This window comes from Triticum urartu, chromosome 6 (assembly GCF_003073215.2).
Source record: "Triticum urartu cultivar G1812 chromosome 6, Tu2.1, whole genome shotgun sequence".
Lineage (NCBI taxonomy): Eukaryota > Viridiplantae > Streptophyta > Magnoliopsida > Poales > Poaceae > Triticum > Triticum urartu.
This window is the reverse complement of record NC_053027.1, coordinates 63,077,431-63,149,519: the sequence shown is the minus strand read 5'-3', so window position 1 is coordinate 63,149,519 and position 72,089 is coordinate 63,077,431. Positions and strand designations below refer to the sequence as shown.

The window sequence follows — 72,089 nt, the reverse complement described above, 5'->3', positions numbered from 1 at the left end:
TCCTCCTGCGCACCGCCTCCTAGGGCCGGCCGCACCGCCCCTTGGCTCCTTTATATACGGGGGCAGGAGGCACCCCTAGACACATAAGTTGATCTCTAAGATCGTTCTCTTAGCCGTGTGCGGTGCCCCCTTCCACCATAGTCCTCGATAATATTGTAGTGGTGCTTAGGCGAAGCCCTACGACAGTAGAACATCAAGATCGTCACCACGCCGTCGTGCTGACGGAACTCTTCCCCGACACTTTGCTGGATCAGAGTCCGGGGATCGTCATCGAGCTGAACGTGTGCTAGAACTCGGAGGTGCCGTAGTTTCGGTGCTTGATCGGACGGGCCATGAAGACGTACGACTACATCAACCGCGTTGTCATAACGCTTCCGCTGTCGGTCTACGAGGGTACGTAGACAACACTCTCCCCTCTCGTTGCTATGCATCACCATGATCTTGCGTGTGCGTAGGAATTTTTTTGAAATTACTACGTTCCCCAACAGTGGCATCCGAGCCTAGGTTTTATGCGTTGATGTTATGCACGAGTAGAACACAAGTGAGTTGTGGGCGATATAAGTCATACTGCTTACCAGCATGTCATACTTTGGTTCGGCGGTATTGTTGGACGAAGCGGCCCGGACCGACATTACGCGTACGCTTACGCGAGACCGGTTCTCCCGATGTGCTTTGCACAAAGGTGGCTAGCGGGTGTCAGTTTCTCCAACTTTAGTTGAACCGAGTGTGGCTACGCCCGGTCCTTGCGAAGGTTAAAACAGCACCAACTTGACAAACTATCATTGTGGTTTTGATGCGTAGGTAAGAACGGTTCTTGCTAAGCCCGTAGCAGCCACGTAAAACTTGCAACAACAAAGTAGAGGCCGTCTAACTTGTTTTTGCAGGGCATGTTGTGATGTGATATGGTCAAGACATGATGCTAAATTTTATTGTATGAGATGATCATGTTTTGTAACTGAGTTATCGGCAACTGGCAGGAGCCATATGGTTGTCGCTTTATTGTATGCAATGCAATTGCGCTGTAATGCTTTACTTTATCACTAAGCGGTAGCGATAGTCGTGGAAGCATAAGATTGGCGAGACGACAACGATGCTACGATGATGATCAAGGTGTCGCGCCGGTGACGATGGTGATCATGACGGTGCTTCGAAGATGGAGATCACAAGCACAAGATGATGATGGCCATACCATATCACTTATATTGATTGCATGTGATGTTTATCTTTTATGCATCTTATCTTGCTTTGATTGACGGTAGCATTTTAAGATGATCTCTCGCTAATTATCAAGAAGTGTTCTCCCTGAGTATGCACCGTTGCGGAAGTTCTTCGTGCTGAGACACCATGTGATGATCGGGTGTGATAAGCTCTATGTTCAAATACAACGGGTGCAAAATAGTTGCACACGCGGAATACTCAGGTTATACTTGACGAGCCAAGCATATACAGGTATGGCCTCGGAACACGGAGACCGAAAGGTCGAGCGTGAATCATATAGTAGATATGATCAACATAGTGATGTTCACCAATGAAACTACTCCATCTCACGTGATGATCGGACATGGTTTAGTTGATTTGGATCACGTGATCACTTAGATGATTAGAGGGATGTCTATCTAAGTGGGAGTTCTTAAGTAATATGATTAATTGAACTTAAATTTATTATGAACTTAGTCCTGGTAGTATTTTGCAAATTATGTTGTAGATCAATAGCTCACGTTGTTGCTTTCATATGTTTATTTTGATATGTCCCTAGAGAAAATTGTGTTGAAAAATGTTAGTAGCAATGATGCGGATTGGATCTGTGATCTGAGGTTTATCCTCATTGCTGCACAGAGGAATTATGTCCTTGATGGACCGCTAGGTGACAGACCTATTGTAGGAGCAGATGCAGACGTTATGAACGTTTGGCTAGCTCAATATGATGACTACTTGATAGTTTAGTGCACCATGCTTAACGGCTTAGAATCGGGACTTCAAAGACGTTTTGAACGTCATGGACCATATGAGATGTTCCAGGAGTTGAAGTTAATATTTCAAGCAAATACCCGAGTTGAGAGATATGAAGTCTCCAACAAGTTCTATAGCTAAAAGATGGAGGAGAGTCGCTCAACTAGTGAGCATGTGCTCAGATTGTCTGGGTACTACAATCGCTTGAATCAAGTGGGAGTTAATCTTCCAGATAAAATAGTGATTGACAGAATTCTCTAGTCACCATCACCAAGTTAGTAGAACTTCGTGATGAACTATAATATGCAAGGGATAACGGAAATGATTCCCAAGCTCTTCGTGATGCTAAAATCGACGAACGCAGAAATCAAGAAAAACATCAAGTGTTGATGGTTGACAAGACCACTAGTTTCAAGAAAAGGGCAAAAGGAAGAAGGGGAACTTCAAGAAGAACGGCAAGCAAGTTGCTGCTCAAGTGAAGAAGCCCAAGTCTGGTCCTAAGCCTGAGATTAAGTGCTTCTACTGCAAAGGGACTGGTCAATGGAAGCGGAACTACCCCAAGTGATTGGCGGATAAGAAGGATGGCAAAGTGAACATAAGTATATTTGATATACATGTTATTGATGTGTGCTTTACTAGTGTTTATAGCAACCCCTCAGTATTTGATACTAGTTCAGTTGCTAAGATTAGTAACTCGAAACGGGAGTTGCAGAATAAACAGAGACTAGTTAAGGGTGAAGTGAGGATGTGTGTTGGAAGTGGTTCCAAGATTGATATGATCATCATCGCACACTCCCTATACTTTCGGGATTAGTGTTGAACCTAAATAAGTGTTATTTGGTGCTTGCGTTGAGCATGAATATGATTTGATCATGTTTATTGTAATACGGTTATTCATTTAAGTAAGAGAATAAATTGTTGTTCAGTTTACATGAATAAAACCTTATATGGTTACACACCCAATGAAAATAGTTCGTTGGATCTCGATCGTAGTGATACACATAATCATAATATTGAAACCAAAAGATGCAAAGTTAATAATGATAGAGCAACTTATTTGTGGCACTGCCGTCTAGGTCATATTGGTGTAAAGCGCATGAAGAAACTCCATGCTGATGGGCTTTTGGAATCACTTGATTATGAATCGGTTGATGCTTGCGAACCATGCCTCATGGGCAAGATGACTAAGACTCCATTCTTCGGAACAATGGAGCGAGCAACAGATTTGTTGGAATCATACATACTGATGTATGTGGTCCGATGAATATTGAGGCTCGCGACAGGTATCATTATTTTCTGATCTTCACAGATAATTTGAGCAGATATGAGTATATCTACTTGATGAAACACAAGTCTGAAATATTTGAAAAGTTCAAAGAATTTCAGAGTGAAGTGGAGAATCATCGTAACAAAAATAAAAGTTTCTACGATATGATCGCGGAAGTAAAATATTTGAGTTACGAGTTTGGCCTTCAGTTAAAACAATGTGAAATAGTTTCCCTACTCACGCCACCTGGAACACCACAATGTAATGGTGTGTCCGAACGTCAAAACCGTGCTTTATTAGATATGGTGTGATCTATGATGTCTATTACCGATTACCACTATCGTTTTGGGATTATGCATTAGAGACAGCTACATTCACGTTAAATAGGGCACCATCTAAATCCATTGAGACGACACCGTATGAACTATGGTTTGGCAAGAAACCTAAGCTGTCGTTTCTTAAAGTTTGAGGTTGCAATGCTTATGTGAAAAAATTTCAACTTGATAAGCTCAAACCTAAATCAGAGAAGTGCGTCTTCATAGGATACCCAAAAGAAAAATGTTGGGTACACCTTCTATCACAGATCCGAAGGCAAGATATTCATTGCTGAGAATGGATCCTTTCTAGAGAAGGAGTTTCTCTCGAAAGAAGTGAGTGGGAGGAAATTAGAACTTGATGAGGTAACTGTACCTGCTCCCTTATTGGAAAGTAGTTCATCACAGGAATCTGTTCCTGTGACTACTACACCAATTAGTGAGGAAGCTAATGATGATGATCATGTAACTTCAGATCAAGTTACTACCGAACCTCGTTGGTAAACCAGAGTAAGATCCGCACCAGAGTGGTACGGTAATCCTGTTCTAGAGGTCATGTTACTTGACCATGGCGAACCTACGAACTATGAGGAAGCGATGATGAGCCCAGATTCCGCAAAATGGCTTGAGGCCATGAAATCTGAGATGGGATCCATGTATGAGAATAAAGTATGGACTTTGGTTGACTTGACCGATGATCAGCAAGCCATTGAGATTAAATGGATCTTCAAGAGGAAGACGGACGCTGATAGTTGTTGGGGAACGTAGTAATTTCAAAAAAATTCCTATGCACACGCAAGATCATGGTGATGCATAGCAACGAGAGGGGAGAGTATGATCTATGTACCCTTGTAGATCGCAACGGAAGCATTGACACAACATAGGGGAAGTAGTCGTACGTCTTCCCGATCTAACCGATCCAAGCACCATTACTCCGGCACCTCCGAGTTCTTGGCACACGTACAGCTCGATGACGCTCCCCGGGCTCCGATCCAGCAAAGCTTCGGGGATGAGTTCTGTCAGCACAACGGCGTGGTGACGATGATGATGTTCTACCGACGCAGGGCTTCGCCTAAGCACTACAACGATATGATCGAGGTGGAATATGGTGGCAGGGGGCACCGCACATGGCTAAGGAACGATCACGAGGATCAACTTGTGTGTTCTAGAGTGCCCCACTGCCTCCGTATATAAAGGAGCCAAGGGGGAGGGGCGGCCGGCCAAGGAGGGCGCGCCAAGGGGAGTCCTACTCCCTCTGGTAGTAGGACTCCTAGTTGGACAAGGAGAGAGGGGAAAGAGGAGGAAGAGAGGAAGGAAAGGGGGGGCGCCGCCCCCCTTCCCTTGTCCTATTCGGACTAGGAAGGGGAGGGGCGCGCGGCCACCTCCTGCCTCCTTCTCTATTCTCCCTCAGGGCCCATGTAGGCCCAATAAACCCCCCGGGGGGTTCCGGTAACCCCCCGGTACTCCGTTAAAATGCCGATTTCACCCGGAACGATTCCGATGTCCAAATATAGGCTTCCAATATATCAATCTTTATGTCTCGACCATTTCGAGACTCCTCGTCATGTCCGTGATCACATCCGGGACTCCAAACTAACTTCGGTACATCAAAATGCATAAACTCATAATAACTGTCATCGTAACGTTAAGCGTGCGGACCCTACGGTTCGAGAACAATGTAGACATGACTGAGACAAATCTCCGGTCAATAACCAATAGTGGGACCTGGATGCCCATATTGGCTCCTACATATTCTACGAAGATCTTTATCGGTCAGACTGCATAACAACATACGTTGTTCCCTTTGTCATCGGTATGTTACTTGCCCGAGATTCGATCGTCGGTATCCAATACCTAGTTCAATCTTGTTACTGGCAAGTCTCTTTACTCGTTCCGTAATATATCATCTCGCAACTAACTCATTAGCTCCAATGCTTGCAAGGCTTAAGTGATGTGCATTACCGAGAGGGCCCAGAGATACCTCTCCGACAATCGGAGTGACAAATCCTAATCTCGAAATACGCCAACCCAACATCTACCTTTGGAGACACCTGTAGTGCTCCTTTATAATCACCCAGTTACGTTGTGACGTTTGGTAGCACCCAAAGTGTTCCTCCGGCAAACGGGAGTTGCATAATCTCATAGTCATAGGAACATGTATAAGTCATGAAGAAAGCAATAGCAACATACTAAACGATCGGGTGCTAAGCTAATGGAATGGGTCATGTCAATCAGATCATTCAACTAATGATGTGATCTCGTTAATCAAATAACAACTCTTTTGTTCATGGTTAGGAAACATAACCATCTTTGATTAACGATCTAGTCAAGTAGAGGCATACTAGTGACACTTTAATAGGGGAGTCCCACTTGCACTAGAGTCAATAATCTAGATTACACAGTAATGATTCTAACACCCATGGAGCCTTGGTGCTGATCATGTTTTGCTCGTGGAAGAGGCTTAGTCAACGGGTCTGCAACATTCAGATCCGTACGTATCTTGCAAATCTCTATGTCTCCCACCTGGACTAGATCCCGGATGGAATTGAAGCATCTCTTGATGTGCTTGGTTCTCTTGTGAAATCTGGATTCCTTTGCCAAGACAATTGCACCAGTATTGTCACAAAAGATTTTCATTGGACCCGATGCACTAGGTATGACACCTAGATCGGATATGAACTCCTTCATCCAGACTCCTTCATTTGCTGCTTCCGAAGCAGCTATGTACTCCGCTTCACATGTAGATCCCGCTACGACGCTTTGTTTAGAACTGCACCAACTGACAGCTCCACCGTTTAATGTAAACACGTATCCGGTTTGCGATTTAGAATCGTCCGGATCAGTGTCAAAGCTTGCATCAACGTAACCTTTTACGGTGAGCTCTTTGTCACCTCCATATACGAGAAACATATCCTTAGTCCTTTTCAGGTATTTCAGGATGTTCTTGACCGCTGTCCAGTGATCCACTCCTGGATTACTTTGGTACCTCCCTGCTAAACTTATAGCAAGGCACACATCAGGTCTGGTACACAGCATTGCATACATGATAGAGCCTATGGCTGAAGCATAGGGAACATCTTTCATATTCTCTCTATCTTCTGCAGTGGTCGGGCATCGAGTCTTACTCAACTTCACACCTTGTAACACAGGCAAGAACCCTTTCTTTGCTTGATCCATTTTGAACTTTTTCAAAATCTTGTCAAGGTATGTGCTTTGTGAAAGTCCAATTAAGCGTCTTGATCTATCTCTATAGATCTTTATGCCTAATATGTAAGCAGCTTCACCAAGGTCTTTCATTGAAAAACTCTTATTCAAGTATCCCTTTATGCTATCCAGAAATTCTATATTATTTCCAATCAGTAATATGTCATCCACATATAATATCAGAAATGCTACAGAGCTCCCACTCACTTTCTTGTAAATACAGGCTTCTCCAAAAGTCTGTATAAAACAAATGCTTTGATTACACTATCAAAGCGTTTATTCCAACTCCGAGAGGCTTGCACCAGTCCATAAATGGATCGCTGGAGCTTGCACACTTTGTTAGCTCCCTTTGGATCGACAAAACCTTCTGGTTGCATCATATACAACTCTTCTTCCAGAAATCCATTCAGGAATGCAGTTTTGACATCCATCTGCCAAATTTCATAATCATAAAATGCGGCAATTGCTAACATGATTCGGACAGACTTAAGCATCGCTACGGGTGAGAAGGTCTCATAGTAGTCAATCCCTTGAACTTGCCGAAAACATTTTGCGACAAGTCGAGCTTTGTAGACAGTAATATTACCGTCAGCGTCAGTCTTCTTCTTGAAGATCCATTTATTCTCAATTGCTTTCCGATCATCGAGCAAGTCAACCAAAGTCCATACTTTGTTCTCATACATGGATCCCATCTCAGATTTCATGGCTTGAAGCCATTTTGCAGAATCTGGGCTCACCATCGCTTCTTCATAGTTCGTAGGTTCATCATGATCTAGTAGCATGACTTCCAGAACAGGATTACCGTACCACTATAGCGCGGATCTTACTCTGGTTGATCTACGAGGTTCAGTAGTATCTTGATCTGAAGTTTCGTGATCATCATCATTAGCTTCCTCACTAACTGGTGTAGGTGTCACTGAAACAGTTTTCTGTGATGTACTACTTTCCAATAAGGGAGCAGGTATAGTTACCTCGTCAAGTTCTACTTTCCTCCCACTCACTTCTTTCGAGAGAAACTCCTTCTCTAGAAAGGATCCATTCTTAGCAACGAATGTCTTGCCTTCGGATCTGTGATAGAAGGTGTACCCAACAGTCTCCTTCGGGTATCCTATGAAGACACACTTCTCCGATTTGGGTTCGAGCTTATCAGGTTGAAGCTTTTTAACATAAGCATCGCAGCCCCAAACTTTCAGAAACGACAACTTTGGTTTCTTGCCAAACCATAGTTCATAAGGCGTCGTCTCAACGGATTTTGATGGTGCCCTATTTAACGTGAATGCGGCCGTCTCTAGAGCGTATCCCCAAAATGATAGCGGTAAATCAGTAAGAGACATCATAGATCGCACCATATCTAGTAAAGTACGATTACGACGTTCGGACACACCATTACGCTGTGGTGTTCCGGGTGGCGTGAGTTGCGAAACTATTCCGCATTGCTTCAAATGTACACCAAACTCGTAACTCAAATATTCTCCTCCACGATCAGATCGTAGAAACTTTATTTTCTTGTTACGATGATTTTCAACTTCACTCTGAAATTCTTTGAACTTTTCAAATGTCTCAGACTTATGTTTCATTAAGTAGATATACCCATATCTGCTTAAGTCATCTGTGAAGGTGAGAAAATAACGATATCCGCCACGAGCTTCAATATTCATCGGACCACATACATCTGTATGTATGATTTCCAAGAAATTTGTTGCTCTCTCCATCGTACCAGAGAACGGTGTTTTAGTCATCTTGCCCATGAGGCACGGTTCGCAAGTACCAAGTGATTCATAATCAAGTGGTTCCAAAAGTCCATCAGTATGGAGTTTCTTCATACGCTTTACACCGATATGACCTAAACGACAGTGCCACAAATAAGTTGCACTATCATTATCAACTCTGCATCTTTTGGCTTCAACACTATGAATATGTGTATTACTACTATCGAGATTCAATAAGAATAGACCACTCTGCAAGGGTGCATGACCATAAAAGATATTACTCATATAAATAGAACAACCATTATTCTCTGATTTAAATGAATAACCGTCTCGCATTAAACAAGATCCAGATATAATGTTCATGCTCAAAGCTGGCACCAAATAACATTTATTTAGGTCTAATACTAATCCCGAAGGTAGATGTAGAGGTAGCGTGCCGACCGCGATCACATCGACTTTGGAACCGTTTCCCACGCGCATCGTCACCTCGTCCTTAGCCAATCTTCGCTTAATCCGTAGTCCCTCTTTCGAGTTGCAAATATTAGCAACAGAACCAGTATCAAATACCCAGGTGCTACTGCGAGCTTTAGTAAGGTACACATCAATAACATGTATATCACATACACCTTTGTTCACCTTGCCATCCTTCTTATCCGCCAAATACTTGGGGTAGTTCCGCTTCCAGTGACCAGTCTACTTGCAGTAGAAGCACTCAGTTTCAGGCTTAGGTCCAGACTTGGGTTTCTTCTCTTGAGCAGCAACTTGCTTGCCGTTCTTCTTGAAGTTCCCCTTCTTCTTCCCTTTGCCCTTTTTCTTGAAACTAGTGGTCTTGTTGACCATCAACACTTGATGCTCCTTCTTGATTTCTACCTCCGTAGCTTTCAGCATTGCGAAGAGCTCGGGAATAGTCTTATTGATCCCTTGCATATTATAGTTCATCACGAAGCTCTTGTAGCTTCGTGGCAGTGATTGGAGAATTCTGTCAATGACACAATCATCTGGAAGATTAACTCCCAATTGAATCAAGTGATTATTATACCCAGACATTTTGAGTATATGCTCACTGACAGAACTGTTCTCCTCCATCTTGCAGCTATAGAACTTATTGGAGACTTCATATCTCTCAATCCGGGCATTTGCTTGAAATATTAACTTCAACTCCTGGAACATCTCATATGCTCCATGACGTTCAAAACGTCGTTGAAGTCCCGATTCTAAGCCGTAAAGCATGGCACACTGAACTATCGAGTAGTCATTAGCTTTGCTCTGCCAGACGTTCATAACATCTGGTGTTGCTCCAGCAGCAGGCCTGGCACCCAGCGGTGCTTCCAGGACGTAATTCTTCTGTGCAGCAATGAGGATAATCCTCAAGTTACGGACCCAGTCCGTGTAATTGCTACCATCATCTTTCAACTTTGCTTTCTCAAGGAATGCATTAAAATTCAACGGAACAACAGCACGAGCCATCTATCTACAATCAACATAAACAAGCAAGATACTATCAGGGACTAAGTTCATGCTAAATTTAAGTTCAATTAATCATATTACTTAAGAACTCCCACTTAGATAGACATCCCTCTAATCTTCTAAGTGATCACGTGATCCAAATCAACTAAACCATCTCCGATCATCACGTGAGATGGAGTAGTTTCATCGGTGAACATTACTATGTTGATCATATCTACTATGTGATTCACGCTCGACCTTTCGGTCTCCGTGTTCCGAGGCCATATCTGCATATGCTAGGCTCGTCAAGTATAACCTGAGTATTCCGCGTGTGCAACTGTTTTGCACCCGTTGTATTTGAACGTAGAACCTATCACACCCGATCATCACGTGGTGTCTCAGCACGAAGAACTTTCGCAACGGTGCATACTCAGGGAGAACACTTCTTGATAATTTAGTGAGAGATCATCTTATAATGCTACCGTCAATCAAAGCAAGATAAGATGCATAAAAGATAAACATCACATGCAATCAATATAAGTGATATGATATGGCCATCATCATCTTGTGCTTGTGATCTCCATCTCCGAAGCACCGTCGTGATCACCATCGTCACCGGCGCGACACCTTGATCTCCATCGTAGCATCGTTGTCGTCTCACCAATCTTATGCTTCCACGACTATCGCTACCGCTTAGTGATAAAGTAAAGCATTACATCGCGATTGCATTGCATACAATAAAGCGACAACCATATGGCTCCTGCCGGTTGCCGATAACTCGGTTACAAAACATGATCATCTCATACAATAAAATTTAGCATCATCTCTTGACCATATCACATCACAACATGCCCTGCAAAAACAAGTTAGACGTCCTCTACTTTGTTGTTGCAAGTTTTACGTGGCTGCTACGGGCTTAAGTAAGAACCAATCTCACCTACGCATCAAAACCACAATGATAGTTTGTCAAGTTGATGCCGTTTTAACCTTCGCAAGGACCGGGCGTAGCCACACTCGGTTCAACTAAAGTTGGAGAGACTGTCGCCCGCAAGCCACCTATGTGCAAAGCATGTCGGGAGAACCGGTCTCGCGTAAGCGTACGCGTAATGTCGGTCTGGGTCGTCTCGTCCAACAAAGCCGCCGAACCAAAGTATGACATGCTGGTAGGCAGTATGACTTATATCGCCCACAACTCACTTGTGTTCTACTCGTGCACATAACATCAAACCATAAAACCTAGGCTCGGATACCACTGTTGGGGAACGTAGTAATTTCAAAAAAATTCCTACGCACACGCAAGATCATGATGATGCATAGCAACGAGAGGGGAGAGTATGATCTACGTACCCTTGTAGATCGCAACGGAAGCGTTGACACAACGTAGAGGAAGTAGTCGTACGTCTTCCCGATCCGACCGATCCAAGCACCGTTACTCCGGCACCTCCGAGTTCTTGGCACACGTACAGCTCGATGACGCTCCCCGGGCTCCGATCCAGCAAAGCTTCGGGGATGAGTTCTGTCAGCACAACGGCGTGGTGACGATGATGATGTTCTACCGACGCAGGGCTTCGCCTAAGCACTACAACGATATGATCGAGGTGGAATATGGTGGCAGGGGGCACCGCACACGGCTAAGGAACGATCACGAGGATCAACTTGTGTGTTCTAGGGTGCCCCCCTGCCTCCGTATATAAAGGAGCCAAGGGGGAGGGGGCGGCCGGCCAAGGAGGGCGCGCCAAGGGGAGTCCTACTCCCGCTGGGAGTAGGACTCCTAGTTGGACAAGGAGAGAGGGGAAAGAGGAGGAAGAGAGGAAGGAAAGGGGGGCGCCGCCCCCCTTCCCTTGTCCTATTCAGACTAGGAAGGGGAGGGGCGCGCGGCCACCTCCTGCCTCCTTCTCTCTTCTCCCTCAAGGCCCATGTAGGCCCAATAAACCCCCCGGGGGGTTCCGGTAACCCCCCGGTACTCCGGTAAAATGCCGATTTCACCCGGAACGATTCCGATGTCCAAATATAGGCTTCCAATATATCAATCTTTATGTCTCGACCATTTAGAGACTCCTCGTCATGTCCGTGATCACATCCGGGACTCCGAACTAACTTCGGTACATCAAAATGCATAAACTCATAATAACTGTCATCGTAACGCTAAACGTGTGGACCCTACGGTTCGAAAACAATGTAGACATGACTAAGACAAATCTCCGGTCAATAACCAATAGCGGGACCTGGATGCCCATATTGGCTCCTACATATTCTACGAAGATCTTTATCGGTCAGACCGCATAACAACATACGTTGTTCCCTTTGTCATCGGTATGTTACTTGCCCGAGATTCGATCATCGGTATCCAATACCTAGTTCAATCTCGTTACCGGCAAGTCTCTTTACTCGTTCCGTAATATATCATCTCACAACTAACTCATTAGCTGCAATGCTTGCAAGGCTTAAGTGATGTGCATTACCGAGAGGGCCCAGAGATACCTCTCCGACAATCGGAGTGACAAATCCTAATCTCGAAATACGCCAACCCAACATCTACCTTTGGAGACACCTGTAGTGCTCCTTTATAATCACCCAGTTACGTTGTGACGTTTGGTAGCACCCGAAGTGTTCCTCCGGCAAACGGGAGTTGCATAATCTCATAGTCATAGGAACATGTATAAGTCATGAAGAAAGCAATAGCAACATACTAAACGATCGGGTGCTAAGCTAATGGAATGGGTCATGTCAATCAGATCATTCAACTAATGATGTGATCTCGTTAATCAAATAACAACTCTTTTGTTCATGGTTAGGAAACATAACCATCTTTGATTATCGAGCTAGTCAAGTAGAGGCATACTAGTGACACTTTGTTTGTCTATGTATTCACACATGTATTATGTTTCCAGTTAATACAATTCTAGCATGAATAATAAACATTTATCATGTTATAAGGAAATAAATAATAACTTTATTATTGCCTCTAGGGCATATTTCCTTCAATAGTAGTGTTACTATCTACAAAGCTAGACTTGTCGAAAAAGGTTTTTGACAAAGTTCAAGGTGTTGACTACGATGAGATTTTCTCACTCGTATCGATGCTTAAAGTCTGTCCGAATCATGTTAGCAATTGCCGCATTTTATGAAATCTGGCAAATGGATAACAAAACTACAATCCTTAATGGATTTTTTAAAGAAGAGTTGTATATGATGCAACCAAAAGGTTTTGTGAATCCTAAAGGTGTTAACAAAATGTGCAAGCTCCAGCGATCCATCTATGGACTAGTACAAGCATCTCGGAGTTGGAATATACGCTTTGATGAGTTGATCAAAGCATATAGTTTTATACAGACTTGTGGTGAAGCCTGTATTTAAAAGAAAGTGAGTGGGAGCACTACAGCATTTCTGATAAGTATATGTGAATGACATATTGTTGATCGGAAATAATGTAGAATTATTCTGTAAAGCATAAAGAAGTGTTTGAAAGGAGTTTTTCAAAGAAAGACCTCAGTGAAGCTGCTTACATATTGAGCATCAAGATCTATAGAGATAGATCAAGACGCTTGATAAGTTTTTTTTCAATGAGTACATACCTTGACAAGATTTTGAAGTAGTTCAAAATGGAACAGTCAAAGAAAGAGTTCGTGCCTGTGTTACAAGGTGTGAAATTGAGTAAGACTCAAAGCCCAACCATGGCAGAAGATAGAAAGAGAATGAAAGTCATTCCCTATGCCTCAGCCATATGTTCTATAAAGTATGCCATGCTATGTACCAGATCTATTGTATACCCTACACTGATTTTGGCAAGGGAGTACAATAGTGATCTAGGAGTAGATCACTGGACATCGGTCAAAATTATCCTTAGTGGAATAAGGATATGTTTCTCGATTATGGAAGTGACAAACGGTTCGTCGTAAAAGGATTACGTCGATACAAGTTTTTGGCAACTGATCCGGATGACTGTAAGTCTTCATCTGGATACATATTGAAAGTGGGAGCAATTAGCTAAAGTAGCTCCGTGCAGATCATTGTAGACATAGAAATTTGCAAAATACATACGGATCTGAATTTTGGCAGACTCGTTGACTAAGCTTCTCTCACAAGCAAAACATGATCACACCTTAGTACTCTTTGGGTGTTAATCACATATAGATGTGAACTAGATTACTGACTCTAGTAAACCCTTTGAGTGTTGGTCACATGACGATGTGAACTATGGGTGTTAATCACATGGTGATGTGAACTATTGATGTTAAATCGCATGGCGATGTGATCTAGATTATTGAATCTAGTGCAAGTGGGAGACTGAAGGAAATATGCCCTAGAGGCAATAATAAAGTTATTATTTATTTCCTTATTTCATGATAAATGTTTATTATTCATGCTAGAATTGTATTAACCGGAAACATAATACATGTGTGAATACATAGACAAAACTAAACGTCACTAGTATGCCTCTACTTGACTAGCTCGTTAATCAAAGATGGTTATGTTTCCTAACCATAGACATGTGTTGTCATTTGATTAACGGGATCACATTATTAGGAGAATGATGTGATTGACATGACCCATTCCATTAGCTTAGCACCCGATCGTTTAGTATGTTGTTATTGCTTTCTTCATGACTTATACATGCTCCTATGACTATGAGATTATGCATCTCCCGTTTGCCAGAGGAACACTTTGTGTGCTACCAAACGTCACAACGTAACTGGGTGATTATAAAGGAGCTCTACAGGTGTCTCCAAAGGTACACATTGGGTTGGCGTATTTCGAGATTAGGATTTGTCACTCCGATTGTCGGAGAGGTATCTCTGGGCCCTCTCGGTAATGCACATCACATAAGCCTTGCAAGCATTGCAACTAATGAGTTAGTTGTGAAGATGATGTATTACGAAACGAGTAAAGAGACTTGCCGGTAACGAGATTGAACTAGGTATTGAGATACCGACGATCGAATCTCGGGCAAGTAACATACCGATGACAAAGGGAACAACGTATGTTGTTATGCGGTCTGACCGATAAAGATCTTCGTAGAATATGTGGGAGCCAATATGAGCATCCAGGTTCCGCTATTGGTTATTGACCGGAGACGTGTCTCGGTCATGTCTACATTGTTCTCGAACCCGTAGGGTCCGCACGCTTAAGGTTTCGATGACAGTTATATTATGAGTTTATGAGTTTTGATGTACCGAAGTTAGTTCGGAGTCCCGGATGTGATCACGGACATGACGAGGAGTCTCGAAATGGTCGATACATAAAGATTGATATATTGGAAGCCTATGTTTGGACATCGGAAGTGCTCTGGGTGAAATCGGCATTTTACCGGAGTACCGGGAGGTTACCGGAACCCCCCGGTAACCTAATGGGCCTTAATGGGCCTAGTGGAGAAAGAGGAGAGGAGGCCTAGGGGCTGCCGCGCGCCCCTCCCCCCGCAAGTCCGAATTGGGCAAGGAGGGGGGGCGGCGCCCCCCCCCCTTTCCTTTCTTCCCTCTCCTCCTTCCCCCCAAGTCCTAATCCAACTAGGGGAAGGGAGGGGAATCCTACTCCTGGTAGGAGTAGGACTCCTCCTGCGCGCCTCCTCCTAGGGCCGGCCGCACCCCCCCTTGGCTCCTTTATATACGGGGGCAGGAGGCACCCCTAGACACACAAGTTGATCTCTAAGATCGTTCTCTTAGCCGTGTGCGGTGCCCCCTTCCACCATAGTCCTCGATAATATTGTAGTGGTGCTTAGGCGAAGCCCTGCGACAGTAGAACATCAAGATCGTCACCACGTCGTCGTGCTGATGGAACTCTTCCCCGACACTTTGCTGGATCAGAGTCCGGGGATTGTCATCGAGTTGAACGTGTGCTAGAACTCGGAGGTGCCGTAGTTTCGGTGCTTGATCAGACGGGCCGTGAAGACGTACGACTACATCAACCGCGTTGTCATAACTTTTCCGCTGTCGGTCTACGAGGGTACGTAGACAACACTCTCCCCTCTCGTTGCTATGCATCACCATGATCTTGCATGTGCGTAGGATTTTTTTTGAAATTACTACGTTCCCCAACAACAGTCACGTTTAAGCCACCCCAGCTTCTGCTTCAGAGGTTCAAAATGACAATTTTTCTCCAACATCAAAACTGCTGAGCCGGCGTCCATCTTATCAGACGAATGTATTAACTCCTTGACCCGGCGCACCCAATGGGTTGTAGATTCACCATCCTCTTGTTTGCAATTGGTCAGGTCCACAATCGACATTGGCTGCTTACATGTGTCCTTAAAGTTCTGGATGAACCGTGCTTTCAACTCTGCCCATGAGCCGATAGAATTGGGTGGCAATCCCTTCAACCAGGTCCGAGCCGTTCCATCCAACATCATGGTAAAATACTTGGCCATTGCAGCATCGCTAATCTCCAACAGCTCCATAGCCATCTCATAACTCTCAATCCAAGCCCCCGGCTGTAGGTCAGCCGTGTAATTAGGCACCTTACGAGGCCCCTTGAAGTCCTTGGGCAACCGCTCATCGCGTATGGCTGGGACCAGGCAAGTGTTGGGTTTCGTAGTAATTTCAAAAAATTTCCTACGCACACGCAAGATCATGTGATGCATAGCAACGAGAGGGGAGAGTGTTGTCTACGTACCCAACGTAGACCGACTGCGGAAGCGCTGACACGACGTAGAGGAAGTAGTCGTACGTCTTCACGGTCCAACCGATCAAGCACCGAAACTACGGCACCTCCGAGTTCGAGCACACGTTTAGCTCGATGACGATCCCCGGACTCCGATCCAGCAAAGTGTCGGGGAAGAGTTCCGTCAGCACGACGGCATGGTGACGATCTTGATGAACTACAGCAGCAGGGCTTCGCCTAAACTCCGCTACAGTATTATCGAGGAATATGGTGGCAGGGGGCACCGCACACGGCTAAGGAATAGATCACGTGGATCAACTTGTCTGTTTCTGGGGTGCCTCTGCCTCAGTATATAAAGGAGCCAAGGGGGAGGGGGCGCCGGCCAAGGAGGAGGGCGCAGGAGGAGTCCTACTCCTTCCGGGAGTAGGACTCCCCCCCCCCAATCCTATTCCAACTAGGATTCCCAAGGGGGGAAAGGGAGAGGGGGGGGCCGGCCACCTTCTCCTAGTCCTAATAGGACTAGGGGAGGGGGGAGGTGCGCAACCACCTTGGGCTGCCCCTTTCTCCTTTCCACTAAGGCCCATGAAGGCCCATATGGCTCCCGGGGGGTTCCGGTAACCTCCCGGTAACCCGGTAAAATCCCGATTTCACCCGGAACACTTCCGATATCCAAACATAGGCTTCCAATATATCAATCTTTACGTCTCGACCATTTCGAGACTCCTCGTCATGTCCGTGATCACATCCGAGACTCGGAAAAACCTTCGGTACATCAAAATGCATAAACTCATAATATAATTGTCATCGTAACCTTAAGCGTGCGGACCCTACGGGTTCGAGAACAATGTAGACATGACCGAGACACGTCTCCGGTCAATAACCAATAGCGGGACCTAGATGCCCATATTGGCTCCTACATATTCTACGAAGATCTTTATCGGTCAGACCGCATAACAACATACGTTGTTCCCTTTGTCATCGGTATGTTACTTGCCCGAGATTCGATCGTCGGTATCCAATACCTAGTTCAATCTCGTTACCGGCAAGTGTCTTTACTCGTTCCGTAATACATCATCTCACAACTAACATATTAGTTGTAATGCTTGCAAGGCTTATGTGATGTGTATTACCGAGAGGGCCCAGAGATACCTCTCCGACAATCGGAGTGACAAATCCTAATCTCGAAATACGCCAACCCAACATCTACCTTTGGAGACACCTGTAATGCTCCTTTATAATCACCCAGTTACGTTGTGACATTTGGTAGCACCCAAAGTGTTCCTCCGGCAAACGGGAGTTGCATAATCTCATAGTCATAGGAACATGTATAAGTCATGAAGAAAGCAATAGCAACATACTAAACGATCGGGTGCTAAGCTAATGGAATGGGTCATGTCAATCAGATCATTCAACTAATGATGTGATCTCGTTAATCAAATAACAACTCATTGTTCATGGTCAGGAAACATAACCATCTTTGATTAACGAGCTAGTCAAGTAGAGGCATACTAGTGACACTTTGTTTGTCTATGTATTCACACATGTATTATGTTTCCGGTTAATACAATTCCAGCATGAATAATAAACATTTATCATGATTATAAGGAAATAAATAATAACTTTATTATTGCCTCTAGGGCATATTTCCTTCAGCAAGGCACACCTCCGGTTCTTGTGGCCACTCCTGCCTCAACTGAGGTTGCGGGATAAGCCAGAAAGGTTCGGTGAGCCGCCTGCTCTACTGCTATCTGAGCCGCCCGTTCCGCCTCCTGATGAATCCTCTCCTGTTCCGCCAAGTTAAGGGCTCCAGCCCGCACCGGCTCATGCCTATATGGCCGGTTGTGGTGTTGAGCATTACTTGACATCTCTGCGGACTCCATGTGCCTACTATAACTCGGGCTCCGGCTTGGGCGAGGAGTTGAATGAATCCTGTCTCGACTGTAGGAGTATGCATCCTGCTGGGCCAAAGCTGTCTGAAGTAGTTCTCTTATCCTCCGGGTTTCAATTGCTGCTGGCGAGTCGCCTTCCATTGGGAGAGCTGCCAAACGAGCCGACGTTGCGATGAGATTTTCCATAGGGTTGGAGAAATGACCCGGAGGTGTTGACACATAACGAGGAGGAGCTGTATTCATGCGAGGTGGCTCCATGGCGCGTGGCTCAACTAGTGCACCGGGTGTCGTGACCTGGTTTGCCTCCGGCGGGTTGCTCCCCCCAGCCCCGGGTGTATGGAACAGGTTCCTCGGATCCAGCGTTAGAGGCAAACGCGACTGAGTTTTCTGATGCCTCCTCCTCATGACCTCGTTTGATGCATTAAGATCCACCGAGAGCCGGAAAGTTTCTGCTTGAAGTTGCTGAGCATGAGCATCCAAAGCTGCTCGTTCTGCTGCCATCCGGGTTTCCTCCGCGGCAAGATTTTCCTTAGCTTGCACCATCTCCTCCCACACGCGTGCCACTTCTGCGTCATGCTGGGCTTTATCCGTTGGTTCTACCATAGCAGTTAACAGAGTCGTTAGCCTATCCATGAGGTCCATTAGAACCTGAGCCGGGGGGCACGCGGGGTCTCCTGACCCGGCTGCTGCTGACCCGGTAGCTGCAGCTGCCGCTGCGGCGGAGTTCTGCCCGGGCTGCGTCCCCACCATGAAGACTCCGGCCCAATTCGGTGGCTCAAGGGGGTCCGGAATACTGCTTCCATCGGAACAGCCCCCGAGCATGTTGTCTTGCAGCTAGTACAACGAGTCTGTCTCACCTATTGATGATGCGGTATTAGAGCAGATGGCCGTCTCCCCGCCTTCCATCGATCCTTCGAAGTATTCACCGCCATGGATGCAGCCAACGAAGGCATGTTTCACGACAGATTGAACACGGGCGGACCCGGCGCACTGAGCCGTTTCGATGAGGTTGGTGTGGATGTCCGGCTCAGGGCCTGACTCGCCGATCCAGCCAATGAAGACGTGAATTCCGCCGAAGGGGACCCTGTACCCGTACTCAATCGAGCCGGCCTCGGAGCCCCAGCCTTCGTCATCGATGTAGAGTTTGCCGGGACGACTCTTGGTCATCCGGCCCACAGCGTATCCCTTGAGCCCTTCGAAGTTGCCCTTCAAGAACTCAAATCCACCGTGCGCTGGCCCCACGGTGGGTGCCAACTGTCATGGAGTTGACACGGCAGATGTCCTAGAGCAAGGACTTAGTCGTAGGGCCATCGCACTAGGAAGATTAAAGGGGTTAATCGGGACAAAGGACACACGAGAGAGTTTTTATACTAGTTCGGCCCCTTACGATGAAGGTAAAAGCCTACGTCTAGTTGGGATTGGTATTGCTGAAGTTTCGATCTCCAAGGGGCTCAACTCGCCGGCTTGGTTCTCGACTTGGTTGTTTTTTTCCCTAAACCGCCACCGGGTCGTCCCCTTATATACATGGGTTGACTCCCGGTGGCCTACAGAGTCCCGGCCGACTCATAATCGTGTCCGGCTCGGTGACTTCCTTTACATGCCTTTCTTTACAAGTCTTTCCTTACATACGGCGGTTTACAATATCAGGCCTTAAGCCGGCCCCAGGCCTTTGGGCCTTCTATACGTTTAGTAAACTATCATCTTGAATGTTTATTGGGCTTCTTATGTAACCCGCCATTAGGGCTGACCCGGCCCCTCCTGGGCGGGTCATACTGGTAGTAATATCCCCAACAGTTTGAGCTTATCAAGATGAAACTTTTTCACATAAGCATCGCAACCCCAAACTTTAAGAAACGACAACTTAGGTTTCTTGCTAAACCACAGTTCATACGGTGTCGTCTCAACGGATTTAGATGGTGCCCTTTTTAATGTGAATGCAGTTGTCTCTAATGCATAACCCCAAAATGGTAGTGGTAAATCGGTAAGAGACATCATATATTGCACTATATCAAATAAAGTACGGTTATGACATTCGGACACACCATTACGCTGTGGTGTTCCAGGTGGCATGAGTTTGTGAAACTATTCCACATTGTTTTAATTGAAGACCAAACTCGTAACTCAAATATTCGCCTCTGCGATCAGATCATAGAAACTTTATTTTATTGTTACGATGATTTCCACTTCACTTTGAAATTCTTTGAACTTTTCAAATGTTTCAGACTTATGTTTCTTCAAGTAGATATACCCATATCTGCTCAAATCATCTGTGAAGGTCTGAAAATAACGATACCCACCGTGAGCCTCAACACTCATCGGACCTCATACATTAGTATGTATTATATCCAATAAGTCAGTCGCTCGCTCCATTGTTCTGGAGAATGGAGTCTTAGTCATCTTTGCCCATGAGGCATGGTTCGCAAGCATCAACTGATTCATAATCAAGTGATTCCAAAAGCCCATCAACATGGATTTTCTTCATGCGCTTTACACCAATATGACCTAAATGACAGTGCCACAAATAAGTTGCACTATCATTATTAACTTTGCATCTTTTGGCTTCAATATTATGAATATGTGTATCACTACGATCGAGATTCAACAAACCATTTTCATTGGGTGTATAAACATAGAAGGTTTTATTCATGTAAACAGAATAACAATTATTCTCTAACTTAAATGAATAACCGTATTGCAATAAACATGATCAAATCATATTCATGCTCAACGCAAACACCAAATAACACTTATTTAGGTTCAACATTAATCCTGAAAGTATAGGGAGTGTGCGATGATGATCATATCATTCTTGGAACTACTTCCAACACACATCGTTACTTCACCCTTAACTAGTCTCTGTTCATTCTGCAACTCCTATTTCAAGTTACTACTCTTAGCAACTGAACTAGTATCAAATACCGAGGGGTTGCTATAAACACTAGTAAAGTACACGTCAATAACATGTATATCCAATATACCTTTGTTCATTTTGCCATCCTTCTTATCCGCCAAATACTTGGGGCAGTTCCGCTTCCCGTGACTAGTCCCTTTGCAGTAAAAGCACTTACTCTCAGGCTTAGGTCCAAACTTGGGCTTCTTCACTTGAGTAGCAACTTGCTTGCCATTCTTCTTGAAGTTCCCCTTCTTCCCTTTGCCCTTTTCTTGAAACTAGTGGTCTTGTTAACCATCAACACTTGATGCTTTTCTTGATTTCTACCTTCGTCGATTTCAGCATCACGAAGAGCTTGGGAATCATTTCCGTTATCCCTTGCATATTATAGTTCATCACGAAGTTCTAGCTTATCTGGAAGATTAACTCCCACTTGATTCAAGTGATTGTAGTACTCAGACAATCTAAGCACATGCTTACTGGTTGAGCTATTCTCCTCCATCTTGTAGGAAAAGTAATGTCAGAGGTCTCATACCTCTCGACACGGGCATGAGTATGAAATACCAATTTCAACTCTTGGAACATCTTATATGCTCCGTGGCGTTCAAAACATTTTTTAAGTCCCGGTTCTAAGCCGTAAAGCATGGTGCACTAAACTATCAAGTAGTTATCATACCGAGTTTTTGTCAAAACGTCTGCATCTGCTCCTGCAATAGTTCTATCATCTAGCGGTGCATGAAGGACATAATACTTCTATGGAGCAATGAGGATAATCCTCAGATCACGGAGCTAGTCCGCATCTTTGCTACTAACATCTTTCAACTTATTTTTCTCTAGGAACATATCAAAAATAAAACAGGGGAGCTAAACGCGAGCTATTGATCTACAACATATATATGCTAATACTACCAGGACTAAGTACATGATAAATTAAAGTTCAATTAATCATATTACTTAAGAACTCCCACTTAGATAGACATCCCTCTAATCATCTAAGTGATCATGTGATCCAAATCAACTAAACCATGTCCGATCATCACGTGAGATGGAGTAGTTTTCAATGGTGAACATCACTATGTTGATCATATCTACTATATGATTCATGCTCGACCTTTCAGTCTCAGTGTTCCGAGGCCATATCTGCATATGCTAGGCTCATCAAGTTTAACCTGAGTATTCTACGTGTGTAAAACTGTCTTACACGCGTTGTAGATGAACATTGAGCTTATCACACCCGATCATCACGTGGTGTCTCGGCACGACAAACTTTGGCAATGGTGCATTCTCAGGGAGAACACTTTTACCTTGAAATTTAGTAAGGGATCATCTTATAAAGCTACCGCCGAACTAAGCAAAATAAGATGTATAAAAGATAAACATCACATGCAATCATAATATGTGACATGATATGGCCATCATCATCTTGTGCTTTTGATCTCCATCTCCAAAGTATTGTCATGATCTCCATTGTACCGGCATGACACTATGATCTCCATCATCTTGATCTTTTATCAACGTGTCGTCACATGGTCGTCTCACCAGCTATTGCTTTTGCAACTATTGCTATTGCATAGCGATAAAGTAAAGCAATTACATAGCACTTGCATCTTATGCAAATAAAGAGACAACCATAAGGCTCCTGCCAGTAGCCGATAACTATAACAAAACATGATCATCTCATACAACAATTTATATTTGATCACGTCTTGACCATATCACATCACAACATGCCCTGCAAAAACAAGTTAGACGTCCTCTACTTTGTTGTTGCAAGTTTTACGTGGCTGCTACGGGCTGAGCAGGAACCGTTCTTACCTACGCATCAAAACCACAACGATAGTTAGTCAAGTTAGTGTTGTTTTAACCTTCACAAGGACCGGGCGTAGCCACACTCGGTTCAACTAAAGTTGGAGAAACTGACACCCGCCAACCACCTGTGTGCAAAGCACGTCGGTAGAACCAGTCTCGCGTAAGCGTACGTGTAATGTCGGTCCGGGCCGCTTCATCCAACAATACTGCCGAACCAAAGTATGACATGCTGGTAAGCAGTATGACTTGTATCGCCCACAACTCACTTGTGTTCTACTCGTGCATATAACATCTACGCATAAACCTGGCTCGGATGGCACTGTTGGGGAATGTAGTAATTTCAAAAATTTCCTACGCACACGCTGGATCATGGTGATGCATAGCAACGAGAGGGGAGAGTGTGTCCACGTACCCTCGTAGACCGAAAGCGGAAGTGTTAGCACAACGCGGTTGATGTAGTCGTACGTCTTCACGATCCGACCGATCCAAGTACCGAACGCACGGCACCTCCAAGTTCTGCACACGTTCAACTCGATGACGTCCCGTGAGCTCCGATCCAGCAAAGCTTCACAGGAGAGTTTCGTCAGCACAACGGCGTGGTGACGGTGATGATGATGCTACCGATGCAGGGCTTCGCCTAAGCACTGCTATGATATGATCGAGGTGGATTATGGTGGAGGGGGCACCGCACATGGCTAAGAGATCAATGATCAATTGTTGTGTCTCCAAGGGGTGCCCCCCTCCCCGTATATAAAGGAGTGGAGGAGGGGGAGGCCGGCCCTCTCTATGGCGCGCCCTAGGAGAGTCCTACTCCCACCGGGAGTAGGATTCCCCCTTTCCTAGTAGAACTAGGAGCCCTTCCAAGTAGTAGGAGTAGGAGAGAAGGGAAGGGAAAAGAGAAGAGAAGGAAGGAGGGGGCGCCGCCCCTCTCCCTAGTCCAATTCGGACTAAACATTGGGGGGGCGCAGCCTCTCCTCTCTCTTTCCCCTAAAGCCCAATAAGGCCCATATACTCCCCGGCGAATTCCCGTAACTCTCCGGTACTCCGAAAAATACCTGAATCACTCGGAACCTTTCCGATGTCCGAATATAGTCGTCCAATATATCAATATTTACGCCTCGACCATTTCGAGACTCCTCGTCATGTCCCCGATCTCATACGGGACTCCGAACTACCTTCAGTACATCAAAACATATAAACTCATAATACAAATCGCCACCGAACGTTAAGCGTGCGGACCCTACGGGTTCGAGAACTATGTAGACATGATCGAGACACGCCTCCGGTCAATAACCAATAGCGGAACCTGGATGCTCATATTCACTCCAACATATTCTACGAATATCTTTATCCGGTCAAACCACATAACAACATATGTTGTTCCCTTTATCATCGGTATGTTACTTGCCCGAGATTCGATCGTCGGTATCTCAATACCTAGTTCAATCTCGTTACCGGCAAGTCTCTTTACTCGTTCTGTAATACATCAGCCCGCAACTAACTCATTAGTTACAATGCTTGCAATGCTTATAGTGATGTGTATTACCGAGTGGGCCCAGAGATACCTCTCCGACGATCGGAATGACAAATCCTAATCTCGAAATACGCCAACTCAACAAGTACCTTTGGAGACACCTGTAGAGCACCTTTATAATCACCCAGTTACGTTGTGACGTTTGATAGCACACAAAGTGTTCCTCCGGTAAACGGGAGTTGCATAATCTCATAGTCATAGGAACATGTATAAGTCATGAAGAAAGCAATAGCAACATACTAAACGATCAAGTGCTAAGCTAACAGAATGGGTCAAGTCAATCACATCATTCTCCTAATGATGTGATCCCGTTAATCAAATGACAACTCATGTCTATGGTTAGGAAACTTAACCATCTTTGATTAATGAGCTAGTCAAGTAGAGGCATACTAGTGACACTATGATTGTCTATGTATTCACACATGTATTACGTTTCCAGTTAATACAGTTCTAGCATGAATAATAAACATTTATCATGAAATAAGGAAATAAATAATAACTTTATTATTGCCTCTAGGGCATATTTCCTTCAATAAATGATGTTGCGGCATGATCGGACTCCTTCATCTTAATCTGATGGTAACCAGAGTAGGCGCCAAGGAAACATAATGAACCGTGTCCGGCAGTTGAGTCAATGATTTGGTCAATACGGGGCAGCGGGAAGGGGTCCTTAGGGCAATCCTTATTGAGGTCTTTGAAATCGACACAAAGGCGCAAGGATTTATCCTTCTTTGGCACCATAACCAGGTTTGTGAGCCAGTCCGGGTGCTTGATCTCTTTGATGAACCCTGCTTCAAGTAGTTTGGCTAGCTCCTCCCCTATAGCTTGTCGTTTGGGTTCGGAAAATCGCGGCAGCGTTTGCTTGACTGGTTTGAACCCCTTTATTATGTTGAGGCTATGTTCGGCTAGTCTGAGTGGGATTCCTGGCATATCCGAAGGGTGCCAGGCGAAGATGTCCCAATTTTTGTGAAGGAAAGCTCGTAAGGTGACGTCGACCGTCGGATCCAGTTGTGCTCCAATGGATGATGTCTTGTTAGGATCCGTCGGGTGCACTTGAAATTTGACTATTTCATCTGCTGGTTTGAAGGAGGTGGATTTGGACCTTTTATCAAGGATTACATCGTTGTTGTCCACTGTGGAACGCAGGATGGTTAACGCTTCGGCCGCGAGGGCTTCGGATAGTGCCTCGAGGGCCAAGGATGCGGTTTTGTTTTCGGCGTGGAGTGCTATATCCGGATCGCTAGTGATAGTGATTACTCCGTTGGGCCCTGGCATCTTGAGCTTCATGTACCCATAGTGGGGTATGGCTTGAAAGCGTGCGAAGGAATCCCGCCCCAGAAGGGTGTGGTATCCACTATTGAAAGGGGCTACGTGGAAGAGCAACTCTTTGGACCTATAGTTATTAGGCGTGCCGAATACTACGTCAAGTTTAATTTTCCCCGAGCATCGTGCTTCTCAACCGGGGATAATACCTCGAAAGGTGGTAATGCTTTGCTCGATGCGACTCTTGTCCATTTGCATTTTGTCGAGCATATCTTCGTATATAAGGTTAAGTCCGCTTCCGCCGTCCATGAGCACCTTGGTGAGTCGAAAGACGTCCACAATTGCATTTAAGACCAAGGCGGATGGTGCTCGGACTGATCGGGCCCTTGGTTCGTCGTCGGCGGTGAAAGTTATGGCCGTATGGCTCCAAGGGTTCATTGCAGTTACTTGATCGACTTCGGCGAGGTCGCGGAGCGCCCGTTTACGCCAATTATTTGAAGGAAAGGTCTCAAAGACCGTAAAGACATTGAAATCATCATCCTCCGAAGAATGCTTCAATGGAGTAGTGTTGGTGAGGATAGCCTCGCCGCTCTTAGCCACTTGCCGGAGTACCCAACATGCCCGAAGGCTATGTGTTGGTTCGGTGCTCGGCGTCGTATGTATCTGACAGGGCTTGTCGAGCAGTTTGTCAAGGACGGTTTTATATCCCATGAAAGGCTTGTTTTTATTGTCACTTGGCGTATGATCGGATGCCTCGTAAGCATGCGTCCGTTTTGCCCGTCCGGTGGGCTGCTTAAAGGCAGGAGGTTCCCATCGGGCTGTCTGGGCCTTCCAGGCACTCTCCATCGCGCAGTACTTCTATACTATGTGCATCAGGTCTGCAAAGTGCTGAATGCGGCGGCGGTTGAGGGTATTGAGAGTTCCCTTGTCCATACAGTTGCGGCAAAAAACTGAAACCGCGTCGCCATCGCAGCAATCTTTAATCTTGTTTTTTATAAGGAGGAATCTGGCCCAGAAGTGATGGACCGTTTCCTTAGGCTATTGCCATATGTACATTAGGTCACATATGTTTGGAGGGCCTGAATTGCTTGGGGAATATTGATCGTGGTGGGTGGGTGGAACAAAATCCAAATCCCGACCCATAATTGGATCCGGAGCTTGAAGGATCTCCGAGGTCACCGGTTCAGGACCAGGAAGGTCTTGACGATTTCTGAGCTTAATGCCTGGTCCTATGTTTGGAGGACATGAAGTCTCTTCCCGAGGATGGGTATCCGGCTCGCAGGGCTCGGAAATTCGAACATAGCTAGTCCTTAATTTAGGGGAAGAAGCGTTCTCGGCTCGCTCCTCCACGACCGCTACCAAGTGGGTGATCGGTAGGGGGTTGATCTTCCTCTGATCGGGTTTGGGCCCAATTCGATCATAGTCTGTTGCGACCCCCAGGGCGGTGATGCGATCTAGTAGCTCGTTCAAGGACGAGACCTCTGCCGGGTCGATACGAAGATGATGTTTGGCGATTATGGGGGCCGCTGTTGGCTTAACGGCCGGGTGAATGCCCATGGTAAAACTGCCGAGCTGGAGGACCTGTCCTAGAGCTAGGGTCCTTCCAGAAGTAATGTCATCATTAATGGCAAGGCGAGCCATTGATCCTTCTATCGACAACACAAAGGAACTCTCAATGAAAGCACCAATGTCGGTGTCAAAACCGGTCGATCTCGGGTAGGGGGTCCCGAACTATGTGTCTGAGGATCGAAGGTAATAGGGGACAAGGGGAACATAATGTTTACCCAGGTTCGGGCCCTCTTTATGGAGGTAAAACCCTACGTCCTGCTTGATTGTATTTGATGAGTATAGGGGTTACAAGAGTTGATCTACCTCGAGATCGAAGTGGCTAAACCCTAGATGTCTAGCCTGTATGAATTCCGATCCTCTCTACGGACTAATGAAGGAAATATGCCCTAGAGGCAATAATAAAGTTATTATTTATTTCCTTATATCATGATAAATGTTTATTATTCATGCTAGAATTGTATTAACCAAAAACATAATACATGTGTGAATACATAGGCAAACTTAGTGTCACTAGTATGCCTCTACTTGACTAGCTCGTTAATCAAAGATGGTTATGTTTCCTAAACCATGAACAAGGTGTTGTTATTTGATTAACGAGGTCACATCATTAGTTGAATGATCTGATTGACATGACCCATTCCATTAGCTTAGCACCCGATCGTTTAGTATGTTGCTATTGCTTTCTTCATGACTTATACATGTTCCTATGACTATGAGATTATGCAACTCCCGTTTACCGGAGGAACACTTTGTGTGCTACCAAACGTCACAACGTAACTGGGTGATTATAAAGGAGCTCTACAGGTGTCTCCAAAGATAGATGTTGGGTTGGCGTATTTCGAGATTAGGATTTGTCACTCCAATTGTCGGAGAGGTATCTCTGGGCCCTCTCGGTAATGCACATCACATAAGCCTTGCAAGCATTGCAGCCAATGAGTTATTTGCGAGATGATGTATTACGGAACGAGTAAAGAGACTTGCCGGTAACGAGATTGAACTAGGTATTGGATACCGATGATCGAATCTCGGGCAAGTAACATACCGATGACAAAGGGAACGACGTATGTTGTTATGCGGTCTGACCGATAAAGATCTTCGTAGAATATGTAGGAGCCAATATGGGCATCCAGGTCCCGCTATTGGTTATTGACCGGAGATGTGTCTCAGTCATATCTGCATTATTCTCGAACCGTAGGGTCCACACGCTTAACGTTACGATGACAGTTATTATGAGTTTATGCATTTTGATGTACCGAAGTTAGTTCGGAGTCCCGGATGTGATCACGGACATGACGAGGAGTCTCGAAATGGTCGAGACATAAAGATTGATATATTGGAAGCCTATGTTTGGATATCGGAAGTGTTCCGGGTGAAATCGGGATTTTACCGGAGTACCGGGAGGTTACCGGAACCCCCCGGGAGCCATATGGGCCTTAGTGGGCTTTAGTGGAAAGGAGAAAGGGGCAGCCCAAGGTGGGCCGCGCGCCTCCCCCCTCCCCTAGTCCTATTAGGACAAGGAGAGGTGGCCGGCCCCCCTCTCTCTCTTCCCCCTCGGGGAATCCTATTCCAACTAGGATTGGGGGGGAGTCCTACTCCCGGTAGGAGTAGGACTCCTCCTGCGCCCTCCTCCTGGCCGGCCGCCCCCTCCCCCTTGGCTCCTTTATATACAGGGGCAGGGGGGCACCTCTAGACACACAAGTTGATCATTGAGATCGTTCCTTAGCCGTGTGCGGTGCCCCCTGCCAGCATATTCCACCTCGATCATATTGTAGCAGTGCTTAGGCGAAGCCCTGCGACGGTAGAACATCAAGATCGTCACCACGCCGTCGTGCTGACGGAACTCCTTTCCGACGCTTTGCTGGATCGAAGCCAGGGATCGTCATCGAGCTGTACGTGTGCTAAGAACTCGGAGGTGTCGGAGTAACGGTGCTTGGATCGGTCGGATCGGGAAGACATATGACTACTTCCTCTACGTTGTGTCAACGCTTCCGCAGTCGGTCTGCGTGGGTACGTAGACAACACTCTCCCCTCTCGTTGCTGTGCATCACCATGATCTTGCGTGTGCGTAGGAAAATTTTGAAATTACTACGTTCCCCAACAGTGGTATCAGAGCCTAGATTTTATGGTTTGATGTTATATGCACGAGTAGAACACAAGTGAGTTGTGGGCGATATAAGTCATACTGCCTACCAGCATGTCATACTTTGGTTCGGCGGTATTGTTGGACGAGACGACCCGGACCAACATTACGCGTACGCTTACGCGAGACCGGTTCCCCCGACGTGCTTTCCACATAGGTGGCTTGCGGGCGACTGTCTCTCCAACTTTAGTTGAACCGAGTGTGGCTACGCCCGGTCCTTGCGAAGGTTAAAACGGAGTCTATTTGACAAACTATCGTTGTGGTTTTGATGCGTAGGTGAGATTGGTTCTTGCTTAAGCCCGTAGCAGCCACGTAAAACTTGCAAACAACAAAGTAGAGGACGTCTAACTTGTTTTTGCAGGGCATGTTGTGATGTGATATGGTCAAGGCATGATGATGAATTTTATTGTATGAGATGATCATGTTTTGTAACCGAGTTATCGGCAACTGGCAGGAGCCATATGGTTGTCGCTTTATTGTATGCAATGCAATCGCGATGTAATGCTTTACTTTATCACTAAGCGCTAGCGATAGTCGTGGAAGCATAAGATTGGCGAGACGACAACGATGCTACGATGGAGATCAAGGTGTCGCGCCGGTGACGATGGTGATCATGACGGTGCTTCGGAGATGGAGATCACAAGCACAAGATGATGATGGCCATATCATATCACTTATATTGATTGCATGTGATGTTTATCTTTTTATGCATCTTATCTTGCTTTGATTGACGGTAGCATTATAAGATGATCTCTCACTAAATTATCAAGAAGTGTTCTCCCTGAGTATGCATCGTTGCCAAAGTTCGTCGTGCCCAGACACCACGTGATGATCGGGTGTGATAAGCTCTACGTTCATCTACAACGGGTGCAAAACAGTTGCACACGCAGAATACTCAGGTTAAACTTGACGAGCCTAGCATATGCAGATATGGCCTCGGAACACAGAGACCGAAAGGTCGAGCGTGAATCATATAGTAGATATGATCAAAATAACGATGTTCACCATTGAAAACTACTCCATCTCATGTGATGATCGGTTATGGTTTAGTTGATTTGGATCACGTGATCACTTAGAGGATTAGAGGGATGTCTATCTAAGTGGGAGTTCTTAAGTAATTTGATTAATTGAACTTAAACTTATCATGAACTTAGTACCTGATAGTATCTTGCTTGTTTATGTTGATTGTAGATAGATGGCTCATGCTGTTGTTCCGTTGAATTTTAATGCGTTCCTTGAGAAAGCAAAGTTGAAAGATGATGGTAGCAATTACACGGACTGGGTCCGTAACTTGAGGATTATCCTCATTGCTGCTCAGAAGAATTACGTCCTGGAAGCACCGCTGGGTGCCAGGCCTGCTACTGGAGCAACACCAGATGTTATGAACGTCTGGCAGAGCAAAGCTGATGACTACTCGATAGTTCAGTGTGCCATGCTTTACGGCTTAGAATCGGGACTTGAACGATGTTTTGAACGCCATGGAGCATATGAGATGTTCCAGGAGTTGAAGTTAATATTTCAAGCAAATGCCCGGATTGAGAGATATGAAGTCTCCAATAAGTTCTATAGCTGCAAGATGGAGGAGAATAGTTCTGTCAGTGAGCATATACTCAAAATGTCTGGGTATAATAATCACTTGATTCAGATGGGAGTTAATCTTCCAGATGATTGCGTCATTGACAGAATTCTCCAATCACTGCCACCAAGCTACAAGAGCTTTGTGATGAACTATAATATGCAAGGGATGAACAAGACTATTCCCGAGCTCTTCGCAATGCTGAAAGCTGCGGAGGTAGAAATCAAGAAGGAGCATCAAGTGTTGATGGTTAACAAAACCACCAGTTTCAAGAAAAAGGGAAAAGGGAAGAAGAAGGGGAACTTCAAGAAGAACGGCAAGCAAGTTGCTGCTCAGGAGAAGAAACCCAAGTCTGGACCTAAGCCTGAAACTGAGTGCTTCTACTGCAAGCAGACTGGTCACTGGAAGCGGAACTGCCCCAAGTATTTGGCGGATAAGAAGGATGGCAAGGTGAACAAAGGTATATGTGATATACATGTTATTGATGTGTACCTTACTAGAGCTCGCAGTAGCACCTGGGTATTTGATACTGGTTCTGTTGCTCACATTTGCAACTCGAAACAGGGACTACAGATTAAGCGAACACTGGCGAAGGACGAGGTGATGATGCGCGTGGGAAACGGTTCCAAAGTCGATGTGATCGCGGTCGGCACGCTACCTCTACATCTACCTTCGGGATTAATATTAGACCTAAATAATTGTTATTTGGTGCCAGCGTTAAGCATGAACATTATATCTGGATCTTATTTGATGCGAGACGGTTATTCATTTAAATCAGAGAATAATGGTTGTTCTATTTATATGAGTAATATCTTTTATGGTCATGCACCTTTGAAGAGTGGTCTATTCTTGATGAATCTCGATAGTAGTAACACACATATTCATAATGTTGAAGCCAAAAGATGCAGAGTTGATAATGATAGTGCAACTTATTTGTGGCATTGCCGTTTAGGTCATATCGGTATAAAGCGCATGAAGAAACTCCATACTGATGGACTTTTGGAACCACTTGATTATGAATCACTTGGTACTTGCGAACCGTGCCTCATGGGCAAGATGACTAAAACACCGTTCTCCGGTACTATGGAGAGAGCAACAGATTTGTTGGAAATCATACATACCAATGTATGTGGTCCGATGAATATTGAGGCTCATGGCGGATATTGTTATTTTCTCACCTTAACAGATGACTTAAGCAGATATGGGTATATCTACTTAATGAAACATAAGTCTGAAACATTTGAAAAGTTCAAAGAATTTCAGAGTGAAGTTGAAAATCATCGTAACAAGAAAATAAAGTTTCTACGATCTGATCATGGAGGAGAATATCTGAGTTACGAGTTTGGTGTACATTTGAAAATTTGTGGAATAGTTTCGCAACTCACGCCACCCGGAACACCACAGCGTAATGGTGTGTCCGAACGTCGTAATCGTACTTTACTAGATATGGTGCGATCTATGATGTCTCTTACTGATTTACCGCTATCGTTTTGGGGTTATGCTTTAGAGACGGCCGCATTCACGTTAAATAGGGCACCATCAAAATCCGTTGAGACGACGCCTTATGAACTGTGGTTTGGCAAGAAACCAAAGTTGTCGTTTCTTAAAGTTTGGGGATGTGATGCTTATGTGAAAAAGCTTCAACCTGATAAGCTCGAACCCAAATCAGAGAAATGTGTCTTCATAGGATACCCAAAGGAGACTGTTGGGTACACCTTCTATCACAGATCCGAAGGCAAGACATTCGTTGCTAAGAATGGATCCTTTCTAGAGAAGGAGTTTCTCTCGAAAGAAGTGAGTGGGAGGAAAGTAGAACTTGACGAGGTAACTATACCTGCTCCCTTATTGGAAAGTAGTACATCACAGAAAACTGTTTCTGCGACACCTATACCAATTAGTGAGGAAGCTAATGATGATGATCATGAAACTTCAGGACAAGATACTACTGAACCTCGTAGATCAACCAGAGCGAGATCTGCACCAGAGTGGTACGGTAATCCTGTTATGGAAATCATGCTGCTAGATCATGATGAACCTACGAACTACGAAGAAGCGATGGTGAGCCCAGATTCCGCAAAATGGCTTGAAGCCATGAAATCTGAGATGGGATCCATGTATGAAAACAAAGTATGGACTTTGGTTGACTTGCCCGATGATCGGCAAGCAATTGAGAATAAATGGATCTTCAAGAAGAAGACTGACGCTGACGGTAATATTACTGTCTACAAAGCTCGACTTGTCGCAAAATGTTTTCGGCAAGTTCAAGGGATTGACTACGATGAGACCTTCTCACCCGTAGCGATGCTTAAGTCTGTCCGAATCATGTTAGCAATTGCCGCATTTTATGATTATGAAATTTGGCAGATGGATGTCAAAACTGCATTCCTGAATGGATTTCTGGAAGAAGAGTTGTATATGATGCAACCAGAAGGTTTTGTCGATCCAAAGGGAGCTAACAAAGTGTGCAAGCTCCAGCGATCCATTTATGGACTGGTGCAAACCTCTCGGAGTTGGAATAAACGCTTTGATAGTGTGATCAAAGCATTTGGTTTTATACAGACTTTCGGTGAAGCCTGTATTTACAAGAAAGTGAGTGGGAGCTCTGTAGCATTTCTGATATTATATGTGGATGACATATTACTGATTGGAAATGATATAGAATTTCTGGATAGCATAAAGGGATACTTGAATAAGAGTTTTTCAATGAAAGACCTCGGTGAAGCTGCTTACATATTAGGCATAAAGATCTATAGAGATAGATCAAGACGCTTAATTGGACTTTCACAAAGCACATACCTTGACAAGATTTTGAAGAAGTTCAAAATGGATCAAGCAAAGAAAGGGTTCTTGCCGGTGTTACAAGGTGTGAAGTTGAGTCAGACTCAATGCCTGACCACTGCAGAAGATAGAGAGAAAATGAAAGATGTTCCCTATGCTTCAGCCATAGGCTCTATCATGTATGCAATGCTGTGTACCAGACCTGATGTGTGCCTTGCTATAAGTTTAGCAGGGAGGTACCAAAGTAATCCAGGAGTGGATCACTGGACAGCGGTCAAGAACATCCTGAAATACCTGAAAAGGACTAAGGATATGTTTCTCGTATATGGAGGTGACAAAGAGCTCACCGTAAAAGGTTACGTTGATGCAAGCTTTGACACTGACCCGGACGATTCCAAATCGCAAACCGGATACGTGTTTACATTAGACGGTGGAGCTGTCAGTTGGTGCAGTTCTAAACAAAGCGTCGTAGCGGGATCTACATGTGAAGCGGAGTACATAGCTGCTTCGGAAGCAGCGAACGAAGGAGTCTGGATGAAGGAGTTCATATCCGATCTAGGTGTCATACCTAGTGCATCAGGTCCAATGAAAATCTTTTGTGACAATACTGGTGCAATTGCCTTGGCAAAGGAATCCAGATTTCACAAGAGGACCAAGCACATCAAGAGATGCTTCAATTCCATCCGGGATCTAGTCCAGGTGGGAGACATAGAGATTTGCAAGATACATACGGATCTGAATGTTGCAGACCCATTGACTAAGCCTCTTCCACGAGCAAAACATGATCAGCACCAAGACTCCATGGGTGTTAGAATCATTACTGTGTAATCTAGATAATTGACTCTAGTGCAAGTGGGAGACTGAAGGAAATATGCCCTAGAGGCAATAATAAAGTTATTATTTATTTCCTTATATCATGATAAATGTTTATTATTCATGCTAGAATTGTATTAACCGGAAACATAATACATGTGTGAATACATAGACAAACTTAGTGTCACTGGTATGCCTCTACTTGACTAGCTCGTTAATCAAAGATGGTTATGTTTCCTAAACCATGAACAAGGTGTTGTTATTTGATTAACGAGGTCACATCATTAGTTGAATGATATGATTGACATGACCCATTCCATTAGCTTAGCACCCAATCGTTTAGTATGTTGCTATTGCTTTCTTCATGACTTATACATGTTCCTATGACTATGAGATTATGCAACTCCCGTTTACCGGAGGAACACTTTGTGTGGTACCAAACGTCACAACGTAACTGGGTGATTATAAAGGAGCTATACAGGTGTCTCCAAAGATAGATGTTGGGTTGGCATATTTCGAGATTAGGATTTGTCACTCCAATTGTCGGAGAGGTATCTCTGGGCCCTCTCGGTAATGCACATCACATAAGCCTTGCAAGCATTGCAGCCAATGAGTTAGTTGTGAGATGATGTATTACGGAATGAGTAAATAGACTTGCCGGTAACGAGATTGAACTAGGTATTGGATACCTACGATCGAATCTCGGGCAAGTAACATACCGATGACAAAGGGAACGACGTATGTTGTTATGCGGTCTGACCGATAAAGATCTTCGTAGAATATGTAGGAGCCAATATGGGCATCCATGTCCCGCTATTGGTTATTGACCGGAGATGTGTCTCAGTCATGTCTGCATTATTCTCGAACCGTAGGGTCCGCACGCTTAACGTTACGATGACGGTTATTATGAGTTTATGCATTTTGATGTACCGAAGTTAGTTCAGAGTCCCGGATGTGATCACGGACATGACGAGGAGTCTCGAAATGGTCGAGAGATAAAGATTGATATATTGGAAGCCTATGTTTGGATATCGGAAGTGTTCCGGGTGAAATCGGGATTTTACCGGAGTACCGGGAGGTTACCGGAACCCCCCGGGAGCCATATGGGCCTTAGTGGGCTTTAGTGGAAAGGAGAAAGGGGCAGCCCAAGGTGGGCCACGCGCCTCCCCCCTCCCCTAGTCCTATTAGGACAAGGAGAGGTGGCCGGCCCCCCTCTCTCTTCCCCCTCGGGGAATCCTATTCCAACTAGGATAGGGGGGAGTCCTACTCCCGGTAGGAGTAGGACTCCTCCTGCGCCCTCCTCCTGGCCGGCCGCCCCCTCCCCCTTGGCTCCTTTATATACAGGGGCAGGGGGGCACCTCTAGACACACAAGTTGATCATTGAGATCGTTCCTTAGCCGTGTGCGGTGCCCCCTGCCACCATATTCCACCTCGATCATATTGTAGCAGTGCTTAGGCGAAGCCCTGCGACGGTAGAACATCAAGATCGTCACCACGCCGTCGTGCTGACGGAACTCCTCCCCGACGCTTTGCTGGATCAGAGCCCGGGGATCGTCATCGAGCTGTACGTGTGCTAAGAACTCGGAGGTGCCGGAGTAACGGTGCTTGGATCGGTCGGATCGGGAAGACGTACGACTACTTCCTCTACGTTGTGTCAACGCTTCCGCAGTCGGTCTGCGTGGGTACGTAGACAACACTCTCCCCTCTCGTTGCTGTGCATCACCATGATCTTGCGTGTGCGTAGGAAAATTTTGAAATTACTACGTTCCCCAACAACTAAACCCTCCGGTTTATATACACATCGAAGGGGCCTAGGGTTGTACAAAGTCGGTTCGTGGAAGAAGGAGATTACATATCCGGACACCAATCTTGCTACCCACGCAAAGGAGAGTCCTACTCGAACGCGGGGGTAAGCCTTCTGCTTTGTGTCTCCACGGCCCATCAGTCCGGCCCACATCCAGTAGTCCGGACACCCGAGGACCCCCTAAGCCAGGACTCCCTCACTCATCAAGCGTGGGCCACGACAGCCTTCTGGGCGAGGAAACGTTGGCTACTTACCAACAACACACACCCATGCCCCTTCTAAAGTGGCATGCAGATCTTCATCAAGATCGAAGATGAATAAAACCTCTCTCAATGGAAAAAGTTGTCACCTATATGCTCCCAAGCAGCTTGAGGTTGGCAGCACCTTTGCTGACTACAACACCTAGAAGGAGTTCATACTCCACTTTGCCTCACGACAGCGTGGTGGTATGCAGATCTTCGTCAAGACTTAACCTCAAGATGCAGAACTTTGTGAAGACATTCACTGACAAGACCATCACACTAGAAGAGGATTCCCATGACACTATCAGCGATGTCAAGGTCAAGACTGCAGTAGGAAATGTTTCCACCAACCCATTGTTGGAAATATGCCCTAAAGACAATAATATTGTATTGAGAAAATACATCCTACCACCCATGGATAGTTACCGCACATGTCCTATATAATATTTTATCATTTAAATATGTTCATATACCATATCTAAGATATTTCAAAGTAAGCTATATGAAAAAATTGCATGTAAGTCCATAGTTTTTTTGTATATTTTGAAAATACCTTCATATTTGCATGTATAAAACAGTATATAAAATAACAGTGCATACTACCTAAAAATAGGATATATATATATATATACATACTACTCAACTATTCTTATATACTACATATTACACGTACATACTCTCGATTTTGATAGATACTCCCTCCATCACATATATAGGGCCTAATGTGTTTTTCAAGATTGCTTTTAACTATTGATAAGATTAATACTATATGAGTTGTATAGTGTGAAAGTTATATCATTGGAAGCCCCCTTCACGTATGAATTTGACAGTATGCTTCATGTATCTTGCATGTCATGTATTATTGCTCTAATATGTGGTCAAAGTTAGCCTCGAAAAACGCATTAGACTCTGTATAGATGGATAGAGGGAGTACTACATACAACATACCAAACTCATGTTACGCTGACTACCACTGGTGATAGGAAACATTTGTCCATATTGTATTATTATATTTCTCAGTTTATATTTCTACTAGTCATCTTGATAACATGATTTCAGAGATATATGTGCCTGTTTCTTCTTTTGATACCAACCTTATATATTTTCTCTATATATATTATAGTTTTTTTAAGGAACAGGCCTAATTTAAATATGTTTTGTGTCTAAAAACTGTCATCATCATATCTTGATCCTGTGACAATGAGAGGGTTCGCTGGGATTTTTTTAATGGAAAACGGCCGCCAGATAACATTTTCACTAGAGAAGATATGATATCATGGAATGAAATATTTATTTATTCCATGTATCACGACAGATATAAACTATTCCTTCCGTTTATTTTTATAAATCGTTTCAGATAACTGAAAATGAGCTATTTTGCACTTTGTATAAAACGTCTTGAAGGTTTTATAAAAATGAATAGAGGGATCGTTGAATCTCTCAGAAGCTTGCCGGTGATCTCCACCACGTGGCCCTCCGGCGGAGCACGTGGCCTCCGGTGGAACGGCGGAAGCCATAGGAAGCACACGGAGAGGCATCTGGTCCATTCTGTCCCCATCCCCAAGCAAGGAACCAAATCCAGGCCAGAATATTAAACGCAACACAAATCTCCACACACTACCCGCTGCCAATCTATCTGCGTGGCACGTGCCCCGCACCGTGGTCGACGCCCTACGCAAAGCACATCCCAGAGCAGAAACGAATAGGTGTTGTCCACTAGAAAGGGGAACATAATTCAAGGCGGAAAGGGGAGGGAGCGGCACTGCTCCGCGCACGCACCTTCTCCGCATCCACCGAGCAATCCGGCCCGTGCGCCACCGCCCACCACACGCGCGCAGCTCGACCTCGATCGCGCGCCAGGGCGGCGGGCCATGGCGTTCCTCTTCGGCGCCCTGCTGGGGCTGGTGCTCGGCGTCGGCGTCGTCATGGCGTTCGCGCGCATCGAGAATTCCCGCGCCGAGCAGCGCCGCCAGCTGGTACGCGCCACGAACCCCGCCCCCTCCTCGCGTTTCCAATTTCTCGTTCCCTCGCGCGCGATTGCGGTGATCCGATTCCGACGCGATTCGGTTGGCCGCTGGGTTTGTCCGTCAATCTGTGCCTCTGCAGGTGCTCGAAATTAGGAAATGTTGGGTTAGGACGCTGCTGATTGGAAATCAATTGCTAGTATTCATGTTGGGCGGTGCGGATTAATTGTGGAGGCATGGGTGGTTCATTTATACGGGCCATAATTGCTACTAGGCTTTGATCCTGATCACGCTTGTTGTTTCCAGTTCGGGTATATTTACGGCTGCGGCTTCGCCATTAGCTGCATTCAGTCTAACTCAGCTGGGCATTTTGACGAGCAGTTGGCGCGCGTCTAGCAGCAGGGGGGGGGGGGGGGGGGGGGGGGGGGGGGGGGGCGCGGGCATGGAGGCCTCCGGCGAGTTGGCTCTGGTCCTTGCCGGCCTCCGGCCGTAAGGCTGCTCCGCTCGACGCTCGACGACTAGGCGACACGAGCAGCAGCCCTGTGCCCTCCGTGCTGCTGGCCAAACGTACAGCTCCGCCCGGGTCTGCTGGCCTCTTCATGCCTCGGCTCCCTGGCCCCTGTCAGCCTCTGTGCGCTCCGCTGCGAGCCGCACAAGCTCCGTGATGGCCGACGCGCAGGTTGTAGCCGTTGTCGGCGACCGCAGCAGCGCCCTCCGACGCGCCGGGCAGCACGTTGGGAGAGGTGGTGGCCTGGTGGGGTACAGGGCATCTGCCAGCAGTCGTCAGCAGCATGATGCGCATGCACAAGTAACTCGGGGCGGTGCCGTGCGCAAGACTGAACACGATGATGGGGTCCCATGGTGGCAGCGTCCACATGCCACACCTTAGCCGCTAGGTGCTTCATCTCGGCTTGCACAAGGCGGTATTGCTTGTCCGCCGCTAGGTGCCCTGTTTGAATTGTGCACTTTGAATACGTCCTTACATTGAGATGAGCATTCCAAAAAGTGAAAACACCTTTTTTTAAAAGTAATTAATGCTTTGGTTTACTGACTACCCTGTGCAACTCTTAGGTGGTGTTTGGTTCTCTAGTCCTAGGACTTTTTCTAGTCCCAACTAAAAAGTCCCTAGTCCCTAAAAAGTCCCTCCCTGTTTGTTTCCAGAGACTAAAAAGTCCCTAGTCCCTTGCTAGAGGTTATTAAATGACCATGTTGCCCCTAGTATATATAAAAATAACACTCAAACAACACCATGGGGTGGCGGGCCAATGGGTGCATGGAGGGACATTGTTGGAAAAGTCCCAAAAAGTCCCAAAAAGACTCTCCTTGAGAGTCTTCTTCATTTAGTCCCAAATGCCTAGTTTAGTCCCTAAAAAGTCCCTCCCGTTTGGTAAAAAAGTCTCTAAGAGGGACTTTTTCTAGTCTCTACACAAAAAAAGTCCCTGGAAACAAACACCCCCTTAGTTCCACCACTCCCACTTTTAAATTTTGGTGAGCTGTGAAAAAATTATCTTGAGAACCTAGCAACTATTATTTGCTGACAAGAATATCTTCCTACAGCAACACTTGTTTGTGGACTGGTCAATTCTCACCATAATTTTACCTGTCTGCAGGCTGCTACAGTTTCATCTTTCTCAAAATTGTCTGTTCAAGATCTGAAGACACTTATTCCTACTGAGGCCTATCCATCGTGGGTATCTTTCAACCAAAAGCAGAAGTTGAGCCTTTCTCTCTCTTAACATTCTATTAAGCTTTGACCTTGGTGTTTCCCAATGTTGTGCTGATACCTTAGTTTTCTGTTTTTCATAGCTTAAATGATTGAATGACCTTGGCCTTATCTAATGTTGTACTGATACCTTATTTTATTTAACTTCTACAGCTTAAATGGCTGAATCAAGAATTGGTGAAAATCTGGCCATTTGTCAATGAGGTGCTATTCCAGCTTCATTTAAGTATCTACTATAGTTCTGATACAAGATACTGAGTTTTCCTACTGCGTCTTCTGGATATTGGAAGTTTACTTAGGATGGCAAGTCTGGTTATTGTAGGCTGCATCGGAACTGATAAAATCTTCTGTGGAGCCTGTATTCGAGCAGTACAAGTCATTCATTTTGGCCTCCATCCATTTCTCAAAGTTGACACTTGGTACTGTTGCTCCTCAGTTTACAGGTAGGACATTGTTATAAAATCTTGATAATTTGTTGATGGATAAATGGTCATTCTTTTTGTATCGGACAGTATAATATACCGGTATAGTATGGTATAGTTTGCGTAGACAAGCCTTTACTTTTGCGCACAAGAATTAAGGAGTAAAGTCCGTCACCTTATTTATCCCCATGCATAGTAGATTTTTTCTCTTAAGAGACATAATTAGTTCTCACACGCATGCCCTTTTCACCATGTAAATTTGAGTGCCACACTTACAAGAGAGTAAAGTATGCCTAGAGGTTGTCAAACGACTTACACAGAGAACGGTTCACTGTCTACTTAAAGAAGCTGGAAGAGGACATCAATTGCCAGCCAGAAATCATTTTATTTATTGTTTTGCTAACATTTTGTTTGATTTGGCTATGTTCTTTTGATACAGTAGCCATAAGTGAAATATGTAGTTCAATTTGGTTTAATTTTTTTGGACAATGCTGCTAGTAAGAAAGCGGCCAGGACTTAATTCTCATTTTCAATGGAAGGATGAAGCAACACATTGTCATTTGGCTTCCTATGCCACCCCCACCCCCAACCCCTTGTGCTCTTGTTCGGCTGCAGGTGGTAGTTGTTCGCTCCTTGTATTTATATAATCTATGCTCCTAGACTCGGGCATACTTCAAATAATTCTCTTTAATAGGCACTTAGTCTTTGAACTGATATGACAGGTTCTGTAGAGCTTCCAATTGCTGGGTAAATGACGACTTAGGTCGCATGTGATTTTAACTAATGCTTGCATTATAACAAATACTATCTATGATGACAGTTGGAAAACTCAACTGTGTCATAAGGATGGCATCTCTAAAAAGTACGTTGCTTTGTGGTGTTCACGTTGGTGGCCAGGTCGGCCGGTGGTGCCATGTTCTTTGTAATATGGATTGGGTTGTAACGGATTTAGCTCGGTTTTCTGCGAGTTAACCGGGCAACTCTTACTCTCTTCTTAATTAATGAAAATGGCAAGTCTTTTGCCTCATTTCAAAAAAAGGAGGATGCATTTAGTATATCTGTGTCAAGCTCATCATAATTTGTACATATCACACTGGGGGTGCCTTTATGACAATTGGTGCCCGTCTAATGTTGGAGGAGGGAGGAATAAGTAGAGTGGCACATTATCTTGTTAAAAAATGATAAGATGGAGCTGGAGTTGAAACAAGAGGGGATGATTTGCTGGGGTTAGATATGTAGAGTGATTGTGTCACCAGTTATGACCAGGCATTTAGTTGGATAGTGATGAGATGATTTGATTGATAATTTTTGTAGCTCTGTCAAACAATTTTAACATGTTCACTCTTGTCATAATTGTTGCATGGCTTTGTTTCTCCAAACAAACCCGGTAAGAGAATCATAATCTTTGTTTGCACTCCTGTTTTAGCAATAAATCTTTTCATGCTCCATGAACCAAAGCTCTGTGCTCAGCTTTTACACATGCCCAGGCCAGAATGCCCTGTTTTGCTACTGCATTGTACGTCGTGAATACTTCTTTATTTGAAAAAAAAGCCCTGAAGTATTCTGCATATCTCAAATCATTTCATATAATCAAATAAGAAGACATCTCATGCTTCAGCTTAGGTTTACGATGATTTGCTGCATCTTATCGAAATTATGATACAATGGTTGATGTTCTCCTACAAATAAACATCCTTGGTTTTTGTTGATCATTCTAGCAAAACTTTTCAGGAGTTCAAATTCTGGATAGCGACAGTGCTGGTATTACTATGGAGCTTGATATGCAGTGGGATGGTAATCCCAATATAGTACTTGACATTCAAACAACTCTGGGAATTTCACTTCCTGTACAGGTAACTTACAAATGTTGCAAATGGAAATTAACACAGATTTTTTTAGTACCATGCAGTTCCAAAACATGATCTTATCTTACTATGGAGTACCCTTATTGTTTGTCAAGAAAAAAGCAAGGACCGATTGTACTTAGTCCTACCAATTGCAGTTTGAAGATTCAGTTTCCTTCAATTAGAAGTGCATGCGCGTAGTACTATTGGTTCAGTTTTTGGGAGGGAAAAGAAAGAACACTGTCTCAGTTTACAAGTTTCATCACTGAAGCTTTACTTTGTGTAATGCTACACATTAACCTTGTTTTCTTATTAGTTTTTATTGCACCATGGTATAACCTTATATCGAGTACTAATTATCATTCTCTAAGTCCTTTCATCTCTAGGTGAAAAATATTGGATTCACAGGCACACTACGGCTACTCTTTAAGCCTCTGGTAGCCGAACTCCCATGCTTTGGAGCTGTTTGCGTTTCTTTGAGAGAGAAGGTATATCTGTTCTATCCAATCTTGTGATCTTGAGGAAAAAAATCACAGGTTGCATGATATCATTGATTTGATTGTAGAGCAAGGTGGATTTTACCCTCAAAGTTGTTGGTGGCGAAATGACAGCAATTCCTGGAATTTCTGATGCAATTGAGGTTTGGTAACCGTACATTATCAACTAAACTACATTATACATACTGTTTTGCACATCTCAGCTCAGGAAACAATTCAGGGAACAATACGTGATACCATCGAGGACACACTGACATGGCCTAATCGCATAATTGTCCCCATTGTGCCAGGAGATTATAGGTAATTAACTGCTTTGATAATTTGGGAGTATAACTTACATGCCTGTTTCCATAGTAGTGATAATAGGCCTGCTATTTTCAGTGATCTGGAGCTAAAACCTGTTGGATTATTAGAAGTAAAACTTGTGGAAGCTAGGGATTTGAAGAACAAGGACCTCGTTGGGAAGTCTGACCCTTTTGCTGTGCTATACATACGTCCACTGAGTGCAAAAACGAAGAAAAGCAAAACAATAGTAAGTGAGTTGTGCTCATCTGGTCAAATCAAAGAAGATATATCCTTACATATATTGTGCTGCAGAACAATGATTTGAACCCCATCTGGAATGAACACTATGAATTTGTGGTGGAGGACTCATCTACCCAGCACCTGACTGTGAAAATTTACGATGACGAAGGGCTCCAGCCGTCAGAGATTATTGGCTGCGCTCGAGTAGACTTATCGGATGTTACGCCTGGAAAGGTCAAGGATGTTTGGTTGGAACTTGTGAAAGACCTGGAAATTCAGCGTGATAAGAAACCTCGTGGTCAGGTCAGTTGTTACACTTTTCAGCATAACTTTTCTACTCCATATACGGAGTTATAATATGTGGTGAAACCATAACATTGCTGTCATGGTTTCCTGTTATTTTCTTTTTTACTATTATGAATGTGTGGCTGATTAGTACTATGATTCTCAGTGTAAGATTGTAAGGAACATATCCTGCCACTTTTGCTATTCATTTATTTTTTATTTTGATAAAAATTAAGAAAGCGATTTAAGTGAGGTGTTGATATAACCAAGTCCTGTGAACCCATCTTCCTAGCATTTTCTGAATGTTACTCCAAGCATCCACTGTTTGCCCTTCCCCACCAGTTAGCTGGACGACGAAGATGGCCTCCGGTCATATCATGCCTGACACTGGGAACACTGGGTCGGGTCATCCTTATCCACTGTCTCTGCCCGCTTTCCAAGCAGGCCTTGCTGCCTGGTAAATTTGGTCTTCTTGTCTGACGACACCACTGCCTGAACTGACGACAGCGTGTCACTGTCAGCCTAATCTGCTATCTCTCCCTTCTCTTATGTCCTTGGTTCGATTCAAATTTTCTGCCAGGAAGTTACAACAACAACAACAACAAAGCCTTTAGTCCCAAACAAGTTGGGGTAGGCTAGAGGTGAAATCCATAAGATCTCGCGACCAACTCATGGCTCTGCCAGGAAGTTAACAGAATTAAATCCAATTTTGTCTCCCTCCACATACTTCTACTACATTCTAGATAACTTGGTCCATAAGTCATATTTTTCCTAACCTTTACGCAGTGTTTTCTAGAGTCTTCTAGCTATGAGTGGAACTGAGCTGTTAAGACTTCATAAAGCCTATAAATATGTTATTTAGGATATATTTGGGCTGTCAATGTTTGTTACTTCTTTTACGATTACAAGTAAATCATTACACTTACACACACGTGAGTACGTTGCTTATCATTGAAAAGTACTCCCTCCGTCCCATAATATAAGAACGTTTTTGACATTACTGTAGTGTGAAAAACGTTCTTATATTTTGGGACAGAGGGAGTACATCATTTTTGTCAAAAGAACAATACGTGTCGGTGACATGGAAGATGTTAAACCTAGATTGATATGCCTATCAATGAAGTGTTAGTAATGACTTAAATTTTCAAGCATCACAATGTTTGTGTTCAGTATACACTTCGTCAATGTGTATGTGCAGCGATGGCAGTGTGTGGTATGTGCATGTGTGTGTGTGTGTGTGTATGTTGAGATCGTCATTTTAGGAAAATGTATTATGTCGCCGATATTCAGCGACATTGACACTATAATTCAGTCAAATATACAAATTCAGAGTGTATTAGATTTGTCTAGCAAGTTATCGAGATTGTCAATGAACCAAGTCGCCACAAATACATATTTCGCAGTTTTCCTATTTGTGGGCAGTACCAGAAGGATAGAGAAACTTACGTCAACAATTTATCACAATTTTGTATCTAAGAAAAATATTATATTTCAGCTTATTTGTCGGTATAAATATTTTTAAAATGGGTTTTTATCATTTATGCCACTAGTTGTGTCCCACTACTCAGTTTTGCCATTAGAAATTACAACTGCTAAAAAGTGCCATCGTTACGTGAGATGCTTGCTCAAAATGCCATTAGATATCTAAAAAATGCCATCATTTCATTAGATGTTTGCTCAAAAATGCCATTAGACATCGTTATTGTGAGGTCAAACTCGTTGACCATGTTATATGACAAAAATTCCCCTATACCCACATGTCAGCTCTCTCTATCTCACAATGATAAGTGTGGACCCCACTTGTCAGGAGTAAGTAAGCGAATAATTTTAGAGGGAAATAAGAACGCTGTTGGGATCAAGTGGGACCCATACTTTATTGTAGTGAGATAGAGGGAGAGCTGACATGTTGGTCTATAGGTATTCTGGTCATTATAACATGGCAAACGAGATTTGAGCTGACAGTAAAGGTGTCCAGTGGCATTTTTTTAGCATGCACCTAACGAAGCGATGGCATTTTTGAGCAGTTGAAATTCTTAGTGGCAAAACTGAGTAGTGAGACTTAACCAGTGGCATAAATGATAAAAACTATGTACATGTGATTGATTTAATATTATATTGGTATATATAATATAGGAGTATAGATATACACTTACAATTTTTGTCAACTTTATTTCCTTAATGCCTAAACTGGCAAGAAAGGTGACTGCTGATTAGTATGATGGGTATTTATAGTTGCAATATTATCCATAATTTCCTTCTGAATACACTGATTCTTAGAGTAGAGGCATCAGAGCTTCATTTTCACGGCAATACCATTGGTATTCTTTTAATAAAGAAACTAATTTACTAGTAATTGTCAGACGTTGTTCTCACCTACCAAGTTAACAATCAAAGAGGAGTACTAATCATCACGCATCTTGGCTTTGCTTCTCTTGGCCAATCAATATTGACAACAAAGTACTCCCTCCGTTCACAAATATAAGATGTTCTAACTTCTTTCTGAATCGGATGCATATGGACACGTCTTAGTGTGTTTGTTCATTCATTTCAGCCCGTATGTAGTCCATATTGAAATATCCAAAACATATATATTTGTGAACGGAGGGAGTATCATATACCGGGACATAATCCCCTAAACTGTGGTGATAAAGATTTGTTGTGGAGAGGCTAAAGATTTGTTCACTCTTCATTTTCTGTAATTATATCATCATGAAAATATCTCTGTTGGGTTTCTTGTGGAGAGGCTAAAGATTTGTTCACTCTTCAGGTCCACCTAGAGCTCCTGTACTACCCTTTTGAGAAACAAGAAGGGGTTTCCAATCCTTTTGCTGGTCAGATCCAGTTAACTTCTTTGGAAAAGGTCCTCAAGACGGAATCTAATGGATATGATGTCAACCAGAGGAAAAATGTTATTACGAGAGGAGTCCTTTCAGTAACTGTTATATCTGCAGAGGACATACCAGCAATGGATGTGATGGGGAAGGCTGACCCGTTTGTCGTCCTGTACCTGAAGAAGGGGGAAACCAAAAAGAAGACTAGGGTACTCTCTTATCTCCATCTGCAGTGCTGTTCTTATTTTTTTCCCACATATGATTCCAATGTATTTGCAGGTTGTGACTGAGACGTTAAATCCAATATGGAATCAGACATTTGATTTTGTAGTAGAAGATGCCCTGCATGATTTGCTCATTGTGGAAGTATGGGACCATGATACATTTGGAAAGGTGTGTTTCTGTCTTTATCTTGTGTAGCTCGTGTACACTTATTTTCTCCTTATATTGTTTCCGTTTGGCTTTGAGATTGTCCTGCTTGTGTTACTACTGCCTTTCCATAGTTATATCAGATAGGTTTTGTCTGTGTAACATACTAAAATATGCGTTTAATTTTTGACTGGGCATATGAATATATGTGTTTTCATAACGCTGATTGTACGACGGGTTTTTCATGCTGGTCATTGGATAAAAAAGTGCGGATATAAAATGAAGGGACTATGTTTCTTTTTAAATACTCTCTCCATCCGAAAATAAGTGTCTCGACTTTGTACTAACTTTAGTACAAAGTTATACTGAAGTTGAGACACTTGCTTTGGGACGGAGGGAGTATTAAGAAAGAATTAAGAAAGCCACCACAATTTGGTTTGAGCCAGGTGGTGGGGTTGTACACCAGCATCTCCTTAATTTACTCATACAACTTTTTGTGTGGTTTTGCAATGTGTTTGCCACAACAGGTGAGATTTTTGTGCGTCAACCATCAAATCATGGGAGTGTAGCTGCATCCTTTTCAGAAATGATCTTTGTGGATCCCAGAAAAACGCGAAAAAATCCGTAGTAACGAGAATACCGTGCTACAACGGATGGGTATTTGATGCACATGATCTGTGCTACCAGTGATGAGGGGATAAAGCGCGAGAAATAATTAATCAGGGGGTTACTCGTAACTTGTTTGGGGGGAGGGGCAACACCGCAACAATGTATCTAATCTGGCTTTCTGTGTGATATCTCCTTCCAAAAGGTCTATCTCTCATCTTTCAAGGTGTACTTCCATTCCTTCATCCCCTGAAAAGCTCACATAGAATGGCGTATGATTAAGGGGAGGGGACAACAGTGTATGAGGAGAAGGCATCAATGAGGTTGCTGCATATATCCAAGTGCATTACCATGGCATTTGGGCGTGGTGCTACACACGTAGATGGTCCTGATAGGTTTTGAAACATGCACCGGCTCAGTCTCTCGAAGGTGCTCATAGGGGTAGGGTGGGGGAGCATGTGTTCATATTTGTGAGCGCCTGCGTTTATACTGTGTTTTTCAGAAAAAAAAAAGTCTTGGTCCAACTAACTAGCTCAAAACTTTACCCTCCAGTAGTAGCAATAAGATGTGGGAAGTTTTGGCCCGAGTACTGCACTAAAAATCCATGTGTGGTTTTGAGCTAATTTTGTGCCCTATAAGCTCAAAGCTGTTGATCGGATCTGTGGTTCTGTTTTCTCAGACTAAACTCGTTATCAATAAGCTCGAACCTGTTGATCAGATCTATGGTTCTGTTTTTTCAGACCAACTCCTTATCCGTTGAAATTGCAGGATTACATAGGGAGATGCATCTTGACACTTACCAGGGCGATACTCGAAGGCGAGTTCCAAGATACATATGTGCTGCAAGGTGCTAAATCTGGAAAGCTGAACCTGCACTTCAAGTGGACGGCACAGCCAATCTACCGTGATCGTGACAGGGACCAGTGAAACCTGCATAGCTTCACACGATAAGACTGCCTTCTTCCTCTACGATGCCTGTATATTAGCCTTTCAATACACGGATCCGCTTGGGTCTTGTAAGTTGTAACCGTGTATAGAGACCACTTTGTGATTAGTCATAAATATCGTTCTACATATGTCCGGATCTATATAAAAAGTCACGTTTTCGTCCAGAAACGAGGGGAAAAAAAACTCAACGGTGCTGATGCTCGCGTGCAACTCTCTGGCCTGCGGAGCTGCTGCTCGCGCGGGTCGCCGAAAAAGGAAGTTTGCTTGGTTACTTGGGTTGTTATTTCTTCTTGTTCGTTCACTTGCTGCTCGTTCGTTATGTTTTTTGCATGATAGATTTGGAGAAAAATAAGGAACTAAAGAAATGTTCGTAAATTTGAGAAAGAGTTCACAGATTAAAGAAAATATGAATGTGAAAAAGAGTTCGTAAATTTAAAATATCCATGAACTTGAGAAATGATTACGGAATTTGGAAAAAAGTTTTCGAATTTTTTTAAAAAATATGGAAATTGAAAGATAGATTTGGAAGAAGTTAAGGAGTTAAAAAAATGTTAGTCAATTTGTGAAAGAGTTCACAATTTTTTTATAAATTTGGAAAAGAGTTCGTGAATTTAAAAGTATTCATGAACTTCAGAAGTGATAACGGAATTTGGAAAAAAAGTTTGTGAATTTTAAAAATTTATGGAATTTTTAAAAAACATGAAACTAAAAAAATCACAAATTTGGAAAAGTTCATAGAATTTGAAAGAAAGTTCATGAATTTTTTTTTAAATGGAAAAAAGAATAAACAAGAAAACGTAAAAAATATACAAAAACATGTTTAAAAAACCGCACATGGGAGAGAGAAAACTCATGTCCTATTTTTTTTCACCCTCTTTGAAGTTTTAATTCCCTTCATATTCTTCCAACTCCACTTGTGTATTACTATAGTGCGTGGTATTCTTTTTATGTTGTTTATTCCGTTGCATATGTTCTCCTCATATTTTCTACAATAGATATAGATGTGACGTGTAAAACTCGCATGCACACAATTGGTAGCTATTCCCAAATTATATGCTAATTCATTATTGCGTATACATGAGTTGTATTATCTTGATAAGCAATTTTTACATGTATTCTTTTATTGGCAAAAATACGCTTAAACAATACTTTTATTGTTCTATGTCTTTGTTTTTTCTTAATCAAGATATGCTTAAGTGTGCGCCGTTGCTACCGCGAGGATATCTAAAATTACTTTTGTGTTCTACCGGCATGGAACCTAGGTTTTGAAAAAAAAATAAGTCTGGATTTGAAGTTTAGAAAAATCTTATAAAAGCACACATGTACATAGGTATGTTTTCTACTAGTGTGCAAAGTTTCATGACCTAATACCTTCATATGCGAGCAATAGAAAAAAATAAATTTGTGTGTGTATTTCATCGTGAAAAATAACATAGTATTACATCCGTATGTAGGTGTGTATTTTGTTTCAGATCATTTTAAAATTTAAAATTTTGATTTTCAGAATTTGTTAGCCCAGGAGCAAGAAATCCACGCTCAATCATAATGTATTACATTTGTAAATAATTATAAAAGGTAAATAAATAAATGGGATTGCTAATCTCAGTCGAATTTAATCAAGTCTCCATCTAAGTTGATGCTTTATTTGTGAGATTTATGTAAAGACCCGTGTAAAATTTTAATTTTTTTCTTTCTTTGTTCTTATCCTCCCTCCGTCATATGATACAGGAACGTTTTTCAATCTATGTTAACTCGAAGAACATTCTTTTTTTTTTAAGTTCAGTCCTCCACTTTATTATACTAAAATAGCAATCTCGTCTGATACAATGCTAAGGATGCAATTAGGGGGGGACTGAATCCCAAAAAACTGAAACTCTACTACTAACCCCTACACGCGTCAGCATATGGGCAGCCCCATTTGCTGTCCTACGTACCCAGGTAATCTTGAACTCATTCAACATAGCGATCAGGCCCTTCACCTCCTCCACCACTTGTCCTACATATGACAGGTTCCGCTCCCGCTCCTTGATCATCCCAACTAGTGCCTGGCAATCTGTCTCGAGGTGCAGCCTGTGAATATCTCGTTGTAGTGCGAGCAGAATCGCTCTCCTACACGCTAGGAGCTCGGCAACTAATGGCTCGGAGACATTTGGAAAGAAATCCGCTGCTACCCCTCTGAACGCCCCAGCTTCATCTTTGAATATCACCCCCCTCCCCCCGCCTCCACCCAGTCCTGTTCGAGCCTTAGCTCCGTCGACATTGACCTTCATCCACCCTTGGTGGGGAGGCAACCATGAACAGTCTTTCACTCCTCCATTAGTGTGGCCACTCTTCTTGCAATCTGCTCTGGGTTCTCAATCTTTTTTTCGCCGCGTGCGTCGTTCCTTGCTAACCACAATGCATAGAGACCCCGAATCAGCATGACCTTTTCATCCTCCGCCGCCTCCATCAGCCATTGTAGCATCCACGACGCGAGTGAGCTCTGGGTGCTCATCGATATAGGTGGGATCGCCACCCACGCCCCCAATACCGAGCCATCTCCTTCCAAAACAAAGTCGAGTGGTAGCAGGACCAAAAACGATGATGCAGCGTCTCTTCTCTGCCACACGCTGGGCAAAAGACACCATCCTTGATATGTCACCGGCGCAGCTCGACATCAACGGCCAAATCATTTTTGATCAATCTCCAAGTGTGAATCAGCTCTTTACCGGGGGCATTGGTTCCCCACAGCGCAAGCCAACCCCGATGAGTCGCCACTGACGATGAAGAGTCCGGTTGTCCTGCTCTTGCATGTTTCTTTTCCATGCATAGATGGTAGGCAGATTTGATCGAAAACTGTCCACTCTTGGTAAAATTCCATGCCATGAAGTCTTCTGATCCCTGTCCACCCACGCAAATTTGGAGAATGTCATGTATATCATCCGGCGTGAACATGCCCTCAAGCTTGTCCCTGTCCCATGCGTCACTCGTATCATTTAGCAGGTCACACACGCGCATTACACCATGTACGTATACCTGGCCCAGTGGCCTCAGGCTTCCTTTGCGTGGTATCCAGCTGTCGTGATGGATGCGGATTCGTGTACCGTCGCCCACTCTCCAAGTCAGTCCTTCCAGCAACAAGTCCCTACCATGCAGAATACTTTGGAATGTACACTAGTAGAAAAAGGGTCAAATGTGAAGCACATTAGTGCCGGTTTGAATTTGAGCCGGCACTAATGTGACCATTAGTGCCGGTTCCAACGACTAGGCGGGCGGGCATCATTAGTACTGGTTCGTGGGCAACCTTTAGTACCGGTTTATGCCACGAACCGGTACTAACATGAACCGGTACTAGAGTTTCTTTGTAAACTGATTTTTAGTCCCACCTCGCCAAGAGAGGCAATATGAGCAGTTTATAAGCCGTGAGTGCACAGACAATGACGAAGAGTTGCAATGCTCACCTGCATGTTGATTAGCTTCAAGCCTTGCGGAATAGCATAGATTGCACTGAGCTATGTGCAGTGCAGTCTACACTATTCCGAATGGCTTGAAGCAAATTAACAGCATTGCACCTCTTTTTTTATTTTTAATAACTTATTTGAACTCCGGACTTCTTTTGTGTTCAGTATGCAGCATTCAAAGCGACGTCATCAATTTCCAACATGTTCTGACATCATTTGTTGTTTTTCGGTCATTTACCTAATTGTTTATAGAGCTAAATGACCGTGAAATTGAAAATCACTACAAAATGAATTCTGAAAATGTTGAAAACTTGGCATGGTATCATCATATCACCTGCATAGCATGCGCGAAAGAGTAGAGAGGGTCACGGCAAAAACTGGACGCACTTCATGTACAAACTGGACAAACTCTTTCGGAGTATTAGGGTTTCGGACGAGAACTCATCTGTTACACGGCCACTTCAATGTTTTTTAAACTTATTTGAACTCCGGACTTCTTTTGTGTTCAGTATGTAGCATTCAAAGCGATGTCATCAATTTCCAACATGTTCTGACATCACTTGTTGTTTTTCGGTCATTTACCTAATTGTTTAGAGAGCTAAATGACCGTGAAATTGAAAATCACTACAAAATGAATCCTGAAAATGTTGAAACTTGGCATGGTATCATCATATCACCCGCATAGCATGCGCGAAAGAGTAGAGAGGGTCACGGCAAAAACTGGACGCACTTCGTGTACAAACTGGACAAACTCTTTTGGAGTATCAGGGTTTCGAACGAGAACTCATCTGTTACACGGCCACTTCAATGTTTTTTTAAACTTATTTGAACTCCGGACTTCTTTTGTGTTCAGTATGCAGCATTCAAAGCGACGTCATCAATTTCCAACATGTTCTGACATCATTTGATTGTTTTTCGGTCATTTACCTAATTGTTTTAGAGAGCTAAATGACCGTGAAATTGAAAATCACTACAAAATGAATCCTGAAAATGTTGAAACTTGGCATGGTATCATCATATCACCCGCATAGTATGCGCGAAAGAGTAGAGAGGGTCACGGCAAAAACTGGACGCACTTCATGTACAAACTGGACAAACTCTTTCAGAGTATCAGGGTTTCGGACGAGAACTCATCTGTTACATGGCCACTTCAATGTTTTTTAAACTTATTTGAACTCCGGACTTCTTTTGTGTTCAGTATGCAGCATTTAAAGCGACGTCATCAATTTCCAACATGTTCTGACATCATTTGTTGTTTTTCGGTCATTTACCTAATTGTTTAGAGAGCTAAATGACCGTGAAATTGAAAATCACTACAAAATGAATCCTGAAAATGTTGAAACTTGGCATGGTATCATCATATCACCCGCATAGCATGCGCGAAAGAGTAGAGAGGGTCACGGCAAAAACTGGACGCACTTCGTGTACAAACTGGACAAACTCTTTCTGAGTATCAGGGTTTCGGACGAGAACTCATCTGTTACATGGCCACTTCAATGTTTTTTAAACTTATTTGAACTCCGGACTTCTTTTGTGTTCAGTATGCAGCATTCAAAGCGACGTCATCAATTTCCAACATGTTCTGACATCATTTGTTGTTTTTCGGTCATTTACCTAATTGTTTAGAGAGCTAAATGACCGTGAAATTGAAAATCACTACAAAATGAATCCTGAAAATGTTGAAACTTGGCATGGTATCATCATATCACCCGCATAGCATGGCGAAAGAGTAGAGAGGGTCACGGCAAAAACTGGACGCACTTCGTGTACAAACTGGACAAACTCTTTCGGAGTATCAGGGTTTCGGACGAGAACTCATCTGTTACACAGGGCACTTCAATGTTTTTTAAACTTATTTGAACTCCGGACTTCTTTTGTGTTCAGTATGCAGCATTCAAAGCGACGTCATCAATTTCCAACATGTTCTGACATCATTTGTTGTTTTTCGGTCATTTACCTAATTGTTTAGAGAGCTAAATGACCGTGAAATTGAAAATCACTACAAAATGAATCTTGAAAATGTTGAAACTTGGCATGGTATCATCATATCACCTGCATAGCATGCGCTAAAGAGTAGAGAGGGTCACGGCAAAAACTGGACGCACTTCGTGTACAAACTGGACATACTCTTTCCGAGTATCAGGGTTTCGGACGAGAACTCATCTGTTACATGGCCACTTCAATGTTTTTTAAACTTATTTGAACTCCGGACTTCTTTTGTGTTTAGTATGCAGCATTTAAAGCGACGTCATCAATTTCCAACATGTTCTGACATCATTTGTTGTTTTTCGGTCATTTACCTAATTGTTTAGAGAGCTAAATGACCGTGAAATTTAAAATCACTACAAAATGAATCCTGAAAATGTTGAAACTTGGCATGGTATCATCATATCACCCACATAGCATGCGCGAAAGAGTAGAGAGGGTCACGGCAAAAACTGGACGCACTTCGTGTACAAACTGGACAAACTCTTTCGGAGTATCAGGGTTTCGGACGAGAACTCATCTGTTACATGGCCACTTCAATGTTTTTTAAACTTATTTGAACTCCGGACTTCTTTTGTGTTCAGTATGCAGCATTCAAAGCGACGTCATCAATTTCCAACATGTTCTGATCATCATTTTGTTGTTTTTTGTTGAAAATCACTACAAAATGAATTCTGAAAATGTTGAAACTTGGCATGGTATCATCATTTCACCCGCATAGCATGTGAGAAAGAGTAGAGAGGGTCACGGCAAAAACTGGACGCACTACGTGTAAAACCTGGACAAACTCTTTCGGAGTATCAGAGTTTCAGATGAGAACTCATCTGTTACACGGGCACCTCAATGTTTTTCAAACTTATTTGAACTCCGGACTTCTTTTGTGTTCAGTATGCAGCATTCAAAGCGACGCCATCAATTTCCAACATGTTCTGACATCATTTGTTGTTTTTCGGTCATTTACCTAATTGTTTAGAGAGCTAAATGACCGTGAAATTGAAAATCACTAGAAAATGAATCCTGAAAATGCTGAAACTTGGCATGGTATCAAGAAAAAAACTATATAAAAAACTACTCAAAAATAAATAGAAGAAAATAAATAATGCAAAAAATAAAAATTCATCTGTTACACGGCCACTTCAATGTTTTTTAAACTTATTTGAACTCCAGACTTCTTTTGTGTTCAGTATGCAGCATTCAATTTCCAGAAGACAATAAATAGAAGAAAAGAAATAATGCAGAAAATAAAAAAACTATACAAAAAATTACTCAAAAATAAATAGAAGAAAATAAATTATGCAGAAATGAAAAAAAGAACTATATGAAAACTACTCAAAAATAAATAGAAGAAAATAAATAATGCAGAAAAGAAAAAAAACTATATAAAAAATTTGTTGGCGCGCTGCCGAGTGGGCCTGCCAGACCTAGAGTGTGCAAATGCAGGCCCAGAAGGGCCAGCTGGCTCATAGGGCAGCGCGCCCTAGTTAATTAGGCCCAGAAGTCTGCTATATAGAGAAGCTCAAAGGAGCAGCCGCGGCTGGGTTTATAAACCAGTGCGGCTGCCCTTCGCTCGGCGAGGTGGGACTAAACATTGTGCACTGCCGGTGGCAGCGCACAACCTTTAGTACCGGTTGGTGGCTCCAACCGATACTAAAGGGGGGGGTCTTCAGTACCGGTTCGTGGCACGAACCGGTACTAAAGGGGCCGTTTCCCGCCCCTTGGCCTGGCGAAAATAGGCCTTTAGTACCGGTTGATGGCTCCAACCGGCACTAAAGACCCCTCCTATAATATATGGAACCTACAAAAAATCAGTTTCGCCCACCAGTAGTTCTTCTTGATCCAAACTTCTTCGCCGCGCCCGTCGCCCATCGCGCGCCGCCCTCGCAGCCCCCGCCGCCCGTCATCGCCGTCGCCCACGCCACTCGTCGTCGCCGTCACCGCCGTCGCCCCCGCCACCCGTCGTCGCCGTCACCGCCCGGCCCGTCGTCCCCGCCGCGCCCGTATGTCGCCGCCGCCTCTCGCCCGCCGCGCCCGTCCCCGGCCCCGTCGTCGCCCGCCGCCGCCCGTACGCCGCCGCTCCCCGGTCGTACACACACACACAGAGAGAGACACACACACACACACCACACACACACACAGAGAGAGACACACACACACACCACACACACACATACACACACACATTGTTTTTACTTATTCTATTTTCTGTTGTTTAGATTAATATTAGATAAATTACGTAGATAATAATGTTAGAATGTTAATGTTAGATGAATTATATAGAAAAGATGTTAAATATTAATGTAAAATATATTTTACATGAATTAGAACAAGTTGAACTAGTTGAATTAGTATAGCTAGATATTAATTAGGTATGTATATGAGATTTGAACTAGTTGAATTAATATGACTAGTTTATTTTTAGTATGAAAATTAATAGAACAAGTTTATTTTTAGTAAGAAAATTTAGGTATATGAGATTTGATGATCTAATCAAAATATTACTATATAGAACTACCTACTTTATTTTAGTAAGAAATTAATAGAACTAGTTTATTTTTAGTAAATGCTTAGTTGAATTAATAGAACTAGTAAGTGTTTAATGTTTCACCTATATATGAACATATATGTTAGATATTAGATATAAATTATATGTTACATATATATTTAATTTAGTTATATGAGATTTCATTATCTAATTAACAGAACTAGTTTAGTTGAATTAATTAGTTGAACTAGTTAGTTGAATTAGTTCAATTAATTAGGTATATTCTTCGTAAGTGCTTAGTTGAACTAGTTGAATTAACAGAACTAATAAGTGCTTAATGTTTCACCTATGAACATAGGAATGTCATCTGACAACGAACACGATTTCATTATGTGCGAATACTGCGAAGACCAGCGCGGCCTGTGCGGCAGAAATTTTCTAGTTGATGATAGACGCTTCAGCATCAAGCTGGATGAGAACTTCGAAGTGCATACAGTAAGTCACAACGACAAGTCTTTTTTCGTAATTAAGCATGACTTATGCTTCATTTGCTTCACCTTTTAATTTTAATTTTTCACTATTCTACTAGCGTATCCCCTGCCATGCAAGAATTTTTGTCTTGGATAAGATAGGTTTCAGTCCTAACGAAACTATGGAGGTAAAAAGAGTTTACTTGAAGACCGAGCATGGTTATACCTTCAACGTCAAATTATACAATGCAGACACATACACCTATTTTGAATGCAAAACTTGGCAAGCACTATGCAAGGCTTATGCATTTGAGCCTGATATGGTTATCACTTTTGATATTCGTCCGGAAGATGATATTAAAGGTAATAGAGACATCTGGGTCGATGTGCAGACGCCTCCAGTTCTATCATTATGTGAGTTTCTCAACCATATTTATGTCTTCGATATGAGATTATTTGAACCAGTTAAATAATTAATAGATCTCAATTTATATTGACAGCTTACTTCCAATCAAGCAAACATGTCCGGCGCTTGGTAGACAGGACCGTCCACTGTCCCGGGGCTGAACTAAACTGCGAGGAGACAAGTCATTATGTTTCATGGCTTGAGGATCTTGATGCTGTCAAGACAAATTTCTTTCCTGCACTTAGAAATGTTAGTACTCAAAACGTGCGACCAATAGTGTTCATACTGAACTACGGTCACATATATTTAGGAAAGATGGTAAGATTTCTACTATTTCTCCTCAGTGCATCTTTTGCATACATTATTTTTTAAACTAAACTTCATTGCTAAGTATGTTACTATACGATGTTCTTTAACAGGTACTCCCGATGAATGTTGTGCCTGATTGGATCGAGACTAAAGGTACCATGAATATTGTTAGCTTACGGCCAAGATATCCTACAATGCACTTTAGTGCATTCATGATTTCTAATAGCGAGGAATGCTTAATAGTAAAAGACTGGAGCAAAATTGTGAACGATCACAGAGAAGTACTAGGGGGCAGCAATCAGAAGCGCAACCCACGATTAGGAGACAGGTTCATCTACATGCTCCAATATGATGAATCAGCAAAGCTATACATGTTCTATGCTATTTTACCTGAGAGAGAGCAGCAGGAGTGATTAATTAGCTAGTTCATGCTCTTAGTACTTGTCCTCTCATGTCCGTGTTCTTCGTCCTGAACTTAATCTCAAAGAGTGATTTGCTTTTGTGGTGTTATGAACGCTTATAATATCATTACCATGTTGAACTCGATGATATCTTTGCTATGAAAACCGTTGGTGATGATATATATGATGCAAGAGTTTTTATATTAATTAATATGATGATGATGATGATGAGTTATTATATCATCTATGAAAGAAATTGCATATTAGTTTCAACTGGATGGATTCTAGCTAAGTGATCAAGTATATGCTATATCCATATTACCTCGATCACTTAAGTATGTGATCAAGTATATATAATATGGATATGACATATACTTGATGACTTAGCTAGGATCCACACGCATCCAGTCAAACTAATCACCTAATGATTTAACAACTCATTATAATGTAAAACAATCACTAAATTAAATTGAAAACACAAATTTAAAGTAAAAATAAAAAATAAAACCAAAACATTTAGTACCGGTTGTTGTTACCAACCGGTACTAATGTCCTACGCGCCCACGGAGCTGGCTCGTGCCACGTGTTTGCCCTTTAGCACCGGTTCGTGCTGAACCGGTACTAAAGGGGGGGCTTTAGTGCCTACAATTTAGTACCGGTTACCGAACCGGCACTAAAGCCCCTTACGAACCGGTGCTATTGCCCGGTTCTGCACTAATGGTATATGACCCACCACTCGGGCAAGTTGCATTAAGTATTGATCCATTTGTGAAGTACTTGGACTTGAGAACCCTAGCACAGAGGAAGGACGAGACTTGCAGAATCCTCCAAGCTTGCTTTGCAAGCAACGCTTGATTGAAAGCCTCCATGTCCCGGAAGCCCATTCCGCCATCCTGTTTGCTCATGCACATTTTCTTCCAAGCTATCCAATGCACCTTTTTTTCACCATTTGCTTCACCCACCAAAAGTTTGAAGAGATAGATGTCAGGTTTCCGCACAATTTCTTAGTACGTTGGAAGCAGCTCATGATGAACGTAGGGATAGATTGAAGCACCGACTTGACCAGCACCTCACGAGCCTTCTTGGACATACACTGCCCTTTGTATCCAGTAACCTTTCCCTTAGCACTTTCCCAGACATATTTAAAAGTCTCTTCTTTAGAACTTCCCATCACAGTTGGTAAACCCAAGTATTTTTCACTCAAAGCCTCTGACTGGATCCCAATAATCTCCTTGAGATGCTCATTATTCTCATCTGTACTTCCCTTGCCAAAGAAGATGGATGACTCGAAGAACATTCTAGGACCGGGGGGAGTATGTTCATATCTAGCCACACTAAAAGAAAAAGAAAAAGAAAGAGGAAAGACCAAAGCAAACCAAACCCCGATCCACCCGCAGCGACCACGACGACTCCCCTTTCCCGGCCATCTCTGCCCCTCCCACCAACCCGAGTAGGCGAGCAGCACCGCAAGCCCGCGAGGCGGCACTCCCATCCCATGGAAGGCTCAGGCGCGGCCGGCGCCCGCGGCGGCGGGGGCGGCGGGCCGGCGCCGTTCCTGCTCAAGACGTACGAGATGGTGGACGACCCGGCGACGGACGCGGTGGTGTCGTGGAGCGACGCGTCGGACACGAGCTTCGTGGTCTGGAACTCGCCCGAGTTCGCCGCGCGGCTGCTGCCCGCCTACTTCAAGCACAGCAATTTCTCCAGCTTCATCCGCCAGCTCAACACCTACGTACGTAACGCCTCCCCCCTCTCCCCCTCAATCTCGATGCGATCTCGGTCAAGTCCCTGCGGATTTCGGGATTCAGATTTGCGCGTCTGCGGGGGATTTGTTAGGTGGAGCTGAGCTGCTGCTCTTTTTGTTGTTGTCAAATTTGGATCTTGGGTGGGTGGCGTAGGTGCCCAAATCTCTGCGCTGCTGTGGTGAACTGCTACTGCTTAATATCTTTTAGGATGCTGGTTTTCTTAGTTGGGCTTGATTGCAGTTTAATGCCAAAAATTAGGACTTGATATGGTGCCAAATTTGTTGACATGTTCATAATTTTGTGCGCTGGGCTGGTCGGATGCTTGTGAATAACTACATTCTTTCTTTAGAACAAATAGATGCACGCTCGCTGCTTTGGTTGGCTAGCTCGAGTTTAAGGCTCAGGTTGCATTGCATTGACCTGATTCTGTTTTCATGGTTGCTAGGTCCGGGTTGTGGTGTTACATTCATGATCGATGCTGATGTTTGTGGTGGAACTTGGTTCAGCTGCTACTGAAATTATGCGCTGTGTTTATATTGATCGAGTCTGAAATATTAGGATTTTTGTATTGTGCAATGGAGTAGGTATGTTTTTTTTTTGCGGGTAGGAGTATCTATCTTTGGTATATAACAATAGCTATTCCCTCCGTTTGGAAATATTTGTTCAGAGTGTTCATTGTTCCTGTAGTTTTTGCTTGTTTAGCAAGCTTGGTCACAGTCAGTGCGATATGATCTGCATTTGTTTTTGTTCAATAGCTATCACTCCCTCTGTTTCACCATAACTGTGGCAGCCCACCATGCACATGAACTGAATCAAAGAGGAGTTAATGAAAGATGACCACGCAAGCCGGCCACTATTAAATTAACACCCACAACTTAAACCCCTTCCAAAGCTCTAAAAGGTAGGGTTCTCCCGTCCTCACGGGCGGTGTATGCTCTGGTGTTAGATAATCCTGTGCATGTAGTCTAGCTGTTTCTCCGTTTTTCAGTTAGCTTGAGTTGTATGCGTGGCCACGTCTGAGTACGTGCGGGATACAGAGTCGTAGGCCGTAGCTTTCGCTTTGGTGGACGATGAGGTGAGCCACGGTGCTACGTCGTGGGATGGCACGATCAAAATGGTTAGTGGCGCACACACTACCCCACCCTTTCCATTATTTGTTGTATTTGGAATGGGAGGAATAGAAGGCGGATGTTATGTGTTTGTGTGGTTGGCATTTGTTGCGATGTTCGGCATGCCGGTGGCGAGAGTGGGCTTGCCCCCAATGTGTTTGTGATGTTGGGGAGTGGGTTTCACCCTTGTTGAATCGGTTCTAGCTCAATTTTCCATAATTAACTGGGCAACGATCTTCTTAATTAATGGAGCGGGCAAAGCTATTACCTCACGTTTTGGAAAAAAAGTAGGGGTAGAGAATGAAAACATTGCACTAACTACACTCCTGATCCACTCCATGGATAAATGTTGTGAAACAGAGACTTTTTAGATAAAAGGCATTCGCCCGACTATAGATAAAGCCACCAAGCAACGGTCAAAGATAATCACAGTGAGACAGTGGGAGTAGGCTCCAACTTATTACTGATTTCGTTAGAGGCGGCTTTGTTATCCTCTTGCTAAGACCTCTGAGATCTCGGAGGTGGTATTATATTGGTTGTTGTAAAACACTGGCCATTTGAACTACCATTTCCTGCTCTATTAGACTGTCCTACAAATGTTTGTAGCAAAAGATGGTCTTTTCTTAACACAAACAGAAGTGCAGAAAACGATTCCTCATCATCTTCTCTGTTTGCAGCTTGTCGTATTTTGGGGTTACATTTACCAGAGAGATTTTGTTGTCTTGCAAGTAGTGTTTGAGATTTGTGCAATGTTTTGCTTGTTGATGTTTGATCATGTCCAAAGTTTCATCAAACTATCTGACCCTTTGAAAAACCATCAATGTTGCAGGGATTCCGTAAAATAGATCCAGAGCGATGGGAATTCGGTAACGAGTACTTTGTCAAGGGGCAGAAGCACCTGCTGAAGAACATCTACAGGCGGAAGCCTATCCACAGCCACAGTCATCAACCAGGTGCGCTGCCTGATAACGAGCGTTCATTCTTCGAAGACGAGATCGACCGGCTTGCACGAGAGAAAGCAAACCTACAGGCCGAGCTCTGGAAGTCCAAGCAGCAGGAGTCCGGAACCATGTTCCAGATTGAGGCCCTGGAGCGACGAGCGGTCGACATGGAGCAGCGGCAGGGCAAGATGATCGCCTTCCTGCAGCAGGCCAGCAAGAACCCTCACTTTGTCAGTAAGCTTGTCAAGATGGCAGAGGCATCCTCGATGTTCGCAGATGCTTTGCACAAGAAGAGAAGGTTGTCCGGGCTAGACTACGCCGTCGAGGCCACGGAAACCGCTAGCTTCTGCGATGACCACAGCGCCACTTCCAGGCAAGAAATGGGCAACCTTCTGAACCAGCACTTCTCCGATAAGCTCAAGTTGGGGCTCTGCTCTGCGGCGGCGGAGAGCAACCTCGTCACCCTGAGCACCCAAAGCTCGCACGAAGACAACGGTAGCCCGCATGGCAGGCATCCTCCAGTTCATGACGGAATGGGGACGGGATGCCTTCCTCTGGTACCACAGATCATGGAACTCTCCGATACCGGGACGTCCATCTGCCCCTCCAAGAGCTCGTTCTTCGCACCGGCTGTGAACGATGAAGGGCTGTCGCCGTGCCATCTGAGCCTAACTCTAGCATCATGCTCGATGGACGTCGACAGAGGCCAAGCCTCCAATGCAGACGGGAGCACCACCATCGACGAGGGAAGCGACAACCCACCGGAGGCCACCGCAGCCGCCATGGGCGGTAACCCGAAGGCATCAGTCGATGCCGGCACAGCGGAAGCGCCGACTCCACGAGAGGATACGCGGGTGGCCGCCGAGCCGGCAGCTCCTGTCAAGGCGAATGACAACTTCTGGGAACAGTTCTTGACGGAGAGGCCGGGAGACGCGAGCTCTGGCCCGAGGGATCCTTCCATGGACAAGGAGCAAACGGAAGGCGGGGGGAAGGATGACAGAGAAGACACGGAACAGCTGAAACTCTGATTTTACTTCCAGAGCTACCAATTTCGTGATACATACAGGAAGCTGCTGTGTAATCAGGATAGGCGTGAATTAACGGGTGTGTGATTACGGACAGCATGGGACGTGTGTACATACTTATATCAGGTTAACATATCATGGCATCTAGTAGTACTCCTTCCGTCCCAGACGATGCAAGACGTTTTTGCAAGATAAAACAGGTTGCAAAAATGTCTTACATTATGGGACGGTGTTAGTAGGAGTAGATGAGAATTGGGGATACCTTAGAGCAACTCTAGCCGATGCGCCATATATTTGCGGCCTTCAAAATCGTTTCAGAGCGCGCATCATTTCTTTTGGAAGTTGTGCAACACAAAATTGTTGTAGTCTGAACTCCATTTTTAGCGGGCCCATTCTTCAGCGTCTATGTTCATTGTTATAATATACTCCCTTCGTCCAAAAAAAAAAGTGTCCCTCAAATGAATTTATCTAGCACCAATTTAGTGCTAGATACATTCATTTGAGAGACAATCTTTCGGCTCTTATAGACGTAGCAACTATGGTTGCTGTGGGAATTTTTCTTCTAGCTCGACTTCTTTCTCTTTTCATATCTACCTTTGATAATGAGTTTTATTTCTTTAGTAGGTACAATAACACTATTCTTAGGAGCTACTTTAGCTCTTGCTCAGAGAGATACTAAAAAAAAGCTTAGCCTAGACAAGTTTTTTCGGACAAAGGGAATAGAAAATTGCATTGTATTCTCATTCTGTTGAGCATCACACTTGCAATTTCCGTCGGCAAAACTTGCTATCAACACCACATAACTGAAATTGAAATTGACTTAAGAATAGAAAATTGAAATTGACCTAGAGTGAGAAATTGAAACATCATTTTTATTTCGACGGCTTTCTTCGTATGGAGGTGACCTCACAAGAGGGGCGGCTTCAAATACTTCCACTTGATGTTTGGCTCGGTCTACGTACCATTGGGCTTCTTGGACGCGGATGGCAGCCACGGCTTTCTTGACCGTGGCTTCTACTTGTGCCATGGTGGCTTTCGTCACACATACGAGTTACTGGTGGGCAACAGGGAGGCGCTTCGGCGCTTTTGCTGAACCTCTCAAAGTAACGCTAGGCAATGTGGCTCTAGCAAGGTGGGTGCAGGTGAAAATAGTGGGCTGAGGGGAAGATGGTTGAGTGGCGGCGGTGGGGAGCCTGTCGGTTTATATAGCCGCGCTCCGGCGGCAAAAGAGACAGGGAAAAGGTACACTCAATGGGAAAGGAGCGGGATTGGTATGGGCTGTTAGAAGGGAGAGAGAGAGAGATTTGGTGGAATATTTCGTTGTATTGCCTGATCCTTGTGGGCATATATATAGAAGTATAATGACCAACTTATAGTACAAGACAAGGCAGGACCGAATCCTAGTCTACCCTATATTTCCTAATAATCAATATACTCAACACGGGCGACTACGGCACTACGCCACTGGCTGGGAGAGGAAGATACAGGATGCAAACAATTGTTGTCTGTCACGCGAACAGTTGGATATGGAGTGCGGTCCATATCTGCACCCCACTCCTCCACGGGCTACTATTTGGAGTGCACTCCATAATTTTTGAAGGCCAAGGGTTGTGTGATGACCCTGCTAGACATGTTTTTTGAGCCCCGAACTTCATATGCGCATTATTACGACTATCGCGCTTCGGTTTGCATGATAGAATCCTATTACTATACATGGGTTATTCATATTCTCCATGTTTCAAAGGAAAAGAAACATTATTTTGGTCTCAATGGAAAAAAATTGTTCCATGATTCAAATGGCATCTCTATTTTCATTCCTACTTATTGGATTTGAGATAATGACATCTCATTTTCTACAACTTTCTTATTTCTATGATATTTCTATCTTATGAATGGAAGTAGGCTAGAGATGCATGATGCTCACTAGAAGGAAACGAGAGGACGAGAAGAAAGTGCGTGCAGCGAATATTTTTTACTTAACCACAATAGAGGTTGAGGGTATTGCCAAAGTTGGTCGAAACTTTATGCTAAGAAACCGACCATTGTGGAGTGAGGTGCTAAGAAAATAAGTTGCTAAAAGAGAGTTGACTATGTGTAAGGCCCAAACTGACCCAAATTATGAGAGGAAGATGCTGAAAAGAAACATAAAATTCTGTCTTTTCTGGAAAAAAAACTGACATGCAGGCGTAAAGATAGGTCTTAAGGAAAAAAACCATTAGAGCAAAGTTTGCTTTTTTAGAACCGAGTTTCGACAATTTTCAAAGAATGATATTGCTTATGCTCTCAACCATTTTTCGTTTCTCACCTGCACGCGCGTCATATCCTTAGCACCAATTTGGGTGGGAACCAACTCACTAGAGAAAAATGGCCTTTTGTCCCAGTTCATAAAGGCCTTTAGTTCCGGTTCTGGAACCAGGACTAAAGGGTCGTTACTAAAGACCCTTCACGTGGCCGCTGCCTGGAGGTCCACCTTTAGTCCCGGTTGGTAACACCAACCGGTACTAAAGGATTTTTTTAAAATTTTCTATTTAATTTTTTTATTTTATTTTTTGATTTTTTTCCCGATTTTCAAATTTCTGAATTATTTTAACCTCTAATCTCTAATCACCCTCATGGACGGTCACCCATCCTTCCACCCCCCCAGCCTGAGCACGCCCCGTAGATTGGTTGATGCCTTTTAAATATTTTGTTATTTCTTTGCATTCAAAGGTGCCAACATCCAAGAATGAGGATCTCTAGATTGTGCTCTCTAGATTGAACTCTTTAGGCAAAGTACCAGACACAATTGTTAGACCCTTTTTTTTGGAGGCAAGACACAATTATTAGACGCTTACAGTGTTTGCTGGACTATTCGGCGCGCAAGGCGGTGAACTGAATTCTTAACGGGCCGTATTCATTCGGCCCATCTGAGCAGGTAAAAGGCTCAGTAGTCAGTACGTACACTAAAAAAAAAAGATACACTACGCCGCTAGCCGTTGCGGCCGTCCAAAACATTTGGATTTGGGGAAGAAAAATCTCTCGGCGATTCTCCGGCCACCGTCCTCTCCCCGGCGGCGTCTCACCCGATGGCGTCCGGCTTCCATTTCCCGTTACTGCCGCCGGCGAAGATCGCGGAGCAGCTGGTCGAGTTCGATGTCGCCCCCTTCGCCAACCTCCGCGCCGAGCACATCGCCAGCCCGCAGCCCGACCTGCTCCCGGGCGTCCTCGGCCGCTTCTTCGACTACTTCGTCGACGCCCCCGGGTAACAACACAAGCACGCCGTCGCTCCCCCCCCCCCCCCCCCCCCCCCCCCATCCCGCCCGCTCGCTCACCAGGCCGGATTTTCGCAGGGACGGCGAGGGCGGGCAGCTAGGGTTCAGCGAGCTGGAGGTGCTGGACAACCCGGAGCACCACGAGGAGGCCATCCGGCTGCTGCGCCTCTACAGCAAGTCGCAGGCCTTCCTCGAGTCCATCCACTACAGGGACCTGACGCTCGCCGACTTCACCCACCCGACGCCGCGCCGCGTCGTCGAGGTCCTCAGCGCCCTCATCAACTTCCTCCTCTACAGGCACGACAAGACGGAGCTCCTGCAGCCCATCGTCAGCGAGTCCTCCGACTACCACGAGCGCGACCTGGAGCTCAAGGCCAGGATCGCCCAGGTCTTCCCTGTTCGCAGTCTATGCAGCTCTCCTGTTCGTGGAAATGCCCACAGGGCGACCAGCGATTCTTAGAGTAGGGTCCTCGTTTCTCTCGTGCAGCTTCAGAAGGAGATCGCGGATCATGAGCTCGCGGAGCAGATGGAGGAGCCCATGGCCCAGCAGCTGGAAGTGGACGTCAATGCTCTGCAGCAGAAAGTTCAGGTTTACAACAAGCAGCAACTGGCCCTGCGAGCAAAAGCCGCAGCCATCAGTGACAAGAAAGAGGAGATCGACATGAAGGTGTGCTGATTCCTACCCTGTGTTAGCATGATTTCTTCTATTTCTTCCGTGAGTCCAAAACTCTATTTTAATACTATGGTTAGGTTCAATGTGGTTGAAAACACGTCACGACATGTGATTAGCAGTTTTTGTTTTGTATGTGACATTTCATTCATCATATAGGTCTACTTGAACCTCCACTTCAGCTCTGAACTGTCTTATAATGATTTTACAGCGTTGTAAAGCCCTTCAGTTCATTGTAAATTTCTCAAAGCTATATATACAACTAAGTTAATTAGAACGATGTCTTCCTGTAGTATCATTCTCCATCCAAAAAGCTAATTATTTTCTGTGGATTTCTGGCATCATGAGTTACAAAGAAAGTATAATCCATACAGAGAGCCAAGCATGCTACATGGTCTATGAGTTTCTGATTAAAATGCCTCACACATTACCATATTAGGTCAAATATAAACAGCTTTGTGTAGTTGTGGTGCAATCTATTGAGCCTTGTGCCTTTGGCGTGTCTTCGATTCTGGTATTCTAGATGAAAGCTAGAGCTACTTGGTCAAAAACCTTGCCTCCAAGTATCTTCCTAGATGAATCTCGAGCTGGTTTTGATGCAATAAACCCAGAGCTCTCCTAGCATCCTTTTTGAAACCTGAAACAGGAGATCTGCTCATCTGCCAAATCAAACTAAATTGGAGCTCAAACTAGCTTGAAAAAGTGTGAGCCCTAATCAGAACAAGGTGCATTAATTGTGATTGGTTATAACTTGCAACATTAAGTACTATATTTATTTATAGGGCCACAGAGTTCACTAAACCAGGAGCTATTGGCCCTACTTAACACATCTCCTGTTCCATCTTAACTTTGAGAAGCCATAAGCTCCATTCACCCTTCGTAGGGTAGAAGTGCTCCAGCCCATATAGGACCAGGGTATCTACAATTTACCATCTGAAAAGTGAACTCTGTGCACAATCTGTTTAAATTACTTTTATATTCACCATTTACTCTGAGTCTTGACATCTGCTTGTGAGGATATTGAACATCTGATATATTGCTGCCAATTTAAGCTGATTGTTTGATATTCTGCGGAAAAACAACAGCTCACTGCATAATGTATATTTGTTGCATCTATGTTTCGTGTTGCAGATAACCCAGGCTGATTTTGAGTTGACTAAACATGCCCAAGAAAACTCCAAATTGAGGTCCAAGTTAGTAAAGTCCCCAGAGAAGGTTCAGGTGAGACCTTTTTCATTTTTTATTTATTTGTAGTAGCAGGTAAGGTTCGGAAATTTGGTATATGATGTTTGTCCAGTGACCTGATGTTGTGACTATACGATAAATTATCTATACCTGGTCTTTTAATCTGCCTAGTACTAGGTGACTGCATATCTGCATAAACGGCCTGGTTGACCTGCTACTTTAATTTTTCCATGCATATCTGCATAACCTGCCTAGTACTAGGTAACTGCATATCTGCATAAACGTCCTGGTTGACCGGAAATTGCTATGTTAATTTTTCCATGCAATTTGGGTCGTGGAGGGGCTGGACTCCTATTATTTGACTTGCTACCTGTGATTTACTGAATTTAATCATCATAAGGGATCTGTGTAAGCTTGCATACCTGATTGTGGATTTTATTTCGTATTAAAGAGGGCCTTGGAAGAGAAGAAATCAGCCCGTGCTAAGTTGAAGGAGTCTGAGAAAATAGCAACACAAAATGCTCAAGAGAAAACTGGCACTTTGGAGATACGCAATAAGGTATTCCAGTTCCACTTTTCATCAGAATATGCCAATTCCAGAAGTTGTTTTACTTCAAACATTGGCCGTGACAATTGATTTCAGACTTCCATGAAATTTGATTAAGAAAAACATCAGCTACATATGTATCTCCCAGGACAATTTAGTTTCCTTGTATGATAATCTGCGATATTTTGGATTCCGTCTGTTACAGCTGGTGGTGGTGCTAGCTTGTATCGGAATGGCACTTGTTCCTACTTATGCTTCACCAGTTGATACCCTGTGATTGCATCTTAAAGTATCTCCATATCGCAGGCTCATGAAAAACTGGTGAAGCAACACTCTAAAATCCAGGATGTACATGAACAGGTAAGAATAGCTGCAAAGCATGGTTGAATTCTGTAGCTGAATTGATTGAATGATGAGACCGGGCTAACTCTTCTACTTTCTGTTGCTGCTAGCTTGCTGCTGCTAAAACAGTTGAAAAGGAAGTCAAAACTCGTAAGGCTAAGCTTAATGATGAAAGTGTCTCAGTTATGTCCTTTGAAGCACAGATTGTTGAGTGGAAAGGAAAAGGTTATATTTCTAGTTTGTAAAATATATTTTATATGTTCCTCCCTTTCTAAGAGTTACTGTTTCCCTCACATTGTTCCATGAATCCCTTCCAACCAGTACATGAAATGGAGGAGCGTCTCAAGGCAAAAGTGAAAGAAAGGAATCAAATAATAGCAGATGAAAATCAGAAGATGGGCGCTTTGAGCTCCGAGACTGAGGTTAAATTGCAGTGCCTTGAACCTAGAGAAAAGAAAGTAGAGGCAATGATCGCGAAGGTGATGTTCTTTATTCTGCAGTTATGGCTTGTTTGAACTTTAATATCCTTTTAAAATGGGAAAAGGTCGTTAATTTTGGTGTTTGCATGTACCACGTCCTATGGTGATTCTTTTGAGGCCTTATTAGTATCTATTGCCACTGTTCGTACAGAAACACGATACTAGCTCTCAATCTCTTTGACTGTTAAAGCCTGCAGATTTAGTTGCTTTTTTTGTTAATTGTATCTTTTTTTCCGTCCATAAATAGCTGACATATTGCATTTCGTTATGTCACCACGTAGGCTTCGAAGCTATGTTCTGAAACTGCTTCTGCAAGGACCAGTGCCACAGCACAACAGCAGAAAATTCACGCAAAATTCAACAACATTGTGAAGGCGGTATGTCTGAGTAGCTGAGTTAGAAGACTGCTTCGTAAAACCATCAATAAAGCATGCTTCATTTCAAATGTATCTATAACCGCTAACATATTGGTTCTTTCTGCAGTTTAACACCTACATGGATAGTGTCGACCCTTTCTTAGAGCGGGTTGAGGAGGTCGGCAGGTTAGACCACCGGCCGAGCTTTCGAGGCCATCTAAACATTTTTCCTGCATTGAATGAAAGCACCTGACCTGTGACCAGAAGCCGAACTGAATATCGGCCAAGCCGATATCTACCTGTTTGATAATGCAGACTAGCAGCCGAGAATTTCTGATCAGATGATTTGTTTCATTGTTTCCAAATGTGCAGGCAACTGGCAGGGGAATGCGCCTCTGCTCCCGATCCGTCTGCCGCTGTTGCAACAAAAGCCACGCCCAGATCCAGTACAACGAGCAAGAAGTCAAGGGCTAGGAGAAGGACTTGATGAGCTGCTGTTCCTTTTATTCCAGTGCCTATAACTGAATTATGCGCTGGTGTGTTGCAGGCTTAGGCATTGATTAGGATAACCAAAAACTACGTGCTGATGTTATGTAAATATAGGGGCTGGCTAGGTGTCAGGTGAGTGAAAAACAAATTTGGGTCAGTCGATCGTTATGAGCCATTGGATGTAAGATGATGGCCATATCAGCTTCTTCAACCTCTGAAATGGTTTCACTGTTCATCTTCTACCTCAAACTGTTGATCTACCACCGGCCTAACTGCGTGCCACCGCCTGCGGCTAGTGGCGCTCCCGCACCTCCCTCGCCGCCCCGCCCTTCCCCCAATCGCCGCCCTTGGCCATACCTCTAACCCCAGCAGCCCAGCTATGACTATTTTTTTTCCAGAGGGCATCTTCGGCGAGCCGGCATTAGCTTCTTCCTTCTCTCCAGCGGCTCCTTTCGATTGACCCAAAAACTATTTCCAGACGACTTACAAGTAGCTAAACTGGTAAATATATGGTGCATTTGTTTTTTTGTTCGGTTGTGACTTGTCGTCTGATACAATTGCTTTCTTCTCATATTGATACAATTGAAACCTGATATTGATGCTTGTCATTGCCATGGCAAAAGTGAAACCCTTTCGGTGCGGCGTCGCAGACTAAAACCAACGCCAACCCCCATTTCTATCAACGTCATCGTGTCACCACTCCATATAGTCGACGAGAGACGACCACTGCGCCATCATCAACAGCTCGCTCTTCTCAAAGCTTGGAGCAATGCCACGGCAAGAATTCTGTTTTGTAGATCTTTATATTTCTTCTACATGTTTTGCAGTCCTTGATATTTTCTTCTATATATTTGATTAATTTAATATAATTAACTTTTTTTTAACTTGTTTATATGCCACCTATCTGGGAATTAAGGGAAATAGGGAATAGGTGGGAACCAACCCCACACTCCGTTGGTCCAAGCAAGATCGAAAACTATTTTTGAATGTTCTTTCCAGCATATGCAGTTTAAACAATTGTGCGTATGCATGCACAATCGCGTGTTCGTAGGTGGATGTCAATGCTGATAATGAAATCCAACAGAGGCGCCAAAAAGATGACACAATCGAAAAACTCATACAAAAAGTTGGGACTTCTCGCTTTCCAATTCTTGCTGAAACAATTTTTTTTTGCGGAGATGCTGAAACATTTTTAAGAACTGCTTATTGCATCATGAGTGTGTATTGGACACGTGTACGCGTGATTTTACATGGGCAACAAAGCAAACAAATCATGAACCAGAAAGAAAAAGAAGGAAGAAAAGAAAGAATCTCTGAGTGTCCCGTCTAATATCAAGTGAGACAAGTGAGTCAATGTTCTCATGCTTCAAGACAGGAAACATGTTGACAGTAATAACTCCCAAAGCGTGCGGCTAAATTTTAGTCAACTAAGATTTAATCAAGTCTCATTCAAATGACACAAAAAAAACTGTTTGCACAGATCTTCACATAAGATCTCACGAATATAGCATGGACTGAGACTGAGATTTAGCAATCCAGATTCTCAAAAATGGTGCTAGTAGCTTTCAGCTTCAGTGCGTCTTGCTCTTCTTGGCGAGGTGAGGAAACGCGCCGAGGATGTTGTGCGCCCGCAGGTCCTGCCTCGTCAAGA

At 43.9% G+C, this 72,089-nt stretch overlaps 4 protein-coding genes across 4 annotated transcripts in view; 3 read left to right on the top strand and 1 right to left on the bottom strand.

The window, feature by feature from the left end:
- Positions 1-38,476: 38,476 nt before the first annotated feature.
- LOC125512211 (synaptotagmin-5-like) lies at positions 38,477-48,993 on the top strand. The gene is made up of 13 exons (XM_048677299.1): positions 38,477-38,767; positions 40,366-40,470; positions 40,632-40,682; positions 40,801-40,921; positions 42,632-42,753; positions 43,131-43,232; positions 43,310-43,384; positions 43,462-43,541; positions 43,623-43,773; positions 43,839-44,069; positions 46,819-47,091; positions 47,162-47,275; positions 48,626-48,993. The coding sequence occupies exons 1-13, from the start codon at positions 38,663-38,665 to the stop codon at positions 48,782-48,784; spliced, it is 1,689 nt and encodes a 562-aa protein (XP_048533256.1). The 5' UTR covers positions 38,477-38,662; the 3' UTR covers positions 48,785-48,993.
- Positions 48,994-59,621: 10,628 nt separating this feature from the next.
- LOC125513825 (heat stress transcription factor A-5) lies at positions 59,622-63,455 on the top strand. The gene is made up of 2 exons (XM_048679034.1): positions 59,622-60,031; positions 61,983-63,455. The coding sequence occupies exons 1-2, from the start codon at positions 59,795-59,797 to the stop codon at positions 63,120-63,122; spliced, it is 1,377 nt and encodes a 458-aa protein (XP_048534991.1). The 5' UTR covers positions 59,622-59,794; the 3' UTR covers positions 63,123-63,455.
- A 2,625-nt stretch (positions 63,456-66,080) lies between these two features.
- On the top strand, positions 66,081-70,680 carry LOC125513513 (kinetochore protein NUF2 homolog). Its single transcript, XM_048678642.1, has 11 exons — positions 66,081-66,360; positions 66,449-66,758; positions 66,858-67,037; positions 68,172-68,261; positions 68,677-68,784; positions 69,079-69,132; positions 69,225-69,339; positions 69,436-69,593; positions 69,875-69,970; positions 70,077-70,135; positions 70,322-70,680. The coding sequence occupies exons 1-11, from the start codon at positions 66,185-66,187 to the stop codon at positions 70,434-70,436; spliced, it is 1,461 nt and encodes a 486-aa protein (XP_048534599.1). The 5' UTR covers positions 66,081-66,184; the 3' UTR covers positions 70,437-70,680.
- Positions 70,681-71,728: 1,048 nt separating this feature from the next.
- LOC125513967 (chloride channel protein CLC-b-like) overlaps positions 71,729-72,089 on the bottom strand; it is a 2,977-nt gene continuing 2,616 nt past the window's right edge. Inside the window, exon 4 of the mRNA XM_048679206.1 lies at positions 71,729-72,089. This exon is cut by the window's right edge and continues 19 nt beyond it. Coding sequence (XP_048535163.1) covers positions 72,010-72,089 — 80 coding nt within the window. The 3' untranslated portion in view covers positions 71,729-72,009.

What these genes read in the sequence shown, in the direction of transcription:
- LOC125512211 (XM_048677299.1), top strand. Translation starts at nt 38,663, where the DNA reads ATGGCGTTCCTCTTCGGCGCCCTGCTGGGGCTGGTGCTCGGCGTCGGC. An exon ending in ATTGTGCCAGGAGATTATAG is followed by an intron (nt 43,542 to 43,622) that starts GTAATTAACTGC and finishes TGCTATTTTCAG; the next exon opens with TGATCTGGAGCTAAAACCTG. An exon ending in AAACCAAAAAGAAGACTAGG is followed by an intron (nt 47,092 to 47,161) that starts GTACTCTCTTAT and finishes ATGTATTTGCAG; the next exon opens with GTTGTGACTGAGACGTTAAA.
- LOC125513825 (XM_048679034.1), top strand. Translation starts at nt 59,795, where the DNA reads ATGGAAGGCTCAGGCGCGGCCGGCGCCCGCGGCGGCGGGGGCGGCGGG. An exon ending in TCCGCCAGCTCAACACCTAC is followed by an intron (nt 60,032 to 61,982) that starts GTACGTAACGCC and finishes TCAATGTTGCAG; the next exon opens with GGATTCCGTAAAATAGATCC.
- LOC125513513 (XM_048678642.1), top strand. Translation starts at nt 66,185, where the DNA reads ATGGCGTCCGGCTTCCATTTCCCGTTACTGCCGCCGGCGAAGATCGCG. An exon ending in TACTTCGTCGACGCCCCCGG is followed by an intron (nt 66,361 to 66,448) that starts GTAACAACACAA and finishes GGATTTTCGCAG; the next exon opens with GGACGGCGAGGGCGGGCAGC. An exon ending in AAGAGGAGATCGACATGAAG is followed by an intron (nt 67,038 to 68,171) that starts GTGTGCTGATTC and finishes TTCGTGTTGCAG; the next exon opens with ATAACCCAGGCTGATTTTGA.